Here is a 72,089-nt window from a genome sequence, read left to right on the forward strand (position 1 = left end):
TAGTTGATTTGTTTACTTGATTGCGCAATATAACTACCTACTTTTCTAATCTTTTTACTTGTATGTTGTGTTTATTTTAGTCTGGAATGTGATTGTATGCTCATAAGAACCGGTCAAAATTTTTCTATATTAATTAAATTTAAAATTTTTAAGATAAGATATAAACTCTAATGGTCTTAAGAAGTAAACTCGGACTCTCCGAGGGTTTTTCATGCATCATATTATACCTTCTCTACCTTGTTAGGCACCTCCCCGCCTGCAAATTCTGGCAGACCGCCTGGCCTATGTGGGTGCCGATCTGTCAAGGGGATGTTATGCAATCTCTAGGGAAAACCTTATTTTTTAAGCCAAAAATTTTTAAACTGCTTCATTCTGATTCATGCATTTAATCGAGTCGATTAGCATGCATTGCATTAGTACCAAATTAAATCGAGTCTAAAATTTTAACTGCATTTATTTAGACATCAAACACCCAACATAAGTTAAAGGGGCTAATTAGGATCTGCTCTAGATGTCGGTCCTATTCTCAAAAACTTTTCTTAAATAACATCCCTACCACTCAACATTAATTGACTAGATACATGATTTTAAAGCGCTTAGGTGGTTTAGCTGGCTCCTCAATCCAGGCCGTGATAAATCTAAATTTGCACTGCATTAGCTAGGTTCGGGTTATTTTTTTAGTACCCAATTTAGACTTAGATTCTGAGATAGGCTCAGACTATAAGCCCTCAACCTCCGAGAATTGAATCCTAAACTTCTAATAAAATATACCATTTAAATCAAATATCTCTTTTTCAAATTCAAGCCCAACACTTAGGATAGGCTGAGGTGTTTCTGAAGTAATTTAGAATCTTAAAACACCTCCTACCCTTCTTCCTTTGATTCCAAAAATAAGTGTTAAAACTTGAACTAATCCTTATTGAAATTCTAGTCCGTACCTCCTTTGACATCAATCTTTGAAATCTTAAATAAAATTCATACTGCTATTTTAATCGAGAGTATTCGTAGGAAACTCCAGTTTTCTTATGATGTAATTAACTACGAGGGCTTCCGCTCGTAGGAGATTTAAAAATCCAGACCAGATTTTCAAAATCAAATTTTTCAAAACTTTTAATTAATTATCTTTGGGTTCGTTATCGTCATATCCAAATGATTGATAATAGGCGGTATTCTCTTTCCTTGGAAAGATATATCATACTATTATCCTGATTTTAATTATGAAATTAATGATCTCTTATCTAGATTATTGTAGTCAAATATTTGATCAAACATCATTCTGATCCTCTAGGATCATATGTTGTCTTCCTTTTAGTTTGACTATGATAATCAAGATAAACTTAAAGTTTTAAAATTTGAACCCATTAAGGAATGATATGTTCACCTCCCGAGGTGATATATTATTCATAATGACGTGTTCAATTTCAAAATTCTAGAAATTAAATCTTTCCCAAAGAAAATTAATTTTTTTCAAAACTATATTTTTCAATCAAACATTGATTAAGCAGATCACATAGTACAATGAAGATCATTCAATACGAACTTTTGAAAAAAATAAAAGATTTAATCACACTCGCCTTGTCTATGTGTAGGTTGCTAAGCTAATATACACTTATTATAAAAACAAACTCGAAAAAATAAAGATTGTAAACTCTTTGAATTATTGCCCAGCATATGCAACACTTTCTTAAGCTCTGATTCTTTGATAATGCTTGGCATATGCTAAACTTGAAATCTCAGTGATTCACAAAAAAAATCATGTTTAACTAAATAAATAGTAAGTATATGCATATCATATATTTCATGTCCAAATATAATATATTGACTCTTGTCTAAATATAATGTATGGAAAATAATTTTAGTAGTAATATACATAGTGAGCGGATTGTGCCTTTGGGCGATCAAGTCATTAATAAGAGTACCCATTTTAGATATCAAGGATATATTATTTAGAGTGATGGTGACATAGATGGGATATTATCAACAGAATTCAAGTTGGATGGTTGAAGTTGAGGAATGCATCGAGCTTATTGTGTGACAGAAAAGTTCCCCTCAAATTTAAGGGAAATTTCTATAAGATGATGGTGAGACTTATAATGCTTTATGATGCCAAATGTTGGCCATTAAAAGAGAAGCATAATACTAAGTTAAGTGATGCAGAGATGAGGATGCTCATGTGGATGAGTGGTTTTACCCTCAGAGATAGGATACAAAATGAGCATAAACATGATAAGGTTGGAGTAGCTCCAGTGGAAGATAATATTAGAGAGAGTCGCCTTAGATGGTTTGGTCACATAAAATGGCAATCTTCCGATGATCCGATTAGGAAAGTAGAGGTATTAGATTTGACTTATATTAAGATAGGTAGAGATATGCCTAAAAAGACTTGGTTATAAAATATTAGAAATGATCTTTCTTTATTAGATTTAAATGAGAATTTGACTTTTAATAGTACACAATCGAGAAAAATGATTCATGTAGCCGACTCTATGTAGTGGGACAAAGGCTTGATGTTGTTGTTGTTATTGTTGATTATTTTATACTCAACATTATATTATCCGTTTCATTTAAAATAACATATAAATAAAACCACCTGGTAAATGTTAAATTAATTAGTCAAAATAATCACGATAACAATATTTATTATATATCAAAAGTTATGCAGTGAAAATTATTAAAGCAAGAGATATTACGTTTTTTATTAATTTTAGGAGATAAAATAGACAAAACACTAAATCATTAAAAATAGATGTAGGTTTAAGATTATCTACCATGATTGAAACCCTTTTTCCCAACTATAGCGACCAAAAATAATGGCCTAAACCCTACTTTCTCTCCTCTTTTCTCCTTCTCTCCGTTTCTCTCTCTTCCCTCACCTTGACAAAAAAAATGAAAAAGGGGTGGGGGTGAGGTGAGATTTTATTAGAAATGGTTTAAGATATTTTTATTTGAAAAAAAGGTTTTAGACCAAGAGTCATAGTCCTCTTGACTTAGTGTCGCAACACTTATAACTGGAGAGCACAAGGCCACTGCAGCCGACCCCAATGCCACAGCGATAGTTCATTTTCCATATTTCTGTTAGAGTGCTAAATTCCACAGTGTTGTTCACCCAGCACTGTAGTGCTCAACCAACCAATTTCAAGAATTTAGGGGAAGTAAATTCAAGTTTATTATAATCTACCCACTTCAAAAAATGTCACTCTCAATATTTCCTACTATAAACCACCAACAAATAAATTAACACCACTGATCATTAGTAATATCATTCCTCAATCAAATCATGTATTCATTCATTCACACGTCTATGCATGTGAATTAATATGCATATCAATCAATTAATCATGTAACAAATTATGTAATGTATTCAATAATTAAAAAAAAATATCTTAAATAGAGAAGTATACCACTGGACCTTTCTAGTGCATCTCTCACTTCTTGCTAACTCAAGTTATACACTCTTGGTTGTACATTGTTGATTGTGTGGGCTACCTCTGACTCCCGCTCACATTCTCATTCCTAATGGTAATCCTACCCATAGAACCTTGACTAAACATTCTGGATCTCACTACAAGTCTCTATCCATATCCCTGCCAATTTTGGTCTATCATAAATCTAGATATCTCTCCAAATCCTTTTTATGGGTAATCTATCATCATGTGTCCGTACTAACCACTTCTAAAAAAATTATCTTGCTATCAAGTAATATTGCCCTGCATGCCTCTCGCCACATCGAGGGCACATATGTACACTACAAGCTGTTATCATTGGTCCTTTCTTGACGCGAGCAAATCTACTTTTATTTTCACTACTTTTCCTCTTGCCATCTCTTCACTTGCTCTCTTTTTATTCATGTTCTGTAAGAATTGGGGAATAATCAAATCAATTTCTACTAATCTAGTTCTCTCTAATAACTCTGAAAACTCATGAATTCTCAATGGTATAAGTGAGTGTCTCAACTCATCCTTCAACCCTCTTAGAAACATGTACATTTCTCTTCAGTAACATTAATCAATTGATGTGCATGCCTGACCAGTATAATAAACTTACCTTTGTATTACATCAATGTTATATTTCCTTATTTCAATCTCATAAAGCTTCCTTCATTTATTGGCATACTGATGGAGGTATGAATCAATATTTGATGACACTCATGAACTCCTCATAGGTGATCAATGAGTTTAACCTATCCTAAAAGTTTTCTCTCTATTATCCTATCCATCATCTCTCAACTTCTCCTTCAAATAAAAATATTATCAATGATACTTTCTTTTTCTCAAGATATTGCATAGTATCAAAAATCTTCTTATCCTCAGTAAATAATCTTCTACTTCCTATGGATTTATACCTCCCTTGAATATTGGGGGTTTCAATTTGTGAAACATTTGTAAGTTCTTATCCTCTTCAATCTCCTTGCTCCTAAACTACTTGTTCTATGCATTAGTCATTAACTAAGCTATCAAATTAGTGAACTATATTATGCAATTAGAACTCACTCAGTTATTGTACTTTGTTCATTTGGGTACTCCATTACCAAATGAATTCATTGCACTTAGTATAGTTCTCTTTCCTAATAAGTTATAATTTAATAATACATATGCATGGTATGAATTACAAAAGAATATAAATCTTAACACTACCCATTCTACCCATTTCAATCATTTTTATAGCATTAGTTGTAATTCAATTTTTTCAATAACCTTCATTTTGATATCAACTATCATGGTCCTAGATCAAATTTTTAAAAAAATATTTATTTTAACATCTTAATTAATTTATAAAAGTCACTAATCTTATTTTTTAATAACTAGAAACTAATGGAAGCTGCTATAAATTGTATGCATCAAAACATTTCTACATTCATTCATCAAAATTGTATATATAATAACTAAGAGATTAATCACTACACATCAGCCTATCTCTTTCTACTTCTTACTATAAAGTAATGAACCAAAATATAAAAAATAAAAGAAAATTAAGAAAAGTCATATCTATCTTACTCCATTATATCATGACCTCTTCCTGAAAATATATAAAAATCATAAAGTGAGTTAATAACTCAAAAGATTACCAGACCCTACAAATGTAATCAATGTAAGGCAATAGAAGTAGTATGCATGTAATCATCTGATTAATATCAGTATAAATATATAATTGTAAAAGCATGTCACAATCAATGAGCATAGTGTCATCTCATATGAGCAATAAAAATTAATATAATTATTGCAATTCATAATCAATTATCAGTAGTCATATAAAGGTTCAATAGATTTTGTCATTTCCTATACCCATTAGTTACAAAATAATTTATATTTTATTTTATATAAATCACTACACTTATAATTGATTGAATATTCATTATATTACACACACACACACACATATGTATATATATCATTATTTTTATCAAATAAAATGTATCAAGTATTAATCTTTTCAGTCATATCAATCTTATTTACGGTGTCATATGCTAGTATATATATGCATATCATATGCAATGAATATCACATATATCATATAGTTCATGTATATCATGTGTCATTATATTGCTCTTATCAATCATATTGTATACATGTATCTGTCATTTCCTGTATACTCTACCTATCTTATCATATCATGTCACTTTGACGATTTATTATATATCCTCATGTCATATGCATTTACAAACAAGATAGAACAACTAGCTATCTTTGGTATTTTTTCTATGTCATGTCATGTAGGCCAATCCTATAAGCATCAGCCTCAAGCATATCAGGTTTATTGCTAAGAATCAATTTCATATCATATATCACAAGTAACGAATCAGGTGGCTTTTATTTAAAAAGTTGTTACATCCTGTCCTTCATCGTATCATATAATATACGTTAGTCTCCTTATAACTCCCATTTTCATAACACTAAGAATTATACTATAAATCTTATTTAAAAGAAAGACTCTCGGCTCACCCTCCTATATAGTGTAACTTATTTTCAGCCAACATAAATTAGTCAAACATTTCCAGCTCGCTTTCTTACATTTAAGCATATTTCATATTATATTGATCATAATATTAAACATCGTATACAATAAAGATAATTATCATTATGCTCATAAGATTACCAGACCCTACAACTATAATAAATGTAAGGCAATAGAAGTAGTATGCATGTAATCATTTGATTAATATCAGTACAAATATATAATTGTAAAAGCATGTCACAATCAATGAGCATAGTGTCATCTCATATGAGCAATAAAAATTAATATAATTATTGCAATTCATAATCAATTATCAGTAGTCATATAAAGGTTCAATAGATTTTGTCATTTCCTATACCCATTAGTTACAAAATAATTTATATTTTATTTTATATAAATCACTACACTTATAATTGATTGAATATTCATTATATTACACACACACACACACATATGTATATATATCATTATTTTTATCAAATAAAATATATCAAGTATTAGTCTTCTCAGTCATATCAATCTTATTTATGGTGTCATATGCTGGTATATATATGCATATCATATGCAATGAATATCACATATATCATATAGTTCATGTATATCATGTGACGTTATATTGCTCTTATCAGTCATATTGTATACATGTATCTACCATTTCATGTATACTCTACCTATCTTATCATATCATGTCACTTTGATGATTTATTATATATCCTCATGTCATATGCATTTACAAACAAGATAGGACAACTAGCTATCTTTGGTATTTTTTCTATGTCATGTCATGTAGGCTAATCCTATAAGCATCAATCTCAATCATATCAGTTTTATTGCTAAGAATCGGTTTCATATCATATATCACAAGTAACCAATCAGATGGCTTTTATGTAAGAAGTCGTTACTTCCTGCCCTTCGTCGTATCATATAATATACGTTAGTCTCCTTATACCTTCCATTTTCAAATCACTAAGAATTATACTATAAATCTTATTTAAAAGAAAGTCTGTCGGCTAACCCTCCTATATAGTGTAACTTGTTTCCAGCCAACATAAATTAGTCAAATATTTCCAGCTCGCTTTCTTACATTTACACACATTTCATATTATATTGTTCATAATATTAAACATCATATACAATAAAGGTAATTATCATTATGCTCATCAGTAAGCTTGTAATATGTCAAAAATGCATGTTTGACTAAATGAATAGTAAATGTATACATAGCATATATATATCATGTCCAAATGTAATATACTGACTCTTAGTCATTTTATTCTCAATATTATACTATTTGTTTCATTTAAAATTGCATATTAACAAAACAACCCGATAAAATTTTAATATTAACAAGTCAAAATGCTCAGAATAACGATATATATTACATATCAAAATTTATGTAAAAAAAAAATCATTAAAGTTAGATATATTACATTTTTATCAATTTTATGAGGGAGGAAAATAGGTAAAACAGAACATTATTGAAAACAAAGGTAGAGTTAAGGTTACCTATCAAGATTGAAACACTATTCCCAACTCGAGTGATAAAAAATAAAGGCTTGAACCTCGCTTCTCTCTCCTCCTCCTTTCTTCTTTTCACTACATTTCTCTCTCTTCCTTCACGAGGAAAAAATAAATAAAAGGGGGATGGGAGTGAGGTGAGGTTTTATTAATAATGATTTTAGATATTTTCATTTAAAAAAAAAAAATTAGACCTGGCATCACAGTGGTCTAGACTTAGCACCACAGTGCTTCCTGTTAGAGAGCACTACGCCATAGTGCCCAACTCCAGTGCCACGATGATAGTTAATTTTTCACAATTTGTTGGAAAGCTCAATACCATAGCGTTGTCCACCCAGCGTTGTGGTGATTGGCTAACCAAATTCAAGAATTTAGGGGAAGTCAATTCGAGGTTATTATAACAATCCCACCACTAGATCTATTAATATTAAAATTGCAGTCCATGTATTTGATTTTAGAACTACTCAAATGAAAACCTTTAGACTTAAGGTTGACATGTATAATTTGAGATTTTCATCAAGTCCCCCTCTAGCCTTATCAACAAAAAGAATATCATAAGCAAAAAGCATGCACCAAAGTACATCCTCTTACAAATGTTTTGTAAGAACATCCATGACTAATTAAAGTAAAAAAATATATATATAGGCATAAAGTTGATATATATGGGCAAAAAAGAATATCTTTCGTATAAAGTTGGAACCAACCAGTCTGAAACTTTTGCATTGCACCAGTTTTCTGTAGAAGTTATGTTATGAAACATAGTAAGTATAAATTTAATGAACGAAAAAACAGATTAAGAAGCTCCAAGCTGATCATATATGCCCAGAAGTGAATTATACAAGAAACACATAACTATTAAAAAAGCATCGTTTGGGTTCTCAAGCACAGAACATTCACAGAGCACAATATTATCAAACTGGGTATTTCATATGGTTCAGAATACAAAAGCTGACTAAGGAGAAATAGATTGTCGGATAGAAAACATTTTTATTTATTAGACTAATGAAATTAGGCTAATCATACTTGTCATTATCAGATTTAAAGGAGGCTTTATGAGTGGGAAATCGAGAAGCAGAATAGTTTGAAATTGCCGATCCAGTGTATCTAATTGAATGCTTTGTTACATCCAAGCTCTTCTTCGCAGCAATCCAAGCAACCCATATGAATCCAACCCATCCTGGAAACAAATCATAACAAAACACAAAAGTCATATATGAAGAAATCTTCAAAATTAAGTACTCATTTGATTTTTGAATGATGCTTCTATTATTTTGATGGAAGGAAAAATATGTTAATGCTACTTGAAATTCGTTGCATGACAATCAATGCAAGATACGCATCAACTTACAGTGCTCCAGTTGTTTTGTTACAGCTCCTTCATTACACTTCAAATCTTTTGAGTTGTATTTGGGCCCATGCCCCATGTGGGGTCGGCTATATGAATCTTTTTTCTCCATTGTGTCCTATTTAGAGTCGAATTTTCATTTAAACCACATAAAAAAGGTCATTTTTAATACTTACTAACCAAGACTTTGTAAGTCTACCTCCACCTTTCTTAACAAAGGTTGAATCTACTACATCTACTCTCCTAACAGGATCATCAGAAGGCCGACGTTTTAAGTAACGAAACCATCTAAGGCAACTCTTTCTTCTTAACTTATCTGTCACTTAAACTACTCCAACCTTTTCACGTGTATACTCGTCATGCATTCTGCCTCTAAGCATAAAACTACTCATCCACTCAAGCATTCTCATCTCTGAAACACTTAATTTTATGCTTCTCTTTTAACGGCCAACATTTTGCGCTATAAAGTATTGTAGGTCTCACCACCATCTTGTAAAATTTCTTTTAAAGTTTGAAGGGTACTTTCCAATCATACAACAAACCCGACTCATTCCTCCACTTCAACCATCCAATTTAAATTCTACTAGTAATATCTCATCTATTTCACCATCGTTTTGAACAATATACACAAGATATCTAAGACATGCACTCTTTTTAATAACTTGATCACCAGTATCATAATTTCACCACTAGATCTATTACTACTAAAATTGCGCTCATCTTCATTTGGGAAAAAAAGAATATCATGATTTAAATTAAAAACAAAATCTTCACAATTTCTTTTTCAGTTAAAATCCAACCTGACTGGCCATTAATTGAAGATTTCCAGAGGTGAAAACTTATCAAACATAGATTTTTATATATTTTGGAACATGGAGAAGGACGAATTAAAAAAAAAAAAGACAAAAATGCATAAAGTAAATAAAAAATGTATGATAACACCGCAATAAGATATTACATAGACTTAATCAAATCGGAATTTATAACAATGATATTGAAGATAACCTCCACAAACAATCCTCTGCCATTAAAGTTCTCTTTCTTGAAAGTCATTAAAAATTTTTCAGAACTTAGCCAAGTTTCATTCATACCAAATCATTATTACATAAGCCAACATATGGGTATCATAAGCAAGCGGGACTGTGATGCCTAGTTCAAAAAATTCTTACAAAAGCAACTCATAGAACACGTCACAATTTGAGATGATTGTTTTAGATAATCCATGCAACCACATCAGAAGTCTCTAGTAAGATGAAATAAGGTGACTAATCCTATAGAAATGGTTTACACTACAATAATGGAGTTATACCTATGCACCAAAAAAAGCAAGCATAAAACAGAATTCATAATCAAATCCTTCCGTGGATTATATGGGATAATTTTTAGTGTTTTGTTTCATGCCCTTTTTTAGTTGACATGTACAAAATAATACAATAACATATTTCTTAGAACTAGGCTAATAAAATCAATCTTCCGGCAAGACTATAGTCATATCATATCCAAAGAGTCCAGCCTCTCCTTCGGCATGCAATTCTTTAATAAGAAAATCTAGAAGTGAAGAATCAAGGATGCTAAAAGCAAGTACCTCATGATAAGATCTTGCACCAAGTAGTTGCTGCTAAGTTTCTAAAATAGATCTAGCCAAAGTCTTGACGATACTACCTTGTCAAATCTAAATATAGATGATAAAAGGGAGTACATATTAAGAAAATTGGCCACTTTGCTCTCAACACCAACCTTATGCCTGAGGAGCAAGGTACACTCTTAAAGTTGTACATACCTAGCATGCAGAAACTCAATTTATTCTTTAACATTCAAATATTTAAGGCCTTGTGATCTAAAATTAGAAAGCACAAACTCCCTGAATAAATGATAATGATATCAATATTGAAGTGTTGCACCACAGCATAAACAGGTCATATGTAAAGTAATATTGATTCGTCTCATTCAACTTCTTATTTAATTAAGCAACTAGATGTCTCTCCTATTGAATTTGAACAATTTAAACACCTACAAGCTAGTCAAAAGCCCCTTCATTTTGGCGTAGGCTCCCACTACAATTGGAGTTGACCTATATTTAGCCCTTTTTAGGCATTGGCTTATAGGAGCAATTATAGTGCTAAAGACCTGGATAAACCTTTGGTGAACGGTGTCAATTCTGTGAAAGTTACGAAAGTCGTGGACATAGATTGGGACTAGCTATTTACTAATAGCTTTAATCTTCTTGAGATCAAAGGAGATGCCTTCAGTCGAAACAACAAAGCCAAGGAAAACAATGAAAATCATAATGAATGAGCATTATTTCATTCGTGTATAGAGTTTTTTGCAATGAAGATTCTAAAAAACTAGACAAACATGTATGACATGATCAGGGCGAGTTTGACAGAAGAGAATATTATCAAAATAAATGATGAGGAAATGAATGATATAAGATCAAAATATGTGCGTCGTGACACATAAAATACATGGGGTGTTGGTAAACCAAAGGGCATGACAAACATTTTTGTAAAAATCAAACTTCATTTTAGAAGGAGTCTTTCATTCATCACCTTCATGTATCAAAATTTGGTGATATTCGCACATAAGATCGATCATTAAAAAAACTTAGCCCCAACATGTCTTTAAATTATGTATAAGAATCATATACTTGACAAGGACTTTATTATTGGTATGACTATCAATACAAGTAAGCCATGAATCATCCTTCTTTGGGGTGAGAACGGCTTGAATAACACAACATACGTCCAAATGAAACTCTTTTGGAATAGCTAAACAACCTATTGCTTGAGCTTGGCATTTTCATCATGATTCACCCAATAGCGAGGAAAAGTGGAAGAGTAGATCTAGAAATAAGGTTTATAACATATTCAAAGCTCCTCATTAGGGATCTCATTAAGACAAATCTCGTGAAATTAAAAAAAAAAATATCATTCACCTGGGCTGGGGAGTTCACTCGACAATGGGCTAATAATCCATCATGCTTAAAACAACAAATGCATGGAGCTATGTTCGGTACTATATTCTAATTTTCAATGGCTAGTAATATAAGTGGGCTTTTTTATTTTAAGGGACTAGCAACTCCCAAATTTAATGTGTGGAGAACTCCTTTTGCCAATACACAACACAAGATAGTTAAACAAGACCTATCCTTTGCTCCATGAGTGTTACCAATACCACAAGGGTCAAAATCCACATGTCCTCCCCTTGATCATTGAGCTAATCACGGTTTGGAGAATTGATGTAGCCTTTGTTACCACATGTGCAATATATATGAATGATTCTTTGGAATCAAAGGTTTCAACAATGCCCTTTTCCTTAATAGCAGATGACAAGTTGAGTTGGTTTAAACTACGACCTATTTAAAGGAGGTAAATGATTTCCTGTGAGGTAGAACCCTATAGTGCTGCTCTATGTTGCACGGATACTCCTATTTACGAGGCGTGCTGTATCAGACACATGTCGGATACGGATACGCCTCCGATACGGCACGGATACGTGTCGGATACGGCTTTGCCGTATCCAATTAAAATACTATTTAAATTTGACTGGACACGCGTATCGGATACGCGTGTCCTATTAAAAAAAACACTAAGCCGCAATTTACCCTATTCTTTTCGGCTTTCCACCGTTTCTGCTCAATATCCATATTCATTTATGCGGCTGAAACATTTCAAAGAGCTAGGTTTTTCGTTTCCACACAAGTGTTCATTTTCTTCGTTATAGTTGAAGGAGCGGCTCGATGACGCGAGCATAGAAGCAAACAGGATCATCCTTTGTCGACAAAGAGGCTTGACGACGCGAGCATTAAAGTCGATAGGATCATCCTTCGTCGACGGAGCGGCTCGACAAAGCGAATAGTGAAGGCGACGTGAGCAGTGAAGGTTCGTTTTCCTCGTCGTTCTTCGTTTTCTTAATCATAGGCTCGGTATCGAGCCGCTCGGTATCACTTGGTACCGAACAGTACTGGAACTCAGTATTGCTCGGTACTGCTCGATACCGAGCGATACTGGAACTTGGTACCGCTCAGTATTGGAACTCAGTACTGCTCGGTACTGTAACTCGGTATTGCTCGGTACTACTCGGTACCGAGCGGTATTGGAACTCAGTACTGGTCAGTATTGGAACTCGGTACTACTCGGTATTGGAACTCGGTACCGCTCAGTATTGGAACTCAGTATCGCTCGGTATTGCTCGGTACCGCTCGGTATTGCTCGGTACCACTCGGTATCGCTAGGTATAGAGGGGTACCGAATGGTACCAAGCGGCACCGAGAAGCTCGGTACCGCTCGGTATCTTTTCATTAAAAACAACTTTAAAAATAAACAGCACTTCAAAATTACTCTTACAAAAAAATTTGTTTTGGGGGTGCTGCCCCCTAAAATTTGTTTGTCGAACCCCGCCAAGGGGCCCCTTGGACCCCTGGCAGAGTCGCAACATATCTACACTTTCACTTAAATTTTTTCATGTTTCATTCATATGTTTTAATTTGTATAAATCCTTTGTAGGATAATAAGCTCTAGTGGAGTAGGAATTGGTTCTGATGATGGTCCATCAGAAATCAATATTGAAGATAACAAACCTCTATGGAGTTATGTTACAAAAATAGGTAAAACATCAGATGGGGAAGGCAATATTGCATTCAAATGCAATTTTTGTAATGCAACATACAAAGGATCATATTATAGAGTGAAAGCTCATTTGTTGAAGATTAGTGGTCATGGAATTAAAGTTTGCCCAAAGATAAGCTCATCACAAATGGCTGAATTACAAAGAAAAATCAGTGAAGCTGAGCAAAGGAGTAAAAAAGAGCACATACTCATTCATCCAATCAATGAAGAAAAATAAAATTACTCCACAACGGGCTGAAGATTTAGTTTATGTGCATACAAACATTCGGCTTCTCTCAAGGAAAACTCCAACTTATATGGAAGGAGACAACAGGATGTGGGATGTTGCTGGAGATCGATTTGAATCTCTTGAGGATATGGGAATATTAGAAATTGCTAATTTTTCACTTGATGAGCCTGAATTAGAAGCTATGATATTTATTGAAGATGATATAGAAACTCAAAGACAAACCACTGAAGAAGCTAATCCTATCATTCCTTCTATTGAATAGTTGAAATTTCATGTGCTGGATAATTTATCTTCTTGTTTTTGTTGATGTACTAGACATTTAAATGTTTAATGCTTACTTTTATTTCAATTTTTTTGTTATTTCAAATATTACACTTTGATTACTTTCTTAATTTTTATATATTATTTATATATGATAATGTCGTATCCGCGCCGTATCCGTATCCTGTATTTTTAAGAATTTGCGTGTCCCGTATCCGTATCGTGTCGTATCCGTATCGCCGTATCCGTATCGGTGCAACATAGGTGCTGCTCTATTTATAAGAAATCATAGAAAAAATCTTCACGAGTGCAAATCTCTCAAGTGAGAAACTCCTAACGGATGTCAATATGCAATCTAAAACAGAACCTCAAGATGGTGGTTTGAAGATCTTTGATTCTCGAATCATTAGTTAATCAAATCGAGTTATGTAACAAAAAACAAACATGGAACCTGCCACAGAGTACTTGACTCAACAAGGAGTTGATCGTAGAATATTAGTGAAAAGCACTTTGTTTAGAGTTTATTTCATCTCATTTTATGATCCAATTGTTGCATGACCTAAGTAATGCATTTGTCACTCGACACTTCCCAATAAGTCTTACCATGCCTAGTTACTTCATGCAAGCAAACCTAACATGTCAATTTTTAAGCATGGCCATTGAATCAAAATCAATGCATATCCATAAGCCAATTCATAAATAATCTGAGATTTAGGTGATTGTCAAAAGCAAGGGGTTCCACCTTAACCTTACAGTGATATCATCAAAATCTCACTCATTATATTGAGGGGTAAATATTCATGATTGAGATCATAAGAAACTTCTTCAACGTGTGACAATATAGCAACATTGGACCATAGATCTTCGTAGGCTATTTAGCCCTTCGAGATGATCGATATGATACTTCATTTATACCGTGACAATCAAAATAATTATTGAAGATTTCGATTTGATTTTCCTAGGCCTAGTGAGGGTTTGGAGGTAAAGACAAAGGGTTCAAATTGAGAAGGTGATATTTACCATCATCCTTATTGGGTGTAGCCTGAGATGTATTTGGTTTGGGTTGACACCTACAAAGTATATTCTCAACAGTTATCAAATAGTCACCAAATTCATGGCAAAAGATAAGATTCTCTAGTTTTTTCTTGTAACCAAGTGAGTATGTCGTCATGCCTATGATCTATAAAGCAACTTTGATATGGATGACCACTATTTGTTGTCATTAGGAAAGGAACTAGCTAAGGGTTGCATCTAGACAGAAGTGGACATAACGTTGTATGATAGGACTTGATGATCAAAACAACATGCAATAATATAAAAAATAACAAACTTAAGAAATAACACCAAAGGGGGTTGTATATACTAATCTCCAAGCAAAGAAAGAGAAGATACAAGTTGACACACTGTTCGGGAGGTGAATCATCTCTCCTACAATTCCTAGCAGCCACTAGGAACCCAAACACCCAACAAAAAAAAAACAGTTGCAGAAAATCGTCAACTGTCAAGTCATTAGTCGCGTCGATGCCTGCGTGGTGCGCGTCCCGAAGTGTCGAGACAGTCGAGTCTTGCGTGGTGTGCGTCCCGAACCGGCGTGCTGCCGAAGCATTGCGCCATCGCGTACTGCCGAAGCATCGCACCGTCACGTCGACGCCGACGAGTCGCGTCGCTGGCTACCGGCGTTGCGTATTGTCGCTGTAGCCTACCGGCCTCGTCGCTGCCGCTGCGCCGCTGGGAGTAGCGACCGAAAACCCAGGCGTTTGAGGTTTTTTTTTTTAAATCCGGGTTGGGTCGTGTCAACCAGACAACCCGCGCGGGTCGGGTCCGGGTTGAAAAAGCTGACCCGTTTACAAAAACGAGTCAGGTTCGGTTTGACCCGTTTAGAGCCGGGTCAATTTGGGTTCGACCCGAACCCAACCCGTTGACCCGAATTGACACCCCTAATTTCTATATGATACTATATGGCTCCCATGACACTTTATACTCTGGTAAATCCTTCCACTTGATCAGCACCTCTCTAATCCCCTTGTCTCCTTAGCGCATCTCTCTCACCTCCAATTGTTTTAATATCACATTCATATCCTCTAACAGTGTGGTCGTTGCGCAGGCGAGGGTGTGTGATCTCCAATGGCTCATCTCAATTGTGATACATAAAATACGAGATGGATGACTGTGGTCGGTGGTAACTGTACGCGATATGCTATTGCGCCAATGCGCTCCACTACCTCGTTGGGCCCAAAGTAGTGGGGGGAGAACTCATTCCTTCATCGAGTCAAAGTCCTCTGTCTATAAGGTCGGATCTTCAGATAAATCCTATCCCCAACCTTAAACTGTACGTTTCTCTTGTGTCCATCTGCCTGCTTCTTCATGATTTATTGTGCTCACTGTAGATGTTCTACAATTCTACCAAAAATTCAGTCCCTTTCTCCCAAGTACTGCTCCACTAATGACACTGGTGTGTTGTCATACACATAATGTATCAGATGAGCTAGATCCTCCCATATAGGATTTTAAATGGTGTTGTCTGGATTGTTGTATGATATGAAGTATTATATCAATATTCCACCCAAGCCAATCACTTGGCCCACATATTTGATGTACTGATACGAAGCAACGAAAATAAGTCTCCACACTGCTATTCACCACCTTCGTTTGGCCATCTGTCTAGAGGTGGTAAGTTGTACTCCGCTTCAGGATAGCCCCTGGCATCTTAAATAACTCCTTCCAAAAGAGACTCAAAAAGACCTTGTCTCGGACATAATGTCCTCGGGTATGCCATGCAAGCAGACCACGTCTCTAATGAATGCGGCTGCTACCGACACGGCGGTGTATGGGTGGCGTAAGAGAATGAAATGAGCATATTTGCTCAATCTATCAAAGTTATAAATGAAACCCTTATGAAAGTTTACTTTACTCAATTAAACAAACTTCTCTTCGCTTGTCAAAATTTGAATACTAATATAATTTATTAAAATTCAACTACATTCATCTCAATGCAATGATATGCTATTATACCTTAAAAGGTGAAATATATATCATCGAATATTAGAACAACATGAATGACAGGCTTGCCTCCAAATGAGCAATATGGTCATTTTATGGGTTTTTCATAACACTTTAAAAATATGAAATATATTTAAGATTCAAATAAAAAGTTTAAGTCATAAATAACAAAATGTGAAACCATCCCTGAATTAAAATTAAATCTCTTTCCTCCTCATAGTGCATCAATTAATAATATGACAAACATACAAACCAGAACATACTAGAAGTACAATCCTTTAGGTGTCCTAGAACTAGGATTTTTTCTTCTCTCACATATGTGATCATGATATTTGGTGTGAACAGGTTGTTTGATGGATTGTTTATGTTGTGGGGCTTGCCCTAAAGTGTTGGGATATAGATAAATATTTTTTTATTTTGCAAATGGCCACGCCCAAAAGAGATAAATATATTAAAGAATTATTATCTAATAACATTTGCTTGTAAGCGCTACTTATACACTAAGTTCCTGATTAGGCATGTGATAGGAAAGACTTGTAGATCTCAAGTATTTCCTATCAAACTTCAGAAAACAGCGAGAATTCTCCATAAAAATCCGCACAAAATCACAAAAAATAGTAGATAATTTGTATTTTTTTATGAAAGGGAAAAGGAAAATAGCAAGATATAATTGATACTCTATTCGAGAGGATGGTTGATCTCTCCTAAATCTCTAGACGCCGCTATAGCCCAAAGAAAACCTCAATCTAACAGATCTCAAATTTCTTCCAAATTCAAGATGTCCTAATCCTAGGAAAACAAACTATTTAATGCATACAATTCAAAAGGAAATCTCTAAACAATCCCTACATTCCATTTCCCTCCTAAACATCCTCAAAAAACCTTCCAAAGATGCTCCGTTAGCTCCTGTGGTTCGTGCGGCTAGAACAGGAGGCAAAGATGTTCCACCTCGTCCGCCTCCTGTTTGCGCCTGAGCCAGTCCTGCGTGGACAGCTGGACCGGTCCAACAATACTCCCCTCCCAACGATTCACCTTGTCCTCAAGGTGGAGATATGCTCGTGTTCCCGTGGAGGTGGCCATCCTTGAGGTGGCTAAAAAACCTTACCAATTTGATGAATCAAGGGCTGCACTGAAAGAGAAACATCCCCTCCCTCCTCCATCCTGATCACATCCACCTTGTGTAGTCCCACCAGATAATCTTCCCCCACCTCTTACAGGCTCCTAATCATAGTCTTAAGTGATATCATGACTTTAGATAGCCCTGCATCTCCCCTTATAATCACCCTTCTCCCATCCACCATTAATTCCATAATAAGTGTTCCCCAATTGTCCTTGGTTTCCGCCAAGGTTTGCAACAACTTCAACCCCAGGATGACATCAGTACTTCCTAACTCTAGTGGGAGAAAATCCTCCTTTACCTGAATCCCTTGGATGGTCAACACCACTCCTCTACAGATCCCCTAGCTTTTCTCCACCTTCCTTGTACCCATCATCAACCTATAATAACCAATGTCCACCAATTTCACTCCCAGTTGATTGACGACCTGAGTGGAAATGAAATTATGGGTAACCCAACTGTCAATCAATACAACCACCTTCATGCCTGCTATTTCCCCCTTCACCTTCATCGTATGATTCGAAGTGAATCATACAACTGAATTTAGGGAGACCTCCGCCACATCCAGATGCAACTTGTCATCCATCTCTCTCTCACCTCCCTCCTTAGTTTCCTCATCATCACAGAAGATGAGAACCTAAAGAGTTCAATCCCTACACATGTGCCCTAGAGTATACTTCTCATCACATTGGAAACATAACCCTTTTTCCCTCTTCTCCTGCATCTCCTTCTCTGTCAGCCTCTTGAAATTTTTCTCACTCCCTCCTCCTAGCTTCTCCCTGGTGGTCTCATTAATGTTGCATGATACAGACCTCTTGGGTGCTAAAAGAGTGGTTGTCATCTTGTAAGAGCCTCCTGAGTTGCTACTCCTGGCTCACTTCTCTAGATTCTTCTGATTTTCCACCAGCTGTGCCAACTTTATGGCCTCCCCCACGTCACGAAGTTCAGAACTTTTACTGTCGCTCTGATCTCTACCTTTAGCCCATTTACGAAGTTCTCCTCCAATACCGTATCTGATAATCGCTCCACCCTACAGGCCAGGTGCTCAAACTGTTCACAATAGTCTGCTACTGATCCCTCCTGCAACAAATCAAAAAACTGCTCATATAAATCTTCTCTCTGGTTGGTTTGAAAATGTTTTATTATGCAGTCCTTGAATTCTCCCCAACTCCTGATGGGTCTCCTCTGGTCTCTCCACTAGTACCATGACAGCGCCTTCCCCTCCAAACATAAGCCTGCTGTCAGCTTCTCCTCCTCTGCTAACCCATTAACGGCGAAGTACCTCTCCACTTTATAAATTCACCCATCCACATCCTCCCCTTCAAATATGGGCATCTTCAGCTTCCTCACCTTATGATCTCCCCCGTTTCCCCTTATTCCACCATAGCTTCCCCTCTCCTAGGTGTTTGGCCCTCCCCGTGCTTCTCAGTCTTCCCTTGCCCTGTCATAACCCAAACCACCTTCGAATTCCCCTCTCCTTCCTTCAAATTTAGCACCTTGGCGGCCATAATGTCCCTCCTGACGTTCCCGATCAGCACCCATTTGCTCTGCTCCTCCATATCCATGCCTTTCCCCATACCTACATCCTCTATCCTCCCTCTGGAAAGGCTCCAAATAGGGTTTTCTTCTTTTCCCTCCACGATCTCCACCACATCTTCCTCCCTACAAATTTCAGAATTTGTGTTCTTCCCTTCCAACCCTTTTGCCACTGAAGCCGCCATTTGGTTGTGGATTAATAACATTTTCTTCATCATGTACAGGAGATCGGCTACTTGTCCTTCCATGGAGAAAATCTTGTCCTCCACCGTTTTCTTGATTTGGTTTATCTCTCATTCAAGTTTTTCTTCTAGCACATCCACTTTCTTGGCCGTCATCTCTATCCGTGTCTTTGTAGATTAAAAAAATCTAGATTTTGATCACAAAAACAGCAAATTTCTCCTACCCCGGCCAAAAATCAGCCACTGAAATTTGTCAAAATTAGCCCCCCAACAGTCCCAAGACTTGCTCTGATACCAATTTGATAAGAAACACTTGTAAATCTCAAGTATTTCCTATCAATCTTCAGAAAACAGAGAGAATTTTCCACAAAAATCCACACAAAATTACAAAAAACGGTAGATAATTTGTATTTTTTATGAAAGGGAAACAGAAAATAGCAAGATACAATTGATCATCTATTCGAGGGGAGGATCGGTCTCCCAAATCTCTAGACGTCGCTAGAGCTCAAAGAAAACCTCAATCTAAGAGATTTCAAATTTCAGCCAAATTCAAGATGCCCTAACCCTAGGAAAACAAAATATTTAATGCATACAATTCAAAAGAAAATCTCTAAACAGTCCCTACATTCAATTTCCTTCCTAAACTTCCTCAAAAAAACCTTCCAAAGATGTTGTATTAGCTCCTGCGGTTCGTGCGGCTAGAACGGGAGGCGAAAACATTCTGCCTCGTTTGCGCCTAGGCCGGTCCCGTGTGGATCGGCTGGACCGGTCTAACAGCATGGCAACAGGTTGAAAATTTGGCCTAGCACTATAAGTATCAAGCAATTTGTTGTGCGATGTTTGATTGTATATTATATGATTTCTAACTCTTAATTTTGTAGAAAATAATCTTTTCTTTTTCTTTTTATAAATGAAATTCATGTATATTTTTAGAAAGCTATGTAGTCCTATGGGATATGGCAAAATGAATAATAAATCTTAAGCATGAACACCAAAGTAAAGTTCTGGACACAACAAAAGCCAAAGCTCGAAACTCATAAACAATCTATAAATTTAATTGAATTGTATAAAGTAGGCAACTCAGCAACTCTTTTTATTTTCCTAGTTGTAAAAGGGACCTCTATATTATTTTATGGTTAGTTATTATGATTGATTGCTTGTTTATTTTGAGTACACATTATTTCATAAATCTTTATCAATTGCTTTGCTTTGCTTTGGGGAGGCCTAAACATTAGGTGATAGGCTCTTATGAAGTTAACCTTTTTCTATTTATTAAAAATATAAATAATCTTAAAATCAATCATAGTACAATATTTTTCAAATCAACGTATATAACTTATAAAAAAAATAAGCTAACTTCTCAAAACTAAAATGAAATGCAAAACCTCATTATAGATCTTAGTATGTAATTTAATATTTAACTGGTTGTTTATCAATAAAAGTGTGTTTTTAAAACCAACATCAAACCCATGTACTTAACTTATGAGTATTATTTTCATAGCCTTATGAGTCATATATAAAAATAAAAATCCTTACATAAGAGAATAAATAACAAAAATTTGTATAATGATTCAACATATACATACCCTCATGACCAAACTTAAGTGGCTAAATTGTATGTCCTCTTTAAAAAAAAAAATCAAAACAACCTAACCTATTTTGCATATACATTGAGACAAAAATTTCATAATTCTAAAAACGATTAGAAGAGTTTAGTAGTCCATCCTTTTTAGACAAAATTGAAAGGCAAAATGTCAGGCTAACTTAATCTTAAATAAGGTTTCAAGTTCATAAATCCCGTGCATTTTAATAGATTTATGTTCGAGTTACCATATATTGGTGGTTTTCATCTTAGATCTATGATTTGATATTGATGTTCTTTTTAATTACATTAAAATCCCACACCTTCATGAGTATTATTTCAATTTTGTGTTTTTGAAATATGTCTTAACATTTTAAATAAAATAATCAACTTTAATATAAATTTAATCTCAAAATGTAAAATTCAATAGAGGATTGTACTGAGTACCTCTGAGTTTCTAAGAATCAAGTACTCATATTTTTGTTTATTTGACTTTCATTCAAAATTAATAATAAGATGATTTAACCATTCTTGAAGTTCCGCAAACAAAATCTTTGAAATAAATTTTTTAAAAATCATATAAAATATTAGTCAATATTTTAATTATAAATTATAAACTCTTCATTTGACTTTCATTCAAAATTAATAATAAGTTGATCTAATCATTCTTGAACTTCAGCAAACAAAATCTTTGAAATGAATTTCTTAAAATCATATAAAATATTAGTCAATATATTAATAATAAAATGTAAATTATTTTTCTAATCAAAACTTTTCTCAAGAGTCAAATACCCTTAGAATATAATTAATCATAGAAGTTTACCCATATAGCTGCACTGTATAATAAAAAAAATCATATTCAATCAAATATATTCTGTAAATAAAAAACTCTTTGAACATATAAAAATGAAATCCAATTTTGTCCTTTAAAAAAATAAATTATTTTCTATGTCATATTCAATCACAATAATAACAACAACATCAAGCCTTCATCCCACTACGTGGGGTCGGCAACATGAATATTTTTTCTCCATTGTGTTCTGTTAAAAGCCAAAATCTCGTTTAAATCTAATAAAGAAATATAATTTCTAATATTTTCTAAGTCTTTTTATGTCTATATCTATCTTTCTTAACATAAGACAAATCTAATACCTCTACTTTTCTAACCCAGTGATCGAAAGGCCGCCATTTTATATGACCAAACCACCTAAGGCGACTCTCTCTAATCTTATCTTCCACTGGAACTACTCCAACCTTTTCACGTATATGCTCATTTTGTATCCTCTTTCTAGGAGTAAAGCCACTCATCCACCTGAACATCCTCATCTCTGCAACACTTAAAGATGGGGGCATCATATCATGGAAAATATATCAGAGATGTGGCCGACGATCTACGGCCATGATTGGACCAATCTATTTTTGAGTCTTCATATGTATTTGGTTTATTTATTTTCTTTATGTTTTGGTTTAAGTAGCATTTCCTATTGTACCCTTAAGGGTTTTGTCATATGTAAGCTCTAGGGGATATGTCGTCTTTTATTTTCCCTTTCATTGTATGAGGCTATATATAGCCCCCTTATGTTTCTTTTGGAATGAATGAATGAATTATAATCAAATTACTGCACATTGAGTTCTTGTGAAAGCTTGAAAGTCTTTGGAGAGATATCCCTTGGAGAGGGAATCGGATCACCCACCAACCTTGGAAGCGTCCGGGTTCGTGGTTATTTTCTTCCCTATTCTCTCTTCTCCTCCTCCCTCCCTTCCCTTCCACCACACGGCCCAATGCAGGCCAGGCCTACACCCCTTTCCTTTTGGCTAACACCCCAACCTCCCCATCTCCCAACCGACCACTTCCCCCACACCAAAAACCGGCGGCCCATCCAACCCTAGCTGTCGTCCCCCCTTAGGATTTCCCCCGTCAATGCTTACAATTAAAGCCCTTCCTAATTGGGTCTTTATATTTTAGGAAATATAAAAAAATTCATGATTCAAATCTATTTGAATTTATATTTATTACCAAAAATATGTTCTATTTTAGGAAAGTTTGCAAAATCAATCCTATTTGAAATTTTTATTAAATTGGAATGAGATCCCTCATTCCTAATTTAATATTCCAAATCAAAAAAGCTTGATTTCTTTCCCCATGCTCCTCCCTCTCTCTCTATGCCACTGGCCCCCCTATGTCCCCATCCCATAAATGCTTTCCAAAGTTAAGCCTCTTACTTGGGAAAGATTTCAAACCTCTCCCTCTCTCTTACCCACCCCCTCTCTCTCTCTCCAATTTACCTTTAAAACCTTTCCAAACTTAAAGGGTTAACTAGGGAAACAATTTCTCAGTTTTCCCTCCATCTTCCCTCCTTAAAATCTAAACCCCTTTTTCCTCCACCTCCTCTAACCTAGCCGGCTTTTCTCTACCCATATTACCTCTAAAATCTGAACCACAATCTCCCCAAGTCCCCTACCTTGGTCGGCCACCCTTTCCCCTTCTTGGATTCTTGAGAGAAACTTCTTTCTCTCAAGGGAAATCTACAAGGGCAGCAAAGGGATGCTATTGAAAATCCCCTAAATTTGCTTATGTTGAAATTTTAATTGTATTGGTGATCTTAACTATTAGCTTGTGATTTGGCCTAAGCGGAATCACCCCTCTTTTGTTTTCTAATATCGTTAAGGGGCTAACATTTTAATTCTTATTGCTCTTACTCAAAAGAGTGCAAATTCTTATTACAATCATTTAAATCATACATAGTCCTATATCACTTAATTTAGTATTATGCTTCTCTTTTAATGGCCAACATTTAGCACCATAAAGTATTACAGGTCTCACCACCATCTTCTAGAATTTTCCCTTAAGTTTGAGAGGGGGCTTTTCTATCACACAACAAGCCCGAAGAATTCCTCCACTTCAACCATCCAACTTGAATTCTATTGATAATATCCCCATCTATTTCACCATCACTCGGAACAATAGATCCAAGATATCTAAAACGTGTACTCTTATTAATGACTTGATCGCCGAAAGTTACAATCCCTTCACTAGGTCTATTACTACTAAAATTACACTCCATATATTCAATTTTAGATCTACTAAAGCAAAAACCTTTAGACTCTAAGGTTGACCTCCATAATTCAAGTTACCTTCAACTCCCTCTCTAGTCTTATCAACAAGAAGAATATCTTCAGCAAAAAACATGCACTAAGGAATCTCTTGTAAATGTCTAGTGAGAACATCCATGACTAAAGCAAAAAGATATGGGCTTAAGGTTGATATTTGATGTAATCCAACTAAAATAGGAAAATACTTGGTCAAACCACCTTGTGTTTGAACAAAAGTAATAGCTCTTGCATACATATCTTTAATGATTTGAATATAAGCATTATTAACTCCTTTCTTTCAAGAACTCTCCATAACACTTCCCTTGGAACTTTATCATATGCTTTCTCTAAATCAATAAATATCATATGTAGATCCTCCATATTCTCTCTATATTTCTCCATCAAACCTCTCAATAAATGTATAGCTTCCATAGTAGACCTACCCGGCATGAATCCAAATTGATTGCCATATTCAATCACAAATAGTTAAAATTCGTTCAGGATAAAAAAATTCCCCATCAAGTGAAGGGGTTTGTAAGAGAATGCCATGACAATGACGAAGGCTTGATTGAGTTCAAGCCAAGATACAGGATAGACTATAAGGCCAAGGAAACACAAAATGGTGAGGGATATGATAAGTTTGAATACCATAATGTTGACAAATCATCAACCCCAATCAACAAGGGGAACGTAGTTATGAGTGACAGGGATCGCAAGGGAGAGCAGTAACCACTAAAATGTTCTCTATGCAATGATGCACACATATTGCACGAGTGATTAACTTTGGCAAAGCTTGATGCTTTAATCAAAAATAACGTAGCAAAGTGAGAGGAGACACAACTAGGTTTACTGCAAAACTTTAACTCACCAGTGAAAAGTAGGGGACCCCATAGCGATGAGAATGAAGTCTCAATAGAGGCTATGTTGCAAGACTATCATATAGAGCTTGACTACAAATTCAAGCACAAATCTAAGAAGAAAGTGGAGGTTGATGATACAAGGAAGATAAAGTTACATGTCATTAGCAATGTTGGATGCTTCCTCGATCAAATTAAGTTCAGTCAACAGCATGAGGCCATCACTAAACCCTCCTCCAACATGCGCAAGAAGTAAAAATAACATGAACTCGGCATGAAGATAGGCTATTTTGCACCCAGTGTCATTGCTCATTCATGCAAAGTGGAAAGAGATTATGCATGAGTATCATTGATTCAAAGTGAGTAAACCAACCAGAAACCCATCACATCATGACACTCTTGGTGAACCAATACATTTGGACACTTGCAGATGATATAAAAACATGCGTCAAAATCTTCATAGCAAGCCAGTAAGACAAGTTGGAGCACTCATTGCGAATAGGCATGTTGGAGCCTTTTTATTCCAAGTCCAAGGAAAAGTCTAATCATGAGTCCATTTTTAATCTGTCAAAGTACAAGGGTGAATGTCATATGATTGTAGTCGATCAATCCCAAAATATGAGACACTCTTTGCAACAATAAAGGATTACCTTACTAAGGAGGTAGCAAGTGATCCCAAAACACAAGTTTTTTCTAGGAAACTAGAAGAAGTTGTAAATGGGATGAAAGTGATATTCCTACTTGTCCATGCTAGGAGGGGGTTTCTGATATGGAGGCAGAGGCAACAACCCTAGCGACTGATTTGATGGGGTCCAACAAAGATCTAATTATTTAAGTTAGGAGGGGATTAATTAGGAAATGGATTTCTTATTTTAAATCTCTGTTTAAAATTGCGCAACAAGCAATTTGCCCCAAATACGCCTCGAGGCTTATGCAATTTTCCTCTTGGCAAAGGCGTACGCATCACCAGGTCTGAGGCGTACGCCTCACCAAGTCTAAGGCGCGCCTCAAAGGCGCAATTGCGCAATTATAGGTGAGGCGTACACCTCATCAACCCGGTCCCACCTACTTAAAATGAAGCATTTTTTCCCTTCATCCCGTTCGATTCCAGGTATTCCCGAAAAATTCCCTCTCACAGCCTCTGTTCGCGAACAAAACGGGCTCCCGCACGCTCGGCCTCCCTTCCCGCCTCTCCCGCCGGCGCCGCCTCTCTCCGGCGAACTTTTATTGCATCTCTTTTCTTAATTTCCACTAATTCCACTTGTCATTTAGATGTTTTTATTGTATGATAGAATCTTGCTATTATTTAGGGTTTCCTAGCGGCATCTAGGTTTAGCGAGAGAGATGATCTACCTCTCTTATGTGTAGATCATTGTATCTTACTTACATATTGGAGCATCAATACAAAAATCATCCTTTGTTTTCTTAACTTATTATTGTTCTTGTCGTTTTCTCTTGTTGTTTTTACCTTAAGGCATATCAAATTGATACAGAGCACCACCATCACTGTTGTAAAAATTATCTATGATAAAGGGAATTAATATAGGTCATTTGATGTAGTGATTCGAACTTTCATTTTATTTATGGAGCATGCACTTTCAAAAATCTATAATCATGCCCCAGTCTCAATATAAGATAGGAAGACCTTGGTTTGTGATCCAAGAGAGCTCTGTGGTTATAAGAATCTAAGAGCTCCATCTGAGCACCACCATCCAACCATAACCATCGAACCACCGTTAAATCGTCATTATCGGATCACTGCTCGACCGTTGCCATTCGAACACTACCCAACCGCGACCGTCAGTGCATCACCTAACAGCGCCATCAAACCACTGCCCGATCACTTTCGTTAGAACTCTAATCAACCAACACTGCTCAATCTCCATTGTTAAAACACCATTTTATTGTTGTCAGCAAAATATTGTTCGATCACCGTCATGAAACCACCGTCTAACTGCCATCATTAGAACACTTCCCTATCGCTACCATCAGACCACCGCTTAACTATAATCATTGAAATATTGCCCGACTATCACTATTAGAATATTGCCCGTTCTCCGTTGTCAAACCACCATCCAACTGCTACCATTAAACTACCAGCCAACATTGAAACACCACCCAATTTCCACTGTTGGAACACTACCCAACCGCATCATCAAATCACAATTGTCTAACTACGATCCTCCAACCACCATCCCCAAGTATACTATAACCATTGTCTCTCAACTATAATCAATCAACTTTCATCACTTGACTATAGTCCTCCAACCACCATTGTCCGACTTGATCCTACAACCATCATCGCTCGACAATAGTCATCTGACCTCTATTGCCCAACTACAAACCTCCAACTACAGCCCTCTGATAACTATTACTTGACTGTGTTCTCCGACTTTTGCTGCCCGACTATGATCCTTCTGACCAACATCACCTAACAACATTCCTCGAATCTCCTTCAACCGTCTACAGTCCTTTGACCTGCAATACTCTAACTATTGTCGCCTTACTAAAAACAACGCTAGCTAACTATCACCTATTGATGCCAATAAATTCAATGCAAAACAATATCTCTAAGATCATGAATAGCATCAACACCAACTCTAACTCCTGGCATCAGCACCGGAAGTTTTATTAGACTTTTTGGTGGCCAAATAAACAGCAAATAATCTTTTAACGATAGCTCCCATGCCACAGGGATCTTCCAACTTCCACCACGTAAAATGTTTTGCCACATTAAGGGTGGCATTTGTAACCGATGAAAAACAATAATAGAATTATTTCAAATGGGTCAAACCCAGTGATTTTTCTTTTTTTCAAGTTTTCCACATAAAACTCTAGCATCTCTTACTACTCTCTTATTTGTGTGTGTTGAATCTTAAAACAATACTAAAATAATAAATCCTCACTCTACCTGCACAAATGTTCTAAAATGCAACATTTATAATAACACTTATCTTATCTTAGAGCATGTGTTTTTAAGGCTTTAATCTTTCTCGTTTCAAGCCGATCTTCATATCCATAATGAGGTACTCTTGTAATGAAACTTCAAGGTTGATGTTAAGATCTTCAAATGAAGGAATCCTCTTATATCTTCCTCATCTTCAAGTAAAAAGGGCTCTAATAGCTTCAAATTTTCTGCATTGGTAACTAAGTAAATCAGCATATAATAAGACAATTCTAACTAAAAATATCTGGAATAGTTCGTGATAAATTTTCTATAACATTTCAAATAAGAAAAGGACCAAAATGGTCCCTCAACTATTTGTGAAGTACCAAAGGTACCAATTTGGTCCATCAACTCCTCCAAAAGGGACTATTTTGAAACAGGAGCGTATTATCGGAACAAGCAAAGAAGAAGTGCACGAACGGAAGAAAGATGGCTACCTTCGCAACGAGCAAACTCTTGTCATTCATATCTTCTGATCGAAGTAAATTTGGCCGAAGAAGCGCGTGAACGGAAGAAAGATGGCTACCTTCGCAACGAGCAAGCTCCTTTTGTCGTCGCTCGCAATCGATTTGGCCGAAGAAGCGCACAAACAAAAGAAAGAAGGCTACCTTCGCAACGAGTAAGCTCCCGTTGTCGTCGTTACTTCCGATCGCAGTTGATTTGGCCGAAGAAGCTCATGAACAGAAGAAAGATAGCTACCTTTGCAACGATCAAGCTCCCGTCATCGTCGTTACTTCCGATCGCAGTCAATTTGGCTGAAGAATTACTCGAACGGCAGAAAGATAACTACCTTCACAACGAGTAAGCTCCCATCATTGTCGTTACTTCCGATCGAACGGACAAACGACGAAGTGTGATTTCGGATCCAACAAGAAGGGTGCCCTTGAAGGAGGCGAAGAAGTTATTTAGCTAGTCATTCAAAACTCTACCCATCACGCGAAGGAGGTGAAGTCGAAGAGCAACAAAAAGTGGAGAAGGGGTAAAAAATTATGTATAATTATTAAAACTAAAATTATGTATAATTTTTTATTTAAGAAATGTTTAATAATTTTTTTTACAAAAATTATAATCTCTAAAAAATTACATTTATTAAATATTTTAATTAAAAAAGACTAAATTTTTCTCATACTTAACACCATCAACTCTACCATTAGATGGCAGGACTAAAAAAGTCTCATTTTGAAGGGACTATTTTGGTCCCTTACAAAGAATTAAGGGACCATTTTGGTCATTTTCACTATTTCAAATGGTTTTTAACAAATTGAGACGATCCTTTGACTTCCACCTTTCAATTTATCATTCCCCAAGTCCAACTAACCAAACATCCTTCTTAGAGTGTGCAATTAGTCTTGTATTTGTCATGACAAGATTTTATAGTTCTATATTTCTAGTGAACACTCTAGACTTTCAACAAATTCCTTGTGAATCTTTTGGATATCTTCCACAAATCATGTTGCTTAATGGAACTCCAAATCTTCAGTATTTCCATCCTCTTTTGTACTAAATGAAATCTCCAAATTCACATAGATGAACTCCCATGTGTAGTTAGGCAATGGTAAAGGCAATTCACATTTTCCTATTGAAAGGCTCTGATGTGCAACAAAGAAAGCATTGCATCATGATTTTTTGCACATACATGTGCATCTTTGGCCAGTAGACGTAGTGTTTTAGATTTTGGATAGTTTTTCCCCACATTGAAACATCCCGCCACTCTTAATTCCGAGATTTACATAATTGTGTAGTACAGAAGTCCTTTCCCACATATGTAGGTTTATATTATCAGGCTTTATCATGGCCTGAAATTTTTTGTTCTAGTCTAGCCCTAATGCAAGCTGAATATGGGGGTCCCAAATTCGTTGTCAGGCCCAAGAAACCACTTATGGAAGCTATTCAAGCATATTAGAGGGTCAATAATGACCTTCTAACTATTATCCAGCTCTTCAACCACCTCCTATTCCTCCTGGAAGTCTAGATCTTCTGCATATAGTGCACAAAACTCCATGTCGTGCATCATTAGCACTTGTATAAACACGAACAAGGCTGTGGCTGCACTTATAATCTATTGAGATCACAAATTGGCCATCTTATTTTGCACACCTTTCTTGTACATGATCATCAAGTTGAATTACTGTAGAGATACCACACTCCATATGACAGTCTTATTACAAGTTGGATTGCGTCAAAAGGTATTTTAATAATTATTGATTTGTATGCAAAATTATCGCCTGTTCTAAGCTGATAATGTCTTTTGTGCTTTATCACGTGATGTAAGGCAACAAATTCCTAGTCATTGATGGAATAATCCTGGCATGCTCCGTATAGCATCTTCAAATGATAAGCCACTGGTTAACTATCGTGGACGAAAACTACATCTATAGCATATGCAAGCATTTATTTCCAACTCAAATGGGTATTGCAAGTTGGGAAGATTAGGTTTTAGATAATACCCTAATCACAGATATTTCTCCCTCATTTTGCAAAAACTTTATGATCTGAGTTTTGATTTCCCATATGCGCAAGCATCTATGATTAATTACCCCACCCAATAATGAGTGAGAACTTTCAATTAAGACTAGTCATTAAATAGGTCGCAATAATAACCTAACGTATAATAGCAACAATTTTAAGATTTGATTTTAGTTTTGAATATTGGATTTTATGACTTAAATTTATCACTATATACTTAAAGCGGAAATGGGGTATGATAACGGGCCCAAACAAAATCTCATGGTTCCATCAACCTGAATTGTCATGTCTCAAGTCTACTGAATTAAAGGAGGTAGTCGACCCACCCTGACAAAAAGAACCTTATCGGCAACTATGGGTTACTTCATCCAAGAATACCTTGTAGACCTACGGTGGATATTTGTCTAAAGTGATGAATTTAAGTCAACCTTACTTAATAAAGAGCTTTATATCTTATAGAGTTCACCTTATAATTTATTGCTCAATAGGCATTTAACCATTAGTGAACATACGAACTTTGACTGTGATCGTAATATAGCGGTGCCTTTTTTGCAGTAAACCTATCCGGTCGGAGGGCACAGGGGATTATAGTTTGCTGTTCCAAACTATATAATTGGGGTTTTCTCTGATGTTGGAACCCTCAACCGGATAATAACACAAGCACACTCACATTTACTAAACGAGCAGTTAACACAAGTAAGAAGAACAGTAAATATATAGTATGGATAATATAAAAAAATTACAGTCTTTAGAGTTCAAAGAGAATATTTCTCATGATTTGAATTTTTTTAAGATGGTTGCGATATCAACTCGAAGTAAGGATACTTCTTCGTGCTTTCTTATGAAATTAAGATTATATTCTAGAGTTCTTTTACCCTTTAGATTTATAGTCTGAAATCTTACAATATCATTTCAGCACTTTGTAAAACCTCGCCCAACCAGTTGACCCGAAAATAACAAAGTTATTTTAAAACTTTCCCTCAAACGGCCTCTCTTGCCTTAAACGGGAATCAAATTGGGCATTGACTGAACCGATCTGTTAGTAGACTGAAAATAATATCTTTTAAACAAAGATTCTCTAAGATAGAAAGATAATTCTTTCAAAGCTCAAGAAAAAGAAAAAGTAAAGGCAACGGACTAAGAAGATATGGATGAAAACGAAGATAGATTTAAAATACAAGGTTTACAAACCTTGAGAAGTTTTCCTTTTCTACTCCAAGATTTGGACTCTATTAGGACTAGACAACTATTTATAAGAAGAGAAAATTTCTCTCTTCTTTCTCCCTTTTTTCTCTCTCTTTCCCTTCCTAACTTTTCTAACTTATCTATTTCTCTCTTCTCTCCTCTATATCTCACAAACACACATTCATGGGATATTTATAGAGGATCTCCCATTATTACATTATCATGACAAACTTAACTCGATGGGAAAACACACCAAACCATGGTTAAAATGACAATAATTACAAATAATGCCAAATAGTAACAACTAGTACTAAAAGAAGACTTTTGTGCCACCTTTCACTTTCTATTTCATTTAACACTTGATGATGGAGATTCTTCATATTGGTAGATGTTGGGTATGTCATAATCTTCTAGATGTATTTCGTACGTATGAATAGTAGTATTACTATTCATCTGCATAGTGTTGTGGGGCCCATCATACTTCCAAATTTTCGTCTTCTAAAGCTTTACTTGTATAGTTAAAAAAAATGTGTACCTTAGTAATACCATGTATGATGTTCATCTTTTGGCAAGTCAAAAATTTTTTCAAATTTCAATGAATTCAATTAGTTGATTTAGTTCCATCGGTTTATATATTTCAACAAGGTCCACATTCTTGATTTTGTAATAAAAAGTATAGAAGTAATTTTCTGCCAAAGGAGTGTCCAAATAGAATTTTTCAGTGGGAAACTCTCCAACTAACTTGTATATGCAATTATCTTTTCCAGGAATCCAAAATCAATCTGTACTTTGCATTATTGCTCTCCAATGATTTACTTGGGTTGTCAGAGATATATCTTATTTTAAATCCCATAATTTTTTCCAAATCTAGCAAGTAAAAAGCCCATAGTCATTATTGCTTTCGATGGTTCTGATCTTGTAAATATGTCTGCTTGGTTCAGTTTTGTCTTCAATCCATTCAGGTGGAGAGGAATCTATTTTTATTTGAATAGCTCTTGTAGACAGTGGTAGCACATGCTTTATTATCTTTTGAAGTTTTAGACTAAAGAAGTGTATTCTTCTATCAGTTGCAATTCAGACATAACTTAAGAATCCATAAGTCAACAAAAGTTGAGGAGATATTTTAAGCACAATGTAAGCTATGTAAATATCATATTTTATCTGGCATGAACATCCATCATAAGGATTGTTGGGAATATTATATTTTGTTATTTCTTTTATACATGGTTGAGAGAGATTGTGGTATATTTAGCAATTCCATTGATTTGAAAATATCCTTGAGCTAATAGTCCTAGAAACTCATGGATTACTGCTAATTCTGCAAAGTTAGTATGATATACCATTTCATATATTATTTCTCTTATCTAATCAGGTAGTATCCTTATTCTTTCGGCAATCTTCATATTACTTAAGAATCTGAATTCTTTTTCTGAATATGCTTGTTTTAATTTTTTTGTCTCAATCAGCATTTGCTCTTCTATTGCTCTTGTTTCAAATGAATATTCTCCATTTGTTTCTCCTTCATTTCTTCTTAGAATTTTATAAACATCATAGCATATTAGTGAACAAAAAATATAGTAATTTGGTCCTACTTTTTCTCTTATTTTCTTTTGTGCTTACTGAAGGTTTTCAAATCATTTCCAAATATGTTTCTTTGATGCTTTGATTTATTTTAATGCTTCAATCCAGCTACCATATATTCATGGATTAGGTAGAGAAAAGACATCATAACAAATATATTTACTTTGGTGGTTCTCCTTCGATTCCAATATAAAGTAGTTTATAAATGCACAACTTCTTTTATTCTAGGAAAGCAATATCTGTCTTCATGTTCCATATATTATCAATGATATCTTTTTATCTTTTATCTAACCATTTTTTCATTTCAATCTAATAAGTTCTTCATCCTGTCAAAGATATTCATCAGGTCAAATTCATCAGCAGAATAAAGAATTGATTCTATAGTGTAAATGAGTCGAGTGAAATCTTTGATGATGAATATCTGAAACATGAATTTAATTCCATCTGGTGAATCAATCCATTATTCAAATGATGAATTTGACCTGATGAATATCTTTGAAAGGATGGAGAACAAAGCCAAACTGAAAAAAATAGAAAAAGAAAACTCTTATCAGACTGAAATGAAAAATGATTAGATGAAAGACAAAAAGATATCATTAATAATATTTGAAACAAGAAGCCATATTGCATTTTTAGGACAAAACAAGTTGATCATCAGTGCATTGATAAACTACTTTCTATCGGAATCCAAAGAGGACCATCAAAATAAATATATTTGTTATGGTGTCTTTTCTCTACCTAATCCAGGAATATATGCTAGCTGGATTGAAGCATTAAAACAAATAAAAGCATCAAAGAAACCTTTTTGGAAAGGATTTAAAGACCTTCAGTAAGCATAAAAGGTAATAAGAGAAAAAGTATGATCAAATTACTATATTTCTTCTTCACTAATATGTTAGGATGGTTTTAGGGTTCTAAGAAGAAATGAAGGAGAAATGAAGGAGAAACGAATGGAGAATATCCATTTGAAACAAGAGCAATAGAAGATCAAATGTTGATTGAGGCAAAAGAATTAGAATAAGTATATTCATAAAAAGAATTCAGCTCCGCAAGTAATATGAAGATTGCCGAAAGAATAAAGATACTACCTGATGAGAGAATATAAACAAATATATGAAATGGTATATCAAACTAACTTTGCACAATTAGCAGTAATCCATGAATTTCTAGGACTATTAGCTCAATGATATTTTCAAATCAATGGAATTGCTACAACTAAGAAAATACACCATAATATCTCTCAATCATGTACAAAAGAAACAGCAAAATGTAATATTCCCACAATCCTTATGACGGAAGTCCATGTCAGGTAAAATATGATAGTTACATAGTTTACATTGTGTTTGATGTATATGAGGATTTTGTTTACAGATACCTTAAAATATCTTCTCAACTTTTGTTAACTTAAGGATTTTTAAGTTCTGTCTATATTGCAACTGATAGAAGAATTGAATACTTTAGTCTAAAACTTCAAAAGATAATAAAGTATGTGCTACCACTATCTATAAGAGTTATTCAAATAAAAATAAATTCCTCTCCACCTGAATGGATTGAAGACAGAACTGAACCAAGCAGACATATTTACAAGATAGAAACCATCGAAAGAATTAATGACTATGAATTTTTTTCTTGCTATATTTGAGAAAAATTCTAGGATCTAAAACTAGATATCTCTCTAACAACCCAAGTAAATCATTGGAGAGCAATTGTGCAAAGTACAAATTGGTTTTGGATCCTGAAAAAGATAATTGCATATACAAGTTAGTTGGAGTCTCCCACTGAAAAATTCTATTTGGACACTCCTTTGGCAAAAAATTACTTCTATACTTTTGATTACAAAATCAAGAATGTGGACCTTGTTGAAACATATAAACTGATGAAACTAAATCAGCAAATTGAAAGCATTGAAGAAATTTTTGACTTGCCAAACGATGAAGATCATGCATGGTATTACTAAGGTACGCATTTTCTAACTCTATAGGTAAAGCTCTAGAAGATGAAAATTTGGTATGGTGGGCCCCCACAATATTATGCAGATGAATAGTACTACTATTATTCATACCTATGAAATACATCTAGAAGATTATGGCATACCCAACATTTACTCAATATGAGAATCTCCATCATCAAGTGTTAAATGAAGCAAAAAGTAAAAGGTGGTATAAAAGTCTTCTTTTAGTACTAGTTAATATTTGGCACTATTTATAATTAATGTCCTTGTAACCATGATTTGGTGTGTTTTATCATGGAGTTAAGTTAACATGATAATGTAATCATGAGAGATCATCTATAAATATCGTATGAATGTATGTTTGTGAGATATAAAGGAGAGGAGAGAAATAGAGAAGTTTGGATAAGAAGGGAAAGAGAGAGAAAGAATAGAGAAATCTTCTCCTCTTATAAATAATTGTCTAGTACTAATAGAGTCTAAGTCTTGGAGTAGAGAAGAAAAACTTCTCAAGGTTTGTAAACCTTTTATCTTAAATCTATCTTCATTTTCATCCATATGTTCTTATACTTCTGCCTTTACTTTTTTTTCTTGAGCCTTGAAAGAATTATCTTTCTATCTTGGAGAATCTTTGTCTAAAAGATATTATTTTCAGTCTACCAACAGATCGGTTCAGTCAATGCCCAATTTGATTCCTGTTTAAGGCAAGAGAGACGGTTTGAGGGAAAGTTATAAAATAACTTTGTTATTTTCAGGTCAACTGCTTGGGTGAGGTTTTACAAAGTACTGAAATGATATCATAAGATTTCAGACTATAAATTTAAAGGGTAAAAGAACTCCATAATAAAAAATCTTAATTTCATAAGAAAGCACGAAGAAGTATCCTTACTTCGGGTTGATATCACAATCATTTTAAAAAAAATCAAATCATAAGAAATATTCTCTTCGAACTCCAAAGACTGCTTACATAGAACTCTGAAGAGCAGACCCTTAGAGGTTGTTTGACAACTAACCTTTGTTTATTTCTTATATTTTATTTATTTTTCGCTGCTTATTTACTTTTTCTTTTTACAATTTTCTTTTCAGTTAATTTTCTTTTATTTTCATGGTCGGCTAAGCCACCTACTTTTTAATTTCTGCAATTTAATTTATGTGTTTTAATTTCTGCAATTTAATTTCTGTACTTTAATTCCTGTAATTTAATTTCTGTACTTTTTATTTAAATATCTTTTTATTTTTCATTTATAATTTTTTTAGTTGTTAATGGTTGGCTTTGCCACCTACAACATATATATATATATATATATATATAGAGAGAGAGAGAGAGAGAGAGAGAATTTCATGTCCTTTGACTAGGTTCTTGTTTTAATATTTTTTTATATTGTCCGTATTGTATATTTATTGTTCATCTTCTTTGTGTTAACTGCTCGTTTAGTAACTGTGAGTGTGCTTGTGCTATTATCCGATTGAGAATTACGGCATCAGAGAAAACCCTAATTATATAGTTTAGAACAACAAACCTTAAATAAACAATCATATTTCCCTCCAAAATTTGAATTCAAATCAGTCCTCTTTCATTAAATAAAACTTTCATAATTCCCTCCCAAATCTGAATTCAAATCGGCCCTCTTTCCCTAAATAAAACCTCCTAATTCCCTCCCAAATATGAATTCAAATGATTAGCACCATTTCTTTAAATAAATCTTTCCTAATTTCCTCCCCAATCTAAATTTAATCAACCATCTTTCCTTAAATAAACTTTCTTAATTATTTCTCCCATAAATTCTCCTCCTTACATAGTGAATATTAACTCCTCTTGGTGCCCCCTAGCGTATCAATACCCCCTGCAAAATAAAAGCACCATGTCCTCAAGAAGGAAAGATGAAAATTGTCTCCTAATCATCTCATATGGATCCGGCTCGCGAGCCGAGCTTATCGAACTCACAAGTCGAATTCAAACTTGATGAGGCTCGAATAATTTTTAATTTTTTTTAAATTAAGTATTTATTATTTTTTATTACATTTAAATCTTAAAAAATAGATGGTTGTATTCAGTTTAAAAAAAATAAAGTTGCATCTACAAGAGAAAAGTTCCCCAAAACAAAGACATTAAATATTTTAATATATTCCCAAGAAAGTTGCTATCAAAAACACAAGAGATCTTTCTTGTATCCAAGGAAAAAGAAACGAACTGAGAGCCGTGCGGGACGAGTGCTCTAAAGCGTCTGCAATGTGGCTAGCTCGCTGGCCAAGAAATCAGGCGGGAAATGGCGAAACCGGGTGGGCGGGAAATCAAAATCGAGCTGCTCGACGAGCTCGTTTCTATAACCCGAGTCGAGTTAGAGCTCGACATTTAAGCTTGACTCGAGCTCAAGTTCGAACTTGGTGTTTGACTTGCGAGTCAAGCTCGAACACCTCCTGACTCAAGCTCGACTCGACTCGTTTACACCCCTAATCCCATGTGGCTTCGTACTACGATAGATCATTTCACTTAATTAGTACCTCATTTGCTCTTATTTCCCCTTGGTGCATAAGTACTGATAGAGTTATCAGCTATGCCTTGTCCATCTTCCTCGATAGTGCATTTGCAACCTTGTTCTCCAGTCCTGGGCGATACTGGATCTCACAATCATATCCAAGTAACTTGGATAACCACCTCTGATGCTCCTTAGTCCCCATCCTCTATTCCAATAGACACTTCAGACTCCTCTAATATGTCTTGGCAATAAAGTGTCGCCCCAACCAATGAGGTCTCCACTTCTGAGTGGCTAAGACCATCGCCATTAACTCTCGCTCATATACGAATTTGAGCCTCGCCTTGGTCGTGAGCACCTTGTTGAGGTAAGTAATGGGTCGATGATCCTGCATGAGCACTGCCCCAAGTCTGTATCATGATGCATCTGTCTCCGCCATAAATGGTATGATGATGTCAAGAAGTGCCAACGGGCATGCTGGTCTTGTCAATCTTTAACTGCCCGTAGACCCATGTTGTCACTTCCCCTCAATTAAAATTATCTTCAACTGCTCAATCAGTTGCCATGCTATCGTGTCATACACTCACGCAAACTTCCGGTAGTATCCAATGAGACTTAAGAATCCTCTCAACTACTTCAGGATCTGTAGCTCCACAAAGTAACCCAACTCTACTCCATGTATCATTGTAACCATAGTTTTGCATAGGCTGACAACTCACAGCACCACCCTCTTCCCCTCCACCTGAATCTTCATAGTCAAAGATTTCTAGTCCACCTTCATCTCCCTGATCATCTATAACCACTTCATCCCAAAAATCACATCAGTGCTACCCAAATTCAAGGGAAGAAAATCCTCCACTATATGTATGCCCTGAAGTGTCAACACCAACCTCCTACAAATCCTCCCACTCCTTTTCACCTTCCCCATCCCTATCATGATTACAAAGTTCCTTGTATCCTTCAACTCCAAACCCAACTGATTCACGACCAGATTTGAGATGAAGTTGTGTGTAGCTCCGCTATCCACCAAGACTACCACTGTCCCCTCACCTTCATGATGTGATTTGGAGTAAATCCCACCACTGAGTTGAGGGACACTTCCGCTACATCAAGGTGTCGGTGCTCCCCTCCCTTTTCTACTTTCTCATCTAACCCTTCGATGTCGACATCCACTTATCACAAACCATAAGGACCTGGAGTGTGAGATCTTTGCACCAAAGGCTGAAAGCATACTTCTCATCCCATCAGAGGTACAAACCCTACACTCTTTTATCTTGCACCTATGCCTCCCTAAGGCAGTTGAAGTTGGCTCCGAGGCAATCTCCCTCACTCTTGTCCCTTGGTGCCTCTCACTGAAATGACATCGTTTGAGTCTTCAATGCCAATGAAGTTGAGGGGTTCCTATAGGAGCCTACTCTGCTCCAGCTAGTCCACTTCATCTTCAGTCGCCCACTCTCCTTGCCCTACATGCCTCTCATAATGGTCAGCCACCCCACCGCCTCCACCATAAAATTCTATACTTGATGTCCCCCATCTGGAAACCCTACTCCACCCCTCATCAGAGCCATAAGCAGTCCCTCTTGATGGAAGAAACTCTCCTCTTCGAACTTTTCTCGTCTGATCCTTTTCTCTTATAAATTCGGCCAAGGGAATCCTGGTCAAATCATGATTAGGGTTAGCAATCGGAACCGCCGGTGGAGTTTTGGATTACATCTCAATAAGCTTCTTCATCATCTCCTCCAACCCCCAAAATCCTCTCTATCCGATTCTCCGTGATTAAAAATCTTCCTTCAAGTGTTGAGAATTTCTTCTCCATCCTAGATTTGAATTGCTCCATTTCGTCTTCCAAAACATCCACCTTGTTTGTTGTCTTTATCTCCAAAAAATCTCTCTATGATACCAATTTGATGCATTTTGTAAGTAAAAATAACAAGATAACAAGTAGAAAATTGTATGAATTTGAAGATTTGGGCTGATTTTTTGTCAATATTTCAACAATAATATAAGATACCACTAATCTACTATTCGACAGATAGATCAGCTCTCCCACAAACCCTAAACACCGCTAGGAACAACTCTCATGAAAACTACAAAAAAACATAAATAACATAATAAAAATAAAACAACATAATTACCATTAAATAAACTATCATATTTTTCTCCCAAATCTAAATTCAAATCAGTCATCATTCCTTAAATAAAACATTCATAATTCTCTCCCAAATCTTAATTCAAATCAGCCCCCTTTCCCTAAATAAAAATCTTCCTAATTCCTTCCAAATTTTAATTAAAATCAACCCCCTTTTCTTAAATAAATCTTTCTTAATTTCCTCCCCAATTTAAATTCAATCAGTCAATTTTCCTTAAATAAACTTTCTAATTATTTCTCCCTTAATTTCTCCTCCTTACATAGTGAACGTTAACACCCCTAGACCCCACAAGGTGGGCCCCCCGACATATCAGAATGAATTGTAATAATGCATTCCATAAGACATCTGCTCTATGTAAGCTAAAGTTATTCTTCAATTCATCATCCTCATAAAATTATTACGAAGTGTGGTTGTATTTTAGTTTTAAATTTTTTTTAATTAAATTTTCATTTAAATGTTTAGTATTTGATAGATATTAAATTTTGAAATTTTAATAAGCTTTGAGAATTGACCCTCCTGTTGAGATTTACATTCAACATGATCATCATCAGGGCGTTCTGGTAATCACTTTAAAAGATTTGTATTTCCATTAGAGTTCATGGTATTTTGAAATGCAAGGTCCCCTTCGGTTGAGATTTTTTATCAACACGGCTATCATCAGGATGTTTGAGCATTTTTAGCAAATCTACGAAGCATTCTCAAATCTTGCATTTATGAGCTTGACATAAAAGATCGGAGGACATGCGGAATCCCATTATATTCATATATGAACTGCTATCAATCTTTTTCCAATGCTTATAATCTTCTTGGAAATCCTCAGCGGCAGGCTTTTCATTAACAGCTTGTGAGTTGTTTATCCAATGAGTTTTCTTCAACCTTTATGACCAATCATCATATCTATGTACACCACATATAACAGGATTACTAGGCATTTTGTCAATACATGCTTGCAAATAAATAATCCATACTATATTTGGATCGTCATATTCATGGCAGTAGGGGGGTGTTTTGCTTTCTTGATTCATAGCAAGTATTGTTAGATATTTTTGTATAGATTGCCATACCCACTTCGTTTGGGGCATCTCACTTTCTCGCAGCCATTTCCCAGCACATAGTTTTTGTCAACACAGACATAGCATTTCATATCTCTTGATCTTTCTTAACCTTAGCATCATCATCATCAAATTTCTCCAGTTGCTTGGAATTCTTCACATCATCATATTGTTGTTGTTCATCATTGCTTGTTTGACTGGAATTCTTCTCACTTTCAGGTTGTTGCTCATCTCCAATAGTTTCCTAAGAGTTATTCACATTATCTGATTGTTCTGGTTGAGATTTTGCAGAATTCTTGTCCTTATTAGCTAAAACTTTATCATTGTCTATAATTCCATTAGAGCTATGTTTGGGATTATTATTTTTCTTAGAACCTGTTCTTAGATCAGTTTGTTCCTCCCAGCTTAGTATTCATAGTTTCATTAGAATTATGCTCTATGTTGTTGCCTTCACCATTCTTTTGAACTCTTCAATCATTACCACCACTCATTGTGGCTATGTCGTGTTATTTCACCACCTTCAACTGCCCCACTCTCGTCGCTATAGGTATGAGTTTTGATTGTATCAGGAAGTCATCATTCTCTCCATTGGTTAGGTAAACAATGTTGTCTTTTGAATTTTCTAAAACATTCGGATTCTTGGAAGCCTTAGAAGTGTAAAACCCGAAATACCTCCTTAGACATCGCACGCTTTTTAAAGTGCCGCGACGAACTTTAAGTGAGATTTTCAACGTTAACGGAATTCAACGGAAATAATTTTAGAAAATTTCTTGCGAAATTCTGATCGTATTGATATATAGAACTTGTACCTAATTTTACCTATATTTAGAATTAAAATTTAACGAAGTTTAATAATACCGATTTTACCCCATATGTAAATAGAAGGCTAATTTCACTTAAGTGAGGTCAAATAGGTAAATAGCAAATCTTATTCTCCCTAAGAGCAAACCGGCCCTTCTCCCCCCCTCATTTCACGCGTGAGGGACGAACCGAGTGGAACGAACACGGACGGGCGGAAGGTGTGGCTTCCGCAAGGGCTTCCCGGAGACGATCTTCCGGCAAAAATTTTAGGTCAAATCGAAGAGGACGACGAGAGGAACACTCAGGTACAATTATTTTAGAACCAAACTTCCTAAATCTCAAGTTATTTGAGATCGAAAAATCTAGGGTTTTTTCCAAATTTCAATTTTCTTTCGCAATTTCTTTACGAAAACTTTAAGGGAGGATTAGAGGAATGTTTTAGCAATGAAAATGAAGAGATTTAAGGGAATTTTGGAGATTAAAAATTTAGGGTTTTTCTTAGTTTTTGAATTATGAGAAATCTCTTTACAAAAAAATTATTCTTAAAGAAGTTAGGAATGTTTTAAAGCATGAAATTTGATTTTTTAGGAAAAATTTCAGTTTTGTAATTTTCACAATTTATTTAATCCGAAAATTCATAAAATAATTATTAATTATATGTTTAGGAATATTTTAGAACAAGACATTGATAAAATTGTGACTTATGACTTTCCGAAATTTAAGTAATTATTTAAATCCGAAAATTTATATTATTTTAATTAAAAATCTATTAAGCATTTTAAGAAATAGTTAAATGGAGTCAAACGGGTTTAACATTAGACTTAGAATTAACCTTAATAAAATTAGGAATTATATGACATGTTTATTTTATTCCTAGGTTGTGATCATTAAGGGTGGAGTGGAAGACTTGTGTCGAAGCGACGTGTCGTACTTGATTTGAGGTAAGTGTTCAGACCCCAGTTAAATTTATAAGTGCTTTAAAATTTTATGCTTAGAATGCAATTTCATGTATTTATTTTACTGTCAAATATTTTATTTACTGTCAAATATTTTGATATTCATGATTTAAAGTATACCCTACAGTTTCATGCTTTTATTTCATGCATTATTGAAAAGCAATTAAGGTATAAGAATAAATGAAATAAATATGAAAGAAAATTGAGGATGATTCAAAGATTTAAAAGCAATAACATTTTCAAGTTGCATGTTGATCTGGAAGTGCCAAAAATGGTAAAGGAACTCTTTCGAACATTGGTAAAAGAGGCTCATATGAGCCATGGTAAAGGAAATGGCCAAAAAAATTTGACTGTGTACCTGATCAGTATGAATAAGGATACTTCCGGGACGAGTGATACATTTAGCATAATCAATTTTGCATTTTCATTGCATATGAAAAAGGTGAAAGGAAAGACTGAAATGAATGAAATGTTAAAGAAAGAAAAATGCAAGAAAAATTAAAAAGTTTAAAGATTATGACTTGCAAAATTGTATTATATGATTTCAATTACAAATGTTTTATTTTTCCATCTTATGAAATTAACTGAGCTTTGAATTAACTGCTGAGCGTTGGCTCATTCCTCGTTGTAAATGTTTTTCAGGAGAGAAGTGATGGCTGCACGACGACCGTACACGTATCGTCGTAGGGGACCTCAGGAAGAAAGGTTCTATTATATATTTTAAGTTTTAGTCTTTGGGTTTGTTTCTTTATAGTTCGTGAGTTTGAAGTTTATGTAATTGTGAAAGTTTATGTTATGATGATGGGTTTGAAAGTTTCAGTGGTTATGAGACAGTTTATCAGTTTATAACATTTAAATTTGATGTCTTTTAATGGCTCTTTCATTTATTATGGGATGACATTTATGTACTGAGTTTAAATCTATAATGAATTTGATCTATGTTTTATATGCTATTCCGTACGACCAACTGTTCCAGCCCCGTTTTCAACGGGCTAGCGGGGCCGGGTCGTGACAAGAAGTAGGTTTTCTTGAAGTTGTATCTCCTTTGAATTGAATATCTCATTATGTTATATTTTCAAGGACTACCCTAGAAATATCCTCAAAGCGGTTTGCAACTTATCCTTCAATTTTTTTGAGGCACACATGCTCAATGCCAAGAATAATCTGTTTGCCCCTCCTTTTATATATATATATATATATATATATATATAATCAATTGAAATGATACAATTAATTTTTTTAAATCATTTAAAATAAAAAAACTTTATTTGAAATTAATTATATAGGGGATCTTTGGTCATTTGAAATTTCGGCAACCTCCCGACATCCCACCACTAATGTAAGAGGAGTCAGGTTGGCACTTGCCTTTCAATCTTCCCGACTGGATCAAAGATACAATGGTAAGGGTCTTCATATCTCATTCTTCTCCAGGTCGAATCAAAGATATAATGATGGGTCTTTGATACCTATTGGTTAAGAAAACGAGAAAGATATTTATACATTTGTGCATGGTGAGCGACGAAGACGGCGACATTAGTGTTAGTAAGAATTTTAACAATAATAATAATAATAGGACAAGGGACAGGCTAGGTCACACAGGCAGAGGAGGTTTGGTTCGGCGTCAAGCGGATGTAGGAGCATGACGCGGGTGTGCTTGTTTGGGGCCTGCAATCACGGGTCGCGTGCGGACAGAGGCGCGAGTGTAAGCGGAGGCAGGGCCATAGGTTTGCGGTTGGGCCAAGGGCCCTGTGCGGGATGGAGGTGTGAATCATTCCTTGCATGCGATATTGAGAGTAACGAGAGAGTGGGACGGGAGTGGGCTCAAGCGGGACGGAGGCGCGTCAGGGCCTAGGAGCTTGGGTCTCGCGTGTGACTGAGGGAGATCGGGGGAGAATAGCCAATGGGAGATTTCGTGTGTGAGGATCGAATGATGTCGTTCTTTCTCCTACGTGCAATTTTGTGGAAATGAAAGGGAGCGGTTGTGTCGTTTGGCGGCAACCAATTGTTTCGTTTGGGAAGCAAACGTGCGTGAGGTGGGACCGATCAGGCTGATCAGTAGTCAACAGCAACTAGTACTTATGAGGCATGTAAAGGGGCAGATAGCACTAAGAAATAGTGAATAAACTTCTACACATACTGGAAGGCAACCATGAAGCTTCGTACCTCTAAAATAATGCATGACATGAATAAATTTTGGTGACTTCCACCTTGTTTGAGTCAGTTTGAAGTTTGCCACAACCAATAAAAATGCCTGTGTGAAACAAACTATGACCCACAAACTCTAAAAACTAAACATTTTTTTATATTAAGCACAGGTTGGGCCACTTAAGACCTCGAGATGTTGTAGATACTCTTCTTAACTATTGCTACAAACCAAAATCTAGTTGAGTTGTTTATAATTAACTGTTCAGCACATCTAATCCCCATTTTCTACTCAGCAGTTGATTTAGAAAGATGCTGCCATTCTTTCCATGTGCTTCCATAATTTCCATGTGCTTCCAAACTTTGTTTCTGTACAACCACAAATTTGGAAGGATATTATCATGCTTTTCATGTGCACGCACATGTCATGTTTTTGTCTAACCACTGATTTGGAAGGATGTTACCATGTTTTTCACGTGCATCTCTTTAGGTTGGATCCGGATGCTAGTTTCCTTCTATTATTGTTCTACGCTGTAGCAAGGATTTTATTATTACTATTATGATTATGCACTGTAATAGGATTGAATTTGTTGCTTCTGAGTCAGCTAAAACCGGGAATAGTTGTTTTAGCAGGAAATCGGAACTTCTAGTTTTAGCCAGAATATAGGGATTTCGAGAAGTTGCCACTTTTAGTTATTTTATGGTTATAAATAGGGATCCCGATGCATGCGTTAAAGTTTAAACAAATCATCAAATTTCTTACAATAAATTAAAATTTATCTCAAACTTTGTGTGTTGTTAAATATGAATTCCTTAGATGTGGTGCAACAATTGACAATTTTTAAGTAAAGCTGTCTCCATATATTGATGCAAGGTTTGGGTCTTCTTTGGTGGCTTCCATCCAAAATTTTCATTAACAAGTTTGTGATTCAATTTAACATGTGCGATAGAAATTCAATCAAATCTACTACAAGCTTGCCATTTTTATCGTGGTGTGAATCTTAATCATCATACGGTTTATCTGACCAAAAATTTCTTGCTCTTTTTGGACTATCTTTAACTTTGTTATCTGAAGTGAATTTTACATGCTTTTAAATTTTCATCAAAGATACAAACCTTAGATTTTTATCTAAACGCTTATTAAAAGTTTGTGGACCGTAAATTTAATCTTCTCTGCATCTTTGTCCTAGATTTACATTAGCGAAACCCTAGAGCATAAGACATCTTGCAACTCCCGTGGCATTAGAGTTTGAAGTTGCATTACCATGTCTCGGTAATTTGATACAGAAGCTGAGCCTAAAATCATGTCTAAACCTAAAATAAAAAAATAAAAATAAAAAATCTGATAATATTCTTAATTTGAAGGTAAAATTCTCGTCGAACTTCAATTTACTCATAACCAGAATATAAACTTTTAATAGAAAACTAATTTTGAATATGTGCTGAGCTTCTATTAGTGATATATCATCAAAAATTAATAATGAGCGGGTACAAATTTGGAGGCAAAATTGAGTTGAAAGGTTCCAAAATTAAATATGAGACCATCTGAACTTCGATTTCAGCAAATTTATAGTCGAATTGAGCGTCTTGAAAAGACAAACCCAACGACACCAAATTCTACTCAATTTGAGCTCAAATGTGACCAAATTGAAGACCCGAAGCTCATTTGAAAGGTTCAAAGTATAAATTGGATGACCAGACGGTTTCCAAATGTGACATGCTTATAGTCGAATCGAGCGGCTCGACAAGCAAAATCCAACGAGCCCAAGATCGTTGAATTCTAACATCTTTATGGCACTAAAATAGTCGATAAGCAATCTATGATCAAAGGAGTTGATATTAGCCGTCCATTCAAAACACTCCTAAAATGCCCTTGATCTCCTCCCTATTTACTAGTCATGCCACTCCCAAAAAACTATAAATAGACCCCTCATTCTTTGTTGAAAGGGGGGAAGGAAGGAGGGAGAGAAGTAAGAAAAAGAAGAGAGGAGAGAAAAAGAAATCTGAGATCTCTATTTCCACCAAGCTCCTCCTCGACCACCACCCGGCCATTGTCGGACTTCCGCCCGGCCACCAATTATCGTCGGACATACATCGGGCCACCAATTGCTACCGGATTTCCTCCTCACCACCGTCACCGACTACGATCTTTTCGACCTCCTTCATCTTCCAACTACAGTCCTTCTGACCATTTTCATCCGACTACGATCTTCTTGACTTTCGTCGCCCGACTACGGTCTTTCTAACCACAGTTGTCCGCCTACTACAATCTTTATGACCTTCATCGTCGACAACAGTCTTTCTGAGCATAGTCGCATGCCAACTACGATCCTTCCGACCTCCGTCGCCAGATAACAGTTTTTCTGACCTCCATTGTCTGCCAACTACAGTCCTTCCGACCTCCGTCACCACATAACGGTCCTTCTGACCTCCGTCGTCCACCAACTATGGTCCTTCTGACCTCTGTCGCCCGCCGACTACAATCCTTCTAACCTTCGTCTCCTGACAACGGTCTTTCCGACTTCCGTAGCCCGCCTACTATGGTCCTTCCGACCACCGTCACCCGACTACGGCCTTTCCGACCTCCGTCGCCCGCCGACTATGATCCCGCCAACCAAACAAACATGTCAATACTGATTCTTCCAATTCCCACCATGTAATGCACTCTATATGAAGTATATTTGCTAGATCAAGCCAACGCCTTCCCCCCAAGAAAGGGCCTCATTTGTAATCGACTGCAAACACTAGTGGACTCATTCATACTGGGCCAAGCCCCATGGTTTTTTTCTCTATGTATGGGTTTCCACGTAAAAATTCCGGTGTCTCTTATGAATGCTACACCCTTCTCTTTTATATGTTTGTATGTTGGATCTTCGTACAAAGTTAAGACATTAAACTTTATATTTTTCTACCATCGCGAATATTCCAGGACACAACAATTAGAAATTATGTTTACTCCTTAATGTCAAACTAAATCAATCATCATATCCATTGTTAAATAAAAATCATGCAGAAGTTTCACCTTTCTTATACATACGTCTCATTGACTGAAATGTTTCAAAGGGCAACAACAATCAAAGATTTCTAACAAAATCAGCATCTTTAATACAAAAATTTTAGAATATAAAAGAAGTCTTCAGTAACATTGTGCAAGATTTCCATGGCTGTGGAAAAGTTGAATCTCAAATGCTTAACCTCATTTCAGATTATTTCAATTATACTAAACAAAATAATAGGCACTAAAGCCAAGGCATTTAAAAATATTCTTCAAAATGTCGAACATGTGCATATAACAAAGAAAAAAAGGTATTGAAGCTTACCAGTCGCTATAATGACTCCAATGATTGTTAATGTAACTATGGATGAAATAAAGAACGCTGCAACAGATAGTGCTCCAACATATATTGCCGTTGTGAAGACAAAGAAAAGGGCTAAAAATCCACCAGCTGCTGCCAGAGACATCAGAAGGGATATAACGACTGCATTTAATGTTGCCACCAAAAAGAAAAGCGTAAAGACCAGCAATCCTGTCAAAGCCAACAGTGTGATTGTCCCAACCTGCAAAAATATTGAATAGAGTCAGATATTACCAGTGCATCCAAGGACCTATTGCTGCTTATTTTTTTCTAAATTAAAACTTTAGAAATCACTCAGGAAATTATTTATTCATATATCAAAAATGTAGGATACTAAAACCTAATGTGCAAAGATGATAATAATCTGTGTACAAGGAGAAGAGTGACAGGGAGAGAGAATAGAGAGAGAGAGATCGTGAGAGAAGGATCAAAGCAAGCACCCCAACCCTCTCTTGCAAATCATTCAGCTTCAACCATTGATTTAGGTTAAACCACAAAAATACACCAGCTAAACTCGAAATGGCAAGTCAACTCATGATTTGAACTTGTCCATTAATAAGTGAGAACCTTAACGACTCAGATTGTTGAAACATAGAAGAGCATATGTTGTTAAGGGCATAACAAAGTAATTGACTAATTGTTTAAGGTGCTCTTATCAGGTTGATAGTTATCCTTTAGCACCAAAACTGCATTGGAAATTTTGGAGATATAACTTGGATAGGCTTATATGGTGTTTGTTCAGTTCAAACTATTTCTATGTTGAACTAAACTAGATCAGGTCATAAAACTATCCTCATTAGCTACCAGCTTGGAAGGTTAATAACATCTATGACAAGAACCTAAGCTTTGGATGCGCCTGCTTGCTTTCTAGGCAACGTAAAAAAAATTCAACATAACAACATGATGTACATTTTTCTTCAGAAATCCTCAGAAAGATCAGATATGTACCAAGAATATCAAACTAAAAGTTACAGACTTTGATGTTGCATGTAAGCACTTTCAGACTGAGCTGCTGTTCCATGATGGTGGTGATATGTGCTCAAATGACATGGAGTCATAATGGCTACTTATAATAGCAATTCTAACATGATAGTTATCCGTAGCTAGCTATCAACAAAACCCATCACTACGAAGATGCCTCTTCTCTCTCTCTCTCTCTCTCTCTCTCTCTCTGATGGTGTGTCCCACTTGACAGAATTGTTGGCTGATGTAAAGAAAAGGAGTAATGAAAGTTTTAAAACTGGTATAAAGACAGCAAATTTTAATTGGAGGACCCATTTCAAATTCATGGGCAAGCCATTATAACAAGCGTAGCATTAAACATGACCATGCTGTCTGGGCCCTTATATCATAAGGTAAAAGCAACTTCAGTTAAAAAGAGTAAATCAATTAATACTGAAAGATGAGCTATTCTTAGTAGTCAGTCATAAAGAATATTATAATGAGGGCACCATAGTCATAAAGAATATTGTAATAAGGTCATTAAAAGGCAACATGAAAGTTTCACCAAGATCGAGAAAGATGTGCCACAAAACTATCATAAATGGGAGAGGAAATAAAAAGAAGACAAATTTATGTAGATCAGCTTCAATCAAGCCTACATCCCATAGTAGGGAAAATAAACCCAATCCTCCAACAACAAATATAACCCACCATTAAGCATATAAGTGAGTCAAGCCAGCTCATAAGTTCATCAGTCGCCATTGTTGGTCTAGTCAATGACTTCACCAAGACCTCATAAATCATTTCCTCACCAAAGAAACTAGAGCTCACAAGTCGAGCTAGAGTTGCGAGTTGATAAGATGAGCGGATCTCAAGCTCAAGTTTGATCCTACTGTGAAATAGATGAGCCAATCTAAGCTTGAATTAGATATAACTAGAGCTTGACTTATCCCATTTGCACCTCTATCCACAAATGTGGTGTAAAAAATCAAGAGCACTCATCGGTTATTTCCTAAACTCAAGTACACCCCAGCTCAAATAAAGCAAAATGCCCCAAACAATAAGCTCACAACTAAGATTACCTTACAAGAATCTTTCTTCTTTACACTAATAAAGTCTCCAATCCTTTAATGAAATCCTTCTTCTAGAGTGGAGCTCCCCAGATGCATGCAATTTTATGGCCAAACTTCACAAATCTTGATTCAGGATATTTTTTATCCTTCAAACAGTCATTAAAATAAGTTGCTAGGTTTAAGAAACTCTCATGACTCAATATTATAGTAAAATTAGAACGCATTTGTCTTATCACTAAAATAAGCACTCTAAGCTCCAAAATCCTCACAACGGGTTTAATAACACACATCAAAATGGTTATGAGAAACCTCTAAAGCTTATTTGTTACACGTAAAGATTCGTTTATCAATAACACAAGTGTAACTACCACAAAATTTGTGTACCTCTAAAGTAGTTATCTCTTTTCCCTACGATAATATCATGTGGCGTCAAGATAGACTATGATGCAAGGGAGGTCCTACATTTGATCACTTATTAAAGTCCTCGCATCATCCCATTTTTCAAAATTGTTTTCTTATAATGAAAAATATAACTCTTTTATGCTTCCCCAAGATGAATTGCTCTAATATGAAAAACAAACACACCTTGGTTGCTTCAATATCATGCATAGATTAATTGTTAAAATGTTCTTCATTTTTTTTCTTTTTTTTTTAAATGATCTTCATTCTTGGAAATCCAAAATCATCAAACATCTTGATGTCAAAATTCATGGCCATCAATCTCAGGACCCAGCTTTGATACCAGTTTATTCAAAAAAGAGCGCCAAAAGACAATGAAGAAGCATTCTCGGGATCTAGAATAAACTGCCAAAAAATTATAACAAAAGAGAATAAAAAATAATAAAGAGACACCCGATCTATATGGTTTAACTTCAACGAAACATATGTCCATGAAAAAGTACAGTATTTGATCTACTTTCAATAAACATATAAGTCATAATCATGATATATAAAATTAAGAGCACTCACCAAATCTTTCACAAGCCAAAATAACCCATCATCAAACAAAGAAGGCCCCAAAAATAATCCCACGACCAAGATTACCTAAGAAGAAGCCTTCTTCTTCCATGTCCTAATGAAGTCTCCAATCCTCCAATGAAGCCCTAGCTACCAAGATGGTACGTTGATAATATATGAGAAGAACTCCAATCTTACATGAAACCCTAATCCCAGCGTGCTTATCATGGAAAACTCCAACAATTAATTTTGGCTTGAGAAACCTTAAACAAATGCCTCGTACATGTAATCTAGGGTTGTTATTGAGTTTAATTTGAGTGAGTTTAACTTAACTGTAGTAAAAAAATAATACAATTCCATATCGGATCGAACTTGATTTAAATTGAAATCATTTAAATCAAGCTAATTTGACTCGAGGTGATTTATTTTGAGTTAACTAAAATTGATTTCAAATCAAATCAAAATAAACTTTAATATATATATATATATATCATAGTTTAAAAATAATTGATTACTTTGTTGTGTTATTAATTTATCGATTTATTTTATATTATATTGAATCCAATATTAATTGATATAAGGAGTTTAAAAATTATAGTAATTGAAGAAGGTTTTTATGATAATAATGAAATAGAATTTGAGGATGATATAAGGGTTACATTGAAGGCTAGTATGAAGAATATGAAAGTTTACTAGGGTCTAGGGTTATATCTTTATGATGATGAATCAATATTGATACTTTATTTTTGTCATTTTAATGAATTATTTGTAAGTTCATGAGTTTTTTATTTTTTTGTTTCGAGGCATATACCTTGACCGCCTCTAGGTTTACGCCTCGCTTCACTAGGGTAAAATGACTCGATTTCCAATTTCACCTTTTTAAACATTTATATATACATTATATTTTCAAGGTAAATACATATGTCACGTCGACTCAAACTATCATCAAAATAGTTGTAAGTTTCCTAGTTTTTTAATAGACCTATTATAGTCAGCTTGAGGCTTTTCTATAAAAGAAAACTTACTAACATATCCATAGAATCTAGTCATTTATCCTCGTACGCCTCCCAATGATTGGAGGGATTCTTGAGGAGAAATACAGCTGTGATTGGAGGGATTCTTGAGGAGAAATAAAACTATTCACATGAACTGTGATGTAAATGCGTTTAATAAAAGATGGAATTCAATAAGATTGCTTCAAACTAATAGAATTAAACCAAAAAAATGACAACAATTGAAGAAAATATCATTTTCGATAATAGAAAGGACATAACAAGAACCAAGAAGATGAGGCGAGCATAAAGAGAGTTTTTTTGTTGAGTAAAATTAGGAGAGCTTGAGCAGAATCTCCTAATGCGGTATTATTGATGCATGGTGCGGCAGTGGATAGAGAAATTTGGAAGCAACAAAAAAGCAATGTATGCTTATTATGGCAATGCTATGGGACATGCTGCAAAATATGCCACCAATACTGCCACTAGCAATACTTCAATGATGGCTCATCTCTTCAACATTGAACATATTCATGTTTCAACCAAGGTTCGTATGAATTGTTGAACTGAATAGGTGATTCTTGTTAAGAAATTAAGCTTACTAATTTTGACTCAATTTGTTTATTTCTACTTAAGTTGCAAGAGAATGATACTGTTGATACCACAAAAAAAGACTTGCAGTTATTTTCCATTCTTTTTTGTTATCCTCAAGACTCCCACACAAAAGAGAGTATATACTTTCTTCTCAATTCTTATCTTTTACATTACAAACTCCCAATTAGAAAATAATAATTAATTTATAATTAGTGCAAGATCTAGTGCCTAAAAAAATTTATTTCTAATAGAAGAGAGAGAAATAGAAAATAACTAGGGCATGGTCTAGTGGCAAAGTTGACAAACCTCAGTCGATGTTGTAGTAAGCCTAGAAGATGGTCACAAATAAAGTTGATTCTAAGATTGCCATTGCGGGAAGAATTATTTCTATTTGAAAAGTGGTCATCAATGAATGGCCAAAACAACGAATAGAGTGCTTATATATTTAAGGGAAGAATTCCTTCATCAAAACCAATATCGTATTCCTGTGTGAAGCATTTAGCAACAAGATAGACTTTATGATGCTCAACAGGCTCATTTGAGTGTAGTTATTATTTTCTAGACCCATTGGCAATCAACAACAAACTTTCCTACATGAAAGCCAACTTAATCCCAATTAACGAAGACTAAGGCATCAAAGCTCTTTCCAAATAACTTGTCACTAATGGGGACTAGAACAAACCTCATGATAGGTGTGAGGCTTAAGAAAGATGGAGTTAATGGAGCAAAAATGATAATTTTCTTGAATAAAAGTAGTAGGATTCCCTTCGGTAGAATGACTAAGTTGTTGACTAATAGCAACTTATGCACAGGTGTGTTTGTCAGTATAAGATCATCAAAGAGGCAGATCTCCAAGTTTAGGTGACATTTAATATAAGAATTAATCTCAAAAAATGTAGTGGCTTCAGAGAAAAAAAGATTGAGGAGTTTGTTGACCTCATTTTTTTAATGAGATTCACTTTTCCTTCTAAGGTATGCTCTCAGCACTTAAATTTTCTACCTTAGCATATAAAATTATCCCTATGACTCTTTTAGGGGTATTCCCAAAGACTTGACATTGGCTAACCCTATAAAGCCCATGAACCTCTTAGGGAACTTAGGACATCTCCTAGTGACCCTAGGTTGGCAGTGGACCCACCAAATTAAACCCAATAAACCATAGATCAAACTCTAAAATTGCCCAAATTTGCAAAAATAACTCAAACATTATAATTCACAATAGACAACCATTGGCTCTAAGTTTTTCCCTAGAGACCATGGACCTATTCCTGGACCCACCCCATGGGTCAAGGAGTATTGGCCAACTCCTTTGACACTTGGTCAAAAGTGGTTCGAACAAGGTCAAACCTTAAACCCTAAAATTACCTAAAACCTAAAATGATCATTAAGCTAGGAATTGAGCTTAACACTCATAATCTCTTTTAAGAATATTTTGACTCAAGGTTGACCCATGAACCACTTTGACAACCAAGTTTGTCCAAAGCCCAAAGTCTAATCTAAGCATTCAAACCTAGCCATTTGCCCTTGGGATTAGTTTTGAACAACTATAATTCATCTTAGGGACATTTAGAATCATTCTCCAACAACAACAACAACATGCCTTTATCCCACTATGTGGGGTCGGCTACATGAATCTATTTCCTCCATTGTGTCCTATTAAAAGTCAAATTCTCGTTTAAATCTAATAAAGAAAGGTCGTTCCTAATATTTTCTAACCAAGTCTTTTTAGTTCTACCCCTACCTTTCTTAACATAAGTCAAATCTATTACCTCTACTCTCCTAACCGGGTCATCGGAAGGCCGCCGTTTTATGTGACCAAACCATCTAAGTCGACTCTCTCTAATCTTATCTTCTACAGGAGCAACTCCAACATTAAGAATCATTCTCCACCCTAGTCAAATTCAATTGACCAAAAGTGATAAAATTGCCAAAATGCCCCCTTTTTTTTAATTGCCAAAATGCCCCTAGGGTGCCCAATATGGGTCCGTTAGGTCAAAAGCCAAAACTCAAATCCAAGATTTGGCATTAGTTTCAAATGGTTTTAATCCATTCTAGGATCATTTAGGACCATGGAATACCCATGGTCAATTCTAGTTGACCATGAGTAGTAAAAATTTCCAAAATGCCCCTATAAGACCCATCTTGGAATCCAAAGGATTAACTCCTAGATTTTGCATTGCATTGAACTCAAGTGACTCTAACCACTTTAAAGAACTTGGGACAATGTTTGATCCATGGTCAACCCATGCTTACCATGAAAAAAAAATTCAAATACCCCTAAACCCTTACCCATTGCTTCCTTAGGTCAAAACCATGCTTTTTGACCTAAGACTTGAGTCAAGGTGACTCAAACCCATTCAAGGGCACCAAGACTTACCCCTAACCCATGATCAACCCATGTTGGCCAAGATTAGGTCAAAATATAGAAAATGCCAATAGGGCACTCTCCTTGCATTCACTAGGTTTAAATCTTTCAAACCCAAACCAAATCTCCTCATACTTTGACTAAAGCTCCCTAAGACCTTAAGCCTAGCTCCCCTAAGTAGTCCTGCTCACTTGGGTTAACCCAAGTGAGTCAATTGGATTGACCTGGCCCATAAAAAGGTCAAAACCCAATCCAAGCTATCCCTAACAAAATTGATTGAATCTAAAGCTTCCTCTAACTTCCCTAAACCTTATAGAATCCTTGCTAGCCCAATCAGCCGGCTGCCATATCCTAGATAGCCAGCACAAGCTTAGGCTAAGACACACAAGTGCACCCAACTCATAGAACAACTGATACAACTCATCCCTAGCCCTTGAACATTCTATGAAAGGTGTGAGACCACTATTAGCCAATTCCCAACTGACTTTGTCAGTTTGAACCATCAGCAATAGCTGAAATTATGACTAAATGCTTTTTTGAAAATTTATAAATAGGTCCCCTTGGGTTAAAAATTGGGTGCAATTTCAGTTCACTCAGCTTCCCTAGTGCGTGAGCAGTTGATCTCAATGCTTCCCTGGCCTCCCAACCCTCCTTTGTGACCATAGAGACCAAGTTCCAGCAAACTTTTAATAACCAAAAGTCACCCAATGATCCAATGCTTCTCAGACCAAGGCGTCCAAAACAAACTTCTTTTTGGAAGTCCGAAAGTAACTACAACCCTTAATTGGCTGGAATTCATGTTGATAGAAGTATGCCTAAATTCCTAATTAGGTAAAACTCAATTTCATGCATTATCAAACAAACTTGCAATTCAAGGGAATCTGACTGTTGAATTGCAAGAAAATAGGGTCTTGACCTCATCGATCAGTTGGATTCAAGAATTCACTGTGGATCATGAAAGATCAAGGGAATTCATGAACTATCTCTATTAGCCATTGAAGGTAGAAGACCAAATAAAAACCATCCATTCTATTTAGTGAAGATCCCTGCTATGTATAATATTGTATAAGTGGTAACATATTGGGTAACAACTACCACACCATAATGAAATTTCATCCAATTAATCAAATCAAACAGAAAATAAGTCATTATATCTATTAATTCTGTTCGACATAAATTTGCCTCAATGGCTCGAAGGATTATAATCCAGCTAGACTAAACTTTTTGATACGATTATTTCAACCTTATTGAACTAAACCAACAAAACAACATCAATCAGATAGCAAAAAGGGGCATCGATTGCAAAACAAGATGACAAGGAGAAAATGGGAAGGACTTCTCTATCAAACCCAAAGCAGGATTCTTGTATCCCGATCCAAGGAATTACCAGCACCACAGTATACTTTCATTCAATTAATCATATCAAACAGAAAACAAGTCTTTATGCGTATCAATGACACCTGACCCAATTCCTTCAAATTAGTTCAAGGAAAAAGAAAACAAACAAACGAAACAACATCAATCCAATAAATAATCGTTTCGGACAGAAAAAACGGGCGGAAGCGCGAACCGAGATAACGAGAAGAACACGAGCAGCGCTGCCCTGTCGAGTCCATTTTACAAGAGCTTGAGCAGAGTTCCTTGACGCGTCTTTGAGGCGAGGAGCGTTGGAGGACAGAGAGACTCGGATGCGATGGGAAAGCGGCGTTTTCCCGTCGGCAGCTATTCCGGCCAACAAGTCTCGGAGAACGGCGCCAAGGTGGTATCCGTGGTCATCGCCGTGGCCGTCGCCGGTGATTTGGACCTCGATGTCGCGGTTGGTAACCTTGGCCACTTCCTCAGATTCCGCCATTTCTCCGATCTTGGTTTCACAATAGTACTGTAGTGTGGCTGGAGGGAGGTGACTGGTGAGGTGTCCTTATATATAGTAATAATTGGAGTGTGACCTCACGAGGGCCTCTTAGGATTGAGTAAATTAAATACCTAAAAATTTAGGTGGCAATTTTATTTTTCCCAAAAAAAAAAAATTTGTTTGTAAAAACTATTTAGACTGAAACGCTGTTAAATTTTGAAATTTCTGTAAAATTATTTAATGATGGAATTTAAGATTTAAAGAGATTAATTTATGAGAATTTTATGTAAATAAATAATAATTATTAATATAAACATATATATTCATAAAAAATAAAAAATTTATATAATAGTCGACATAACACATCCATAAAATAAAAATATAGTTAAATATAATTTTTTTAGTTCCCAATATATTATATATAACTTGTATTTAAGTTGGTCAAAATCATTGAAAATAATATAGTTAGACATGTTTAGGGTTTACTTTTCCTCATTGACATTTTTTCATTTACTGTTTCAATTGTGCATGTTGTAGAATTTAATACTTTTATCTGTGCTTTTTGTTTGGCATTATTTTCATGTTGGTTATACTTGTCGTTGTTCCTTCGTCTTTGATCAGCTGTTGTTGAGCTTAAGAGAACGAAAGAGCAACTCATTGACGCGCCTTTCTCTTACGCTTCGTATCCCCTAAATCCTATATATCCACTACACATTATTAGGATTTAATAAATTTGGGATTTAAAGCAAAACAAAGAAGAAACGGGATTTAAATTTGTCATTTTTGTTGTTTGATAGGGTTTATGATAATCCTACTGAAATGATGCATTCACACAACCCCTTAATGTTTTTTTATCTTCAAATATTAATTAAATTATTATAAATTACAGCATATTTTTTTATTTCATTTAAATATTTTAATGAATGTGAGTAAATATAAAATTAAGTATTAAATATATAAATAATCTAATTATACCTTATAAGTGCTATCCTGCAAATACCCAATAAAGCATTAATTAAAAATAAAAATTCCTCAGCTGCTCAATGACGAAATTAATTATAACATCAAGCCTTGGTTATATTATTTAATATAATAAATTTTTATTTATTATTAAGTAGTTATATAATTATAATAATTTAAATTATAGAAGAGAATTGAATTATATATCATATCCTTTTTGTGTAACATTTAAAGCAACTCTTCAATTATTTAAGAGAATTGATAAAGTGATTATTTAAAAATGACCACAAAAAATTATTTAATATTTCTCTCTGTTTTTATCAATTTAAAGATTCCTCATATTTATTATAATAAAATAATACTGGTCTAATTATGAAATTATTAAAAAGTGCACATGCACATGTTAAACGTGGCTAGAATTACATCATAAATAAAAAAAAACCTTCTACACGTGTTAAAATAAAATCCTTATTGATATGCAAAAAAATTCCTTTGGTGAAATTTTGCGTTTGAAAATTTCATAATTAAATTTAAGAACATTCAAAGATATATTTCAAAAATTTCTAATGAAATTGAGTATTTTGAAAGGAAGAACCAACATAAACAAAGGCAATTTGATTCAAGTCTAAATGAGACTAAAGCAAGTAACTATCTCCAATTCCTAATCATCTCCATATATATGTTATTATGTATATAGTCAAAACCAAAGCTCAATGAAACAAATTCCAAACTAAGTCATTATCTACTTGCCACTCTAAAGAGTCTTAAATGCCTAAAATAATGACTATGATCAAAGTATTTAATATCAATCATTCGAGAAAATTATGAAATTTTAGTTAAATTCATTCAAGCTATCTTTCCTAAATTATATTATAAATAGACATCCATTCTACCTGAAAGGGACAAAAATGGGAGTGAAAAATCGAGAGCGCTTAGAATCTGTGAATACCAATGATCTAGCGTCTCTTCTTAACTTACATGTTCAGAATAAAACCACTGCCAGCCATCCAGTATATAATGACTACAATTGTCGGATAATGCTCAGAAGACGTCTACCAATCCTCTACCTACCTTCAATAACACGTCAAGGATGAGCTAAAAGTCCTGCGCGATAGTTACTACTACATGGCGGTCCTCTTGCGACATTTAAATATATCTAACCCACCATCATCTTTATGTATGTCTGCGTCCTGCAACCACCAGAGTATCAACTTACACAATCTCGTTTCCTCCAGACGTACCACCTATGGATCGCTGGCTCTCCGACTATAGAACCTAATTCGTACAACTCTCCGTAACTTAATGAGCGTTAGTAGTTCCTCTAACCAAACGTCCTGACAATGTGTGCTCACATCTCCACAGCTACACCAACACACCATTCGACAATCACCTCATTTGTGTCGATCACACAATACCTGACACAATTCGCCCTTTGCACTGTTTTTATAAGAACTCTGGAAACACATATTATTAACATTTCCTTTAACTCTCGACGTCAACATCAATATTTATGCTTAAACTTTTGGTCCCTTATCTCCCCTTCTCAATTGAGTACATTAAAAAAAACAATCAAACAATTCTTAAAAACAGCTTACAAGCCACAAGGCTCTTCCAGCTTCAATCACTTAGTATGCGCTAAGTATCTTATGTTACTGTTTATAAAATCATCATCTCTCAAAGAATATCATTATTTGTAAATGGTGACAAAAACTAATCGAACATTTAACTAGGTCAAGTCTGTTGTTTTTTCTTCTATAAGTTTTATATGTAAAAACCTTAACATTTGTATAATTTTTCACTCCCTCATTATCTTGGCGTTAGATTTTTTTTATAAATGCTTAAGACAACAAACTCTCTTACTATCATAGCAAATGTTCTTACATGCAACACTTACTTTAAAATATACATGAGGAGTTCTAGATTTATGAATTTTAATTGTATCCAATCATACTATAAATAAATGATTAGTTTTTTTTTTCTTAAAACATAATTTATAATTTATTTTCTTCTCTCTCTCCTCTCTCTCTCTCTCTCTTCTTCTCTATATATATATATATATATTAGGCATTCAGGAAGCTTGGATTCTTACTAATTATAGTATGAGAAAAAATATGTGTTTTGAGTCTTTTGACAATAACTAAAATGCACAATAAATTATATAGAAATCAATTTCAAATCATATTGTATAATGAGAGTTTATAATCTAAGGTTTTCCTTATTCATAAGTGTCGTTGAGCTAGTTGATAAGAGAAATTTAATTTTATATGCCTTATAATAATAAAATTCAGTAAATATGTTTATTATTTATTTTTGCAGGGAAACACTATATAATTGTAATATGATAGATATTTTCTATACACTTTGAAACTAACGATATTCCTATGCTATTGTTGAAAGTACTTATTTTTTTACATGTTTAAAGTACTAATGTTTTTATTTGCATCTTTTTTAAAATGTGTGTAAGAAGGGGGAGGAGGAAAGAAATATAGGTGTCTGGTGGTGGAGGAGAAATAAACTTTTTTTTTTTTTACTACCAAACATAATATAAATATTATGTTAGTTCACTATGGACATGTTGTATTTATACATTATGATACTAATATACAAGTTCTTTTATATGTGTATATTGAATTCTATAGTAAGTTTACAGTAACCTATTGAGCAATTGTTTCTCACCCCTACTTGTGCATGTTATTTTATGGAAAGGATAAGATACTATTAATAAGATTAGGCCTCAACCATAAATATGCTTATTTTATAGACTTATTATGTTGATAGTCATGGTAATTGTATATACTTGGGTGGAAAGAGAGATGAGACCATGATAATTGTGCAAAACTCTTTTAAGTTTATAGTTTGGTAAAGTAAATGAAAAAATGTTAATATTGCTTGCTATTTATTTGGTGATATAAAAAGGATATATATTTATGAATATGGAAGAAAATATGTATATAAGAAAAATCCTTTCTAATTAGATTTTACGATATGGCATCCCGACACAAGCATTTTTAGTTTTCGACATCTTCATCAAAAGTGATCATGAAAATTTAATAAACTTAGAGAAAGCGTCAATTGGTTTTGAAAGCTACTACATCCTTGCATTTTGCTTTGCCAATCATGTGAATGTTGGGTTTTGAGACATTATGAAGCAAGCTCAAAATCCATCTAGATCTCACTATTATATTGTAGGCCTTTAGTCTCTAGATCCTCCTAGATCAATTTGATGGAGATCTATTGATAAATCTCCTCAAATTAATGAATTTAACTTTGATGGCTGTTTGTTGGTAATGGGAAGTAGTACATGAAATTTTAGCATATGTTCTATTTAAATAGAATAGATGGCCACAATGGAGTTATACTACTTTATAAATCATCCCATATAGTTTCAAATTGATTAATTAGAATCATATAATGATTGATTGGATGGATAAAATTGATCCTATGTGGTATGCGAGTCCCACCATGTTAACAAAGGACCAATCAAGGAGCGCCATGTGTTATTTGCTATGCTGAATCAGCCAACTTAATTAAATCCTTTTATAAGGATTTAAATAAATCTAGAAAAGGAGTAGATGTTAAAAATTCATAGGAAATTCAATTTAAATCAAAAAATTTGAATGAGACTTCTGCTTTCAAATAATTTTGTAGAACATTCTAAATATAAATTGGGAATTTAATGTTAACCATGTACATTGTATTAAATAAACTATATATATAATTAATTAATTAATAAGATGATTAAGCCCTTTTATAAATTCCAATAGCCAACAAATTGATTTTAGAGGTTCTGTTCAATGTCTAGCCCATCCTTGGATTTCTCAAATCAATTTGATGCCTCCCAATCGCTTAATTAATATTTCAAACTTCAAGGTCATTAAATAACCTAGAACTTTAGAAATTCACCTAAATGAATCCATAGAGTAAAATGTTATAAAATTTAAATTTGAGCTCCTTTGATCATTAGGATTAGAAGAAAATTTCTTCAGACCATGAAATTTTATTTAGAATCTTAAAAAGATTGTTGAACACTTATGTCTAGAGAACATAGAAAAATTATAGGAAACAATGTTCAAGTCCGAATGACTTCAAACTTCTTTGGGATTATATAGAGTTCATTATTGACCTCTAGATTTTCCATAGGGTTTTTAAGTTCATTTCACCTATGAACCTATAGACTTCTGTAATTTATAAATCATTACATAATGATTCTAAAGAGCTGAAATCATTTGATGGAATTTAAATATGTTTAGAAAATTAGGAAAAAATAATTTTAAGTCATTTCAAACTTTTAAAATTTAATAATTGCATTTGTAAAGATTAAAATCAAACTAAACCAATTAATTATTAAAAGTGTGAACCAACTCTATATGAGTTCAAACATTTAAAGGTAAGGCTTTAAGTAAGCAATGATCTTGTCACACCCCAAAATCAAATTTTGAAGAATTATATATTTATCTTTTTAATCATTTATCAGAGCTTCTATAAATCATCAATTCAAATGTATAAATCCTTTAGAAACAACTAATAATTATATACATAAAAATATTCCACTATATTCATTCACCCAAAATCCATATATAATAGTCAAGAGATCAATACAATAAATACTCTATCATTGGCTCCTAAGTACAAAAAAAAATAAAAGAAATACGTATTTAAATAAAAGAAATACTTATACAAATAAAATCAAAAGGAACATGTAGTTCTCTGGCAATCTCACTCCACCAGTCATGATCCTTTCCCTAATCTAAAATCATTAAAATCCACATAATGAGCTAAAAAGCTCAGCAATAACTAAAATTCACTAAAGCTTTCAACGCATGGCTTATAGAATCAATATGTATGCTTAATTTAATAAATCTAATCAACAGCATCCATTTCATCATTGAACAATTATCATTTATAAGCCTCAAAATGAAAAATAACAAAAGCAATATATCATTTCAATGAATTAGTAGCTAATACGATACAAGAATCAATAAATTCGTAAAGTAATCGCACTAAAATTATTTATAAATTAGTAAAGAAATCATTATATATATATAACATCAGTCTTATATATTCTGTCTATTATCAATCATATGTATCATATATAATATATGTACCGATTATGATCTCAAAGTTAAGATATTTTGGATTGAAGCATTTCTGCATTGTAGAAGCATTAAGGTTTATATTTTATTAATTCAAAGCATTTTTGTTTGTGATTGCCTTTCTAATGTCTTTTTTTTTCTAAATATGTACTTAGTGTAATTGTTAAAAATCTTAGGGGGTTGTTTAAAATTTAGGTGTATTTTAATATAATGTACATTTAATATTTACTATTTTATAATGCTTAATTATTTGTAAAATAAATTCAAGAGTTTTAATTTGCTATGTTTGGTTATATAACAAGTAAATTTAATTTTTCATTTAGAGCATATTATATGTTGGGAGTGCAAATGTGGTATTGTGAGAATTGTGGTGGTGGATGGTACGTGGTGGAGAGGTTGTTGGTGTTGATGTTTGGATTTCATGGTGGTGGTGATGGTAGCGATGGTGGTCGAGGTAAGAGTGTATCAAGCCATATAAGTGAGGGTTTCAATGTGAAGGCCAAGGAAGGTTAATGTGGAGTGTAAGATTTGAGTTTTAGTGCATGATGAATGTTTGAATTTCTAAATCACTAAAATATTTTTAGAGTGCATAAAAAATGAACTAATTATTAGTTTTAAATTTTCTAAAAAAATATTTTCATTTGTTTTTAAGCCAATCAAATATTTTAATTTTTTAAATATCTCCATTTAAAATGTAGTACACTCAAAATGTAAGTTTTATTAATAGAAAATGATAAAAATAATTATTTTTATATAATATCAATTAAATATTGATTTAGGTTTTCTTTCACCTCTTTAAATATTGATTTGGTAATAACGGGTCTGCACATCAATGCCAGAAGAAAACACAAATACCTTCTTATATGCATGATATGTTTGATAATCTGAATACATGTGACCATCCTACTCAATATTCAAATTTTAGACAATATTTTGTTGTTGTCATTTTTTTTAGAATTTTAGCTTATATATATTCTAAATTTTTAGTATTTAATTTTTTATATTATAAATTTGCCCACCATAAAAATAATGATGGATCCACCCCTATTAATATATCAATACTATCAAAGCATACATGCTTCATTATATGAGTTAGTAATGCATGACATTCAGTTATTAATATATCAATACTATCAATACTACGGTCCTCCTGACTTACGTCGCCCGCCGACTACAGTTCTCTGTCGCCAGCTGACTACGGTCTTTCTGACCTACGTCGCCCGCCGACTGCAATCCTTCTAGCAAATCGAATACGTCGATAGTAGCTCTTTGTATTTACATCATGCCATAAGATGTACATCAAGCTAAGGCCTTCTCCTAAGGAAGGGCCTCATTTGTAATCGACTGCAAATACAAAGAATTATATATTTATCTTTTTAATCATTTATCAGAGCTTCTATAAATCATCAATAAAAATGTATAAATCCTTTAGAATCAACTAATAATTATATACATAAAAATATTCCACTATATTCATTCACCCAAAATTCATATATAATAGTCAAGAGATCAATACAATAAATATTCTATCACTAGCTCCTAAGTACAAAACAAAATAAAAGAAATACAAATAAAATCAAAAGGAACTTGTAGTTCTCTAGCAATCTCACTCCACCAGGTCTTGATCCTATCTTTAAATGACATAAAAATATATTAACATTGAGATTTACGATTTTATATGTTATATATAAATACATAGAAATTATGTGATGTGTGCGTGTATATATATATATATATATATATATATCCTAGCACTGTAGCGTTGCATGTCAAATCCAAAATTATTGTATAACAAAGACTTAATGCCACAATGACAGTTTTAGGAACCACTATGCTCTCCAATATAGCACCGCAACACTCATAAGTACAACGCCGAAGCACTCTAGTTCAAATAGAAATTATTTTTTAATACATTTTGTATTTTTGGGTTATCACATATTTGCTATTCAATTTTCATAAAAATTGGAGCTCATTTGATGAGTCAAATCATAAACCTTATGTTAAACATTTAAGGGAACTCTAATTTTACGTATAAACTTTGAAAAATTATAATTAAATATATTAAAATAAAAATAATAATAACTCAATTGCATTGAACTTATATTAAATAAAAAAAATCAAAGAAAATCAATATCCATTAGGCTTCTGATTATAAAACTCAATTTTTGCAATAGTTAAACTAAGGCTTAATTTGGGACGGCTTTCTTATTGCTTTTTAAAGCAACTTTTTAGTACAAAAAAAATTAATTTTTATACTGAAAAACTATTTTAAGAAACAGTAGGAAAGCCGTCCCCATACCTAAGAGTCAATTAATAATTAAAAATCATAGGAAACTCCAAATCTATTGAAACTTTTAACAAAGTATTTTGAAGTCATCTTTGACTCACATTAAGAGTTTTCTTAAAATTTGAATTCATTTGGCCACCCAAAATTAAATCCTATTTGCAATCCTAATGAAAACCCTAATTTTGCCTAAAAACTTTAAAAAATCATAAATATTTAAACTTTAGAAAATGATAAAAATAATTATTTTTATATAAGATCAATTAAATATTGATTTAGGTTTTCTTTCATCCTTTTAAATATTGATTCGATAATAACGGGTCTGCACATCAATGCTAGAAGAAACCACAAATACCTTATGATATGCATGATAGGTTTGATAATTTGAATACCTGTGACCATCCTACTCAATATTCAAATTTTGGGCAATATTTTGTTATTATCATTTTTTCAGAATTTTAGCTTATATATTTTCAATTTTTTTTTGTATTTAAATTTTTATATTATAATTCGGCCCACCCTAAAAAAATAAGACTAGATCCACCCATGTCTATATATCAATACTATCAAAGCATGCATGCTTCATTATATGAGTCAGCAAGGCATGAAATTCAGTTTTAATACCGTGCTTTTATCATATTTCAACCCTAACAGCTTTCCAACTAGTCATCAGTCATATTTATTATAATTATCATTTATCAGTAAATCAATTATCCTTATAGGTAGCTTTAATTAAATAAAAAAAGAGTCATCACTCTCCGCTCGTCAACATAATTGGTTATCAGTTATATGGTACAGTTAGGATAATACCACAAATCATCTTTAAAGGAAATCCTATCAGACCACTCTCGTGCTCAGGGTATTACTATTTGAGCTGTTAACTCAAATTAATTATAGTGTTGATAGTTGGCCTTCGTTGTTATGATGTAAATACTATACTCATTTATATAAAATGTAGCATGAAATGAAATAATATATATAGTGCAATAATGAATCCTTATAGGCTAGTGACAGTTGTGCTATTCAAGCCCTAGGATTGTGTTGCTCGCTGAGCCACTTCTCTTCTCATTATGTCTGACACTACCCAATGGGCTATTCTATTATTAAGTTAGGAATTGATCAAGCCACCATCCTCCCTTTCATCCTTCTTTTCAACAAGATTGTATCTTTCATTCCTCTACTCGGGATGCATCAAAGAAGTAGCTAGTAAGAGTTGGCTTTAAAACTCTATTGGCTTAGAGAAGTAGTAGCATTTGATAGGATTCCTACCTCAAGATGTAGAGCTATTAGTTCAGGAAAGAAGATTGTAGTTAGCAGTAGTAGAGCAAGCTTATGCCCTTGTTCCCTTCCAAGTGGGATCCTAACTCCTTCGTTGCTGGTCGACCGATTCTATCCACCTCCCGAGTTGACTTCATCTCGTCGGCAGCCATCTTGAAAGTTAGTGTTTCTAGGAGCTCTGGTTCATCTGTAGTTCTATGTGCCTCAGCTAAGGTCTTTTCATAGGCAAGTTTCACTTTATTAGATTTAGTGTCGTAGCAATCCTATTCGAGTTTATGATTCGGATCTGGATCGAGTTGTTTGGGTCTCGAGATGACATTAAGGCGTGTAGTGAAGTGCAGAGCTGATAGAAATTCTAATTCTAATGGAGATACTAAAAAAAACTTGAATAAAGAAAGACTTGTGCTCATTGTCCAAGATTCCTTTGTGTTATGGGCCTTTCTTTTTCTTCTTCTTGACTAAACAACCCTCCCATTCAGGACATAACTCTAAGAGCATCTCTAAGGATTTAAAATACATAAGAGTGACTGCCAATCAAGACAATATTGAAGCACGCATTTTAGGACCTGAAATTGGAAAATGAATACTTGCGCTACCTCTCCTTTCAGTCGAGGTTTCATCAATTGTAATAATAAAAGAAACGTTGAGGGAGCTACGCTATACATAATACTAATGGACCCTGACAATTTCTCATCTGAATCAACTATATCAACCAATCTTATCAATGTACCATATTTTTTTTGAAATAACAAGACACTCATTCCAAAAGTTCAAATACAAAATAAAAGTGATAGACTCTTTTTCTTTGATATTTTTGATAACTTTGAATATGATTAGAATTTAATGGTCACTAAATCTTGCAAGTCATGCTTGTGATCATAGACACTTATTAAAGTTATGAAAGTAGTGGCAAATTGTGTAGCTTATAGATCATAGATAAAAATTATCACATTTGAAGTGTTTCTAGCAAGCTCTTCTATGTGAGGCATGATGCATACATACTTCAAAATCAAATTCAGACATGTGCTACACAAGATGACTAGTAAATATTGCCAAATTTATATAACATCTCACCATATTTCTTATAGTTCGTATCATTATTAGTTATTAGTTATATTACATTCTTCGGGCCTACCCATTCGACTACCATAGTGAATAATAAATAAAAGGTTGTGGCATCCTTGGTGAGAGAAGATGCATCAGCTTATTTTAAAAAACATACACCTTATTGTTGGCTCAAGAAAAATGGCACAAATGCATGAATCCCGCTTTAACGTCCTAGGATTCCATTTCCCTTAAGTCAGATTGAAATTAACCAGATTTCTCCTGAGGGTAGTGTCTGGGTTTATAAATCTGGGGTTCTTACCTCCTATGAGTGCAAGCACTCATAGTTAATTACACTTCTTACTACTTAAGAGAGAACTCTCGATTAAGGATGAATAAATTTTTAGTTAGTTTTAGTCTCAATAGTAAGGGAAGTGGAGGTAAACCGATCAAGATCCCATGATTCCGTCGTCCCGGGTATACCGTAGGTTTCAGTCTACCAACACTAACAATTATTGACCATAGTGTCCAGGGAATCTGATTAGCAACCATAGGTTTCCTCCTCTCAGGGTCCCGAGTAGACTGAAGTGGATAAATATGGGTTTTAATTTTTAATTTTTATTTGGGATTTGGGGTTTGCATCTATTAGAATACCTAAAAATTAATTTAGTTTGGGATTTATGACTTCATCTAGAAGTAACCCAGGAATTTAGTTTGGAATGGGTATTATGGCTTATTTAGAAAGTAGCCTAAGTATTTAGATTTGGTTTGGGACTTATGACTTTCGTAGAAAGTAGCCCGATATTTTTTTGTAGGATTGTTAGGTTTGTTATACTTTGTTTTAAAAGTATCCCTAACACATGGGACTTACGACTTCACATAGAAGTTGTCCATTAGTGGGTCTTACAACCTAACCTTATAGGCTAGGATGCCCGGAGGTTTTAATTTTTTTTGGATAGGACTTATGACTTCCTTTATGAAGTAGTCCAAAAAAAAAGGCAGTTCTTATAACTTAATCCTTTAGATTAAGATGCCCATAGATTAAAATTTGATTGTTTGGGGTTTATTTTAACAATTTTCCTAAAATGTTGAACTTATAACTTTCGTAGAAAGTAGCCCTTTGGCGGGCCTTACAACCTATTCCTATAGACTAGGATGCCTGTAGGTTTGAATTTTAGTTTGATTTAATTTGGTTTGGGGCTTATGACTTCCTTAGAAGTCCTGATAGTGGGACTTACGATCTCTTTTAGAGGTAGCCCAAAGAATTTCAGTTAGGTAGGTCTTAGTATTTCGTTAGAAGTTTGCCTAACAATATGTCTTATGACTTAGAACCTTAAACTAAGTGGCCCGAGCGATGGGTCTTATACTAGCTCTAAAGACTAGGATGCCCAAAAGTTTAAATTTAGCTTGAATTAGATTTGGATTAGGCCTTAGTGCTTCCTTAGAAGTTGTCTAATGATGGGTCTTACGACCTAGCACTTTAAGCTAAGTGGCCCGAGTTGTGGGTCTTATAACCTAGTCATTTTAGACTAGGATGCCCAAAAGTTTAAATTTGGCTTGAATTGGATTTGGATTAGGTCTTAGTGCTTCCTTAGAAGTTGTCTAATGATGGGTCTTACGACCTAGCACTTTAAGCTAAGTGGCCCGAGTTGTGGGTCTTACAACCTAGTCCTTTTAGACTAGGATGCCCAAAAGTTTAAATTTGTGTTTAAGTTGGATATTTATTGTTTGACACTATTGAGGTCAATAATATTGTTGTTTCCGCTCAAGTATCTCAAGCATCTAAGTATAAGTTGGTCCATTTACTTAAATGCTACGATGAGGATTTTGTTAATAATTTGAACTTTGTAATAAATAAATAAAAATTCCATTTTCTGGTTTGTAGAGAAATGGTAGTCTAATATATTGTCAAGCTATTAAACAATAATTATATATTCATTTAAAGCATTCAGATTTACATGCAACATGATTTGTAGATGATAGTTTCAATGACTTGGACTCTTGGCTTCTCGGATAGGTCAAAGTGACATTAATTTTTTTGTACAATAAACAAAATTATGATACATCTTGCACCAACCTTATCTATAAATACGATAAGTGCGTGCGTATATATCTTGTTCAATCGCACAGGTAAGATCATGTGCTATTTGTGTATCAAAAATCAATTGGTAGAAGACTTGGTATTATATATTTTTCCTGTTGTTGTTGCCCTATGAAAGATGTAATCTGCAATGAGCTGATATTTCAATTAAAATAATAACTACTTCAATTTGTAGGAGACAGAAGTTTAATGACTATACATTTACACCTGGCTTTCTTAGTATTGGTGCTCCAATTAGAAGAAGGAAGGTTGGCATTCCTTTCTTGATTCTTACAACAACTTCGGCAAAGTTAATCTTTCTATTGCACATTATCAAATATGATACCAATGTTTTCATAATACTTTTTTAGCTGCTTGTGAAATCGTGTATTTCCACTAATGGATTATGGCCTGGTGAAGTTGGCATCTTGGTGGAAGATATAATTTGATAATGTTTATGGTATCTTTGCTTAATTTTCGTCATTCTAAGTGTTGTCACTTGAACATTTATATTGAAAATTTTGAGATACTTTTTGCTGCTTTATATTTATGATTATTTATGTGAGATATCATGAGATATTCTATTTATGATAGTCTTAATTGTGTTAATAGTGGATGAATAGTGCTATCATGTCTGTCGACATTCTCAAATCATAATGAATAAATTGATTTTAGATTTTTTTTAAAATTAAAATTAATTGATTAATTCTAATTAATTAATTTTGAGTATTAAATTAAGTTTAATTAAATACTTTTTTAATTAATCAATTGAGTTGATTTTTAGTTAATCAATTAGCTTTTATAATTAATTTAATTAATTGATTTTAATCAAATAATTTAGTTTGATTTCAAATTAATAATTTTATTTTTTTAATCAATTAAAATTTCTTGAATTTTGATTAATCAATCAATTAGCTGAAACTCAATTCCATCACTCTCCAACTTTTAGAAAATTTTAATAAATTTGCGGAGGAATTTCGGCAGCCTCCCTGTAACGCCTCCCCACCGGGGGAAATCAGGACGGCATTTGCCATTGTTTCTTCTCACCCGGATCAAAGATCGACGGCGCGAGGTCTTCGTTGGATTTTTTTTTAACCAACCACCCGGATTAAAAATCACAGCGCGGGTCTTCAGTTTAAAATTCATCTCGCCCATATCAAAGATCAATGACGCGAGGTCTTCATTAGATTTTTTTTTTTAACCATCCGCCCGGATTAAAAATCACGGCGCGGGTCTTTAATTTAAAATTCATCTCGTCCAGATCAAAGATCAATGATGCGAGGTCTTCAAATTCAACATACATCTGCCATTTTGTAATTGCTAAAAGGACTTTCTTTTATTGCATATAAATGTATTTGATTGTATAAATCAAAATTATTATTAGAGTGGTACAGCAATAACAGACAAAAATTTGATTTTATTCTCTAAAAATTTTGAGAACAATGTCTTGTCTTGTCTTGCATTAAATGCTAATCCAGGATATTCACATGCAATAAGCAAATGGCTAGCTTTTTGAGATTTAATTTCTTAAGCAAGTAACAGATTTGCTGGCTTGATTTGAATGTCACAAGAAAATGGTTATTCATAAATTATGTGAGATTTTTTGGACGAAGGGTTATTTGCAGGTTAAATTAGATGTAGAGAGCTGGCCAGTTATTTAGATGCGACGCGAGGGTAAGCCTTGAAAGCAGGTTAACGAAAAGCTTGTGTGGCCTTGTATGATCAAGAGAAAGGCAAGGACCAAGACGAAGATATGAATTATCTTCAAGCAAGAAGCAGAGTAGGTCTGAGAAGTGGGTTGGAGCGACGGTGAAGTCGGATTAGTCACTGGAGTAGACGAAGACAGAAGTGCACTTCGGAACAGAGGGGGAAAATTAAGTGTTCGTTTTTTTTTTTTTTTTTTTTTTTTTCGTTTTTTTTTTTTTTGTTCTTTGTATCTTTCCCTTTTTATTGATTTGTTTGTTGATGGCAGTTATTGTGCCGAAAGGATGCATCCATTGATGATTCATTGCTGGCAGTGGGATCGATCATCCTCCTGAAGAGATGCATCTTTTTCGCTCTTTATTGCATGCTTTTTTTTCTTTTGTATTATGATAAAAAAATGAATTTTGCCAATGCATCTGAAATATCAGTCAACAAATTGCCTCCCAACGAAATTCTTAAGTGATTTTCACGCAAGAAATTCGTTGCAAGCATTTAGTATATATATTTCATTAT

The 72,089-nt window shown here is 34.4% G+C and overlaps 1 protein-coding gene across 1 annotated transcript; it reads right to left on the bottom strand.

Moving 5' to 3' along the window:
- Nucleotides 1-8,261: 8,261 nt before the first annotated feature.
- On the bottom strand, nucleotides 8,262-57,212 carry LOC110095567. The gene is made up of 3 exons (XM_020821164.2): nucleotides 56,852-57,212; nucleotides 48,323-48,560; nucleotides 8,262-8,647 (listed from the first exon to the last, which is right to left on the bottom strand). The coding sequence occupies exons 1-3, from the start codon at nucleotides 57,131-57,133 to the stop codon at nucleotides 8,484-8,486; spliced, it is 684 nt and encodes a 227-aa protein (XP_020676823.1). The 5' UTR covers nucleotides 57,134-57,212; the 3' UTR covers nucleotides 8,262-8,483.
- Nucleotides 57,213-72,089: the final 14,877 nt, after the last annotated feature.

Source organism: Dendrobium catenatum, unplaced genomic scaffold (assembly GCF_001605985.2).
Source record: "Dendrobium catenatum unplaced genomic scaffold, ASM160598v2 fragScaff_scaffold_1125, whole genome shotgun sequence".
In the NCBI taxonomy this organism is placed as follows: Eukaryota; Viridiplantae; Streptophyta; class Magnoliopsida; order Asparagales; family Orchidaceae; genus Dendrobium; species Dendrobium catenatum.

What these genes read in the sequence shown, in the direction of transcription:
- LOC110095567 (XM_020821164.2), bottom strand. Translation starts at nt 57,133, where the DNA reads ATGGCGGAATCTGAGGAAGTGGCCAAGGTTACCAACCGCGACATCGAG. An exon ending in GTGTTCTTCTCGTTATCTCG is followed by an intron (nt 48,561 to 56,851) that starts GTTCGCGCTTCC and finishes ATATTTTTGCAG; the next exon opens with GTTGGGACAATCACACTGTT. An exon ending in TGGAGTCATTATAGCGACTG is followed by an intron (nt 8,648 to 48,322) that starts GTAAGCTTCAAT and finishes ATTTGTTTCCAG; the next exon opens with GATGGGTTGGATTCATATGG.